Source organism: Aedes aegypti, chromosome 1 (genome assembly GCF_002204515.2).
Source record: "Aedes aegypti strain LVP_AGWG chromosome 1, AaegL5.0 Primary Assembly, whole genome shotgun sequence".
In the NCBI taxonomy this organism is placed as follows: Eukaryota; Metazoa; Arthropoda; class Insecta; order Diptera; family Culicidae; genus Aedes; species Aedes aegypti.
The window spans coordinates 88236427-88308515 of record NC_035107.1 but is presented as its reverse complement, the minus strand read 5'-3'; the positions used below and the strand labels follow the sequence as shown (position 1 = coordinate 88308515).

The following is a 72089-nucleotide window of genomic DNA, read 5'->3' as shown; positions in this document are numbered from 1 at the left end:
AAACAATTTCAAACGAACTCACTCCCGACGTCGTGTACCGGCCATGTTTGAAAACTGACTTGGTGGGTGCTATCGTCTGAAAAGCTGACTATCATGTAAAATTACGATTAAATGAACATAAATATCAGTTGTGCTTTAAATTTTCATAGCAAAAACACCTGGTTTTGAAAAGGGGTCTTTATTTTTAAATAAATTTGTAAAACTAGGTTATTGAACATTGGAATATTATAATACGTCAGAAGACACATACATTTCAATCGTTTTTAAGTTTAAGACACAAAACATTTAAGTGTAAAGAAGTTTACGTCACCCGTAATTCTCATTATTTTTAAGAGTGAGGATGTAAACAGCAGGTACACTTTGATTATTAGTTTTGATTCGTTTGAACCATTCACTTAGAATTGGTTTTGAACAATTCTCCACCGGCATTCTTAGCAAGAACTGTATGGCAGCATAAACAAAAGCCAGAAGATCAAAACATTGGATTTGGTTCCATATCCGGATTTTTGCGATCATCTTCATCACTACTGCACTCGTAAAATGATCACGCACTGCTGTTAATAACATTATACCATCACCGATTGTGAAATGGCAATCGAAAATTATGTGAAATGGAAACTTTCCAAAACAATTTCAAACGAACTCACTCCCGACGTCGTGTACCGGCCATGTTTGAAAACTGACTTGGTGGGTGCTATCGTCTGAAAAGCTGACTATCATGTAAAATTACGATTAAATGAACATAAATATCAGTTGTGCTTTAAATTTTCATAGCAAAAACACCTGGTTTTGAAAAGGGGTCTTTATTTTTAAATAAATTTGTAAAACTAGGTTATTGAACATTGGAATATTATAATACGTCAGAAGACACATACATTTCAATCGTTTTTAAGTTTAAGACACAAAACATTTAAGTGTAAAGAAGTTTACGTCACCCGTAATTCTCATTATTTTTAAGAGTGTACTTCGGCGAAGATTTCCCCGGCAGCAGAAGACCTCCCGAACCGATGCTATCTGGGCGGTACTGCGATTCCGGTGGTGGGAAGTTTCCGGTTCACAGGCACCGCGACGATCATTTGCCGGTGCAACAACGCAATCTACTCAACTAGTAGCCGGCAGTGGATTTTGCTACTCCGAAGCTCGCCGGGCAGATGCCGAGGTCGGTCCTGCGATTCCGGTGGAGGGAAACTTCCAGTTCACAGGCGCCCCGACGACCTTTTGCCTGTTCTACTACGCGGTCTACTTCTGCTAAATGTGTTAAGTGCTATACGTGCTGGACCCTCCCTGAAGAAATACCGTAAGGTTGTTCCGAAAGAAAAGGCTCTGAGGCCAAGCTGAGTAATATTTGCGCATCTTATACATCACTTGAGCAATTCAGCGAGGATGGCTCACCTACAGTGCATGAGCTGGTATTTGTGGGTCGTTGGTGGTGCGGCATCCTCACAATCTCTGAGTTACCATCTCGGGGACCTGATTGCAGATTTCCCCCTTGCCAAAAAGAAAAGAAAAGAAGCTTCAGCCGTGGTATACGAGACGCCTTAAGCCTACTTCAAAAAAAAGGACGAAGAATACACCGGGAGTACATGAAACGAGATGCTCTATGAACTCAAAAATATTCAGTTAAGTAAAGAAGTTGGTTTATAGGTTCTTCTACCAGTAGCTTGTCGCGAAGTCACTGCCTTATCCCAGGAGCCAAAGGTCGCATGCAGAGATCTGGACTAAATTATATCATCAGAAGAAGCCACCTACACAGTCTCAATTTGCCGGTTGGGACAACTAGAAAAACTAGACACAGGCCGTGGATGCTTCCGAAAATATTTTCATAGATTCGGAGAGTTTCCACTTTTAGTTTTCCAAAACATCGAGGAGTCACTAAAATACGTCTTATTCGACTACTCAACAATTCAGGGATGTACGATACGAGACGCGACCAAAATCGAACAACATCGTGCAGAAAATGTGCTAGCATGAAAGTGCGGGGAATAGGGGTAGCGCAGATTATGTAGTCGATGCAAGAAACCCAAAGATCATCGGTTAACGAGTTTGCACCGGGGACTAGACTGGACGTAACGTAGTATTGGCAAGTCGTCAAGGCACCGAAGTAATCCACCACCCGGTATATAGTCCTTGGCACCTTTTGAACTAGTTTCTATGTTTGAGTTAGCTGGATCAACCATCAGCGACTAATTGAGTAGAACGTGAAGTAGCATTAGCAAATGATCATCAGGGTGCCTGTGAAGCGGATATTTCCCTCCACCGGAATTCACTGGACCGATCTCAGCATCTTCTCGGATAGAATCGACTCGAGATATTTCACCGCCAAGTAACTCTTCGTCGGCGTATGGTAGATCCACCGCTGGATAATATTTTGAAGTCATCTTACCCCCGGAATTTAAGTTCAAATGGAATCGTCAGGATGTCACAATTTTCGAGAATTATTGAAATTTTCGGAAACGTCCACCGCTTCCGAGTTATGCCGTTGGTCAAGTTGGGTAAAAATGACCTCAATTTCCGTTTCAGTCAACTTTTGACAAACATATTATAAATCTGATTCTGACTTGGCTTGTTTATATAATTTTAACTACATACGTCACTATCTGCCTATGTATTGCTAGGTATCTAACATCACCTCTATCACCGGCTCGTCAATAGGAGCGAGGAGAGATATCCTGGTAGTCTACCATCGAGCATCATCCGTTATCAGCTTGTGCGAGAAGAAGAGCTACATTCAGTGTCGGAGTTCAAACGATGCTACGAATCTCCGGAGAGCTGATCCGAGTATCCAGAAGAAGGCTTGATGTGTTTTCTTCAGGATAACATAAACCAGAAACCAAAAGTTTTTCAACCTGTTCTAGATATAGGTGTACTTTATAATTGAGAATAAACTTAGTGCCAGTTTTTAATAAATAGTTTATCCGTGAAATAAATGTGTATTTAAAGTGTTCATGTGCGATTCGTGTGCTTGGTGAAGCTGTTGGTCCTTCGAAAGGAATTAGCCGTGGTTGAGACGAAGAAAGCCACGGTCTTCAACAATAAGGGACTTCTTTGCTAGAATGCTTGCTGAGTAATGTCGTTCGGGGTAATGTCATTCGGGGAAATGGAATTCGGTGTAATTGAATCCTATTGCTGCATGGTAAATGCGTGCCCCCCCCCCCCTGCGTTTCGCTCTTATCATCAGCCACTGGTGGATGTGCAGTAAACTGCCCGGAAAAAGCGATCAAAGTCTGGATACCATTCGGCACCAGGTAATAGGGCAGATCCGCTCAATGATCTTGTTGGATCAGGTCCGAACTGCTATTTCAAAATAATAATGTTTAGCTCTGCTGGTTCAGAAGAAACATAAAATTGGCCTATCTTTGTCCGGTTCCACGGAGGTCCCATAAATAATCGAAAAATACCGAAAACCAAAGCTGCAGCTAGCTGGTACCATTATCTAATTCAGTGCTGGCATGACGTTCGTGGTAGAAACTATAAACATAAATTGAAATAGAGTTACATTTTTATCAATTAGTTGGGTAAAAGTTGACTGAAAAGGAAGTTAGATTATTTTTACCCGGCTTGACCCAGTAACCCCCTTAATAACTCCGATCCGGTGTATATTTCCAAAAATTTCAATAATGATTGGAAAACTAGACATCCAGACGATTTCATTCGAACTAGGCTAAGATTGATTTCAGTGAGTGAGATTTTCGACGTAGATTAATCGCAATATCATAACAAATAGGATTCAATCAACTTAAATTCATGGTCGGTTTTATGCCATAATTTGGTACCACACCCTACCAGAAGTGACAACATAAATCAAAACGAATGGCTAATGCACTCAATTGAGCGTACAATATTGGAACGAAACTCCACTGACCTTCTTCCCATCTTAAATGGTTCTCTTTATGGGAAACTAATCCCATAATTGTGTTAACTGCACAACATAGGCTTACCCGGACTTCCATCCCATGCCGAACAGTATGGCAATACAAAGTGGATCTCAAACGGAACACACATGCGGTCGCGCAATGCGCCTCGAGCCTCCCTGTCCGTCCAAGCCATCTTTTAATGGGTTTTTTGTTTGGGAAGGAACATTTTACGATCCTGTGTATGAACTTTTGAAATACTGGTAGCGCGCGAGAGGGAGATGAAAAAAGTGAAAACGGAACCCATCAGCGAAAGATTCTTGATTATAGGAGGAGAACAGACAGAGAGCCAGTTTACTCCATAAAGCGGGCCATCATAGTGCCAAGGAATGGTACCCATAAACATATAATGTTCTTACCGCGGCTTTCATTCTGTGTGGTGTGATGTGTGGAACACGTTCTGAGGGTATGTGATACTCCGGTAGTGATCATTTATAGATTGTCCCAGACAGTGTTTCCTTGAAAGATTTCCTCAACGATTTTACAACGATATAATTCAGATATTTTCCACAAATTCCTCAAAGGATTGTGACAATAAATCAAAACAAATATTGACCTCCTTTCTTCATAGACTTCACCTAGACATAATTCATATATCTTCCCGAAATTTCTCCAGGGATTCTTTGGAGAATTCTTCCAAGATTTGCTCCTTCGATTTGTTATTAAAGATTTCTGCTGGAATTTTTCCAGGGGTTCCTTCAGAAATTTTTCCAAAATTCACTTCAAAGATCATTTTGCCAGGAGATAAAAGATATTTTAGAGAATTTCTCCGGGTATTCAAAACTTTCTTTAAAAAAATCACCAAAAAATAATTGGAATATAACCTACCAGGGATTCCTCCAGAGAATACTCCAGAAATTCTACCAATGATTCAACCAAAGATTCTCCCAAAAATTCCCACGGAGATTCCTCTAGCGTTTCACCATGGTTTCCACCAGGAATCCATCATGCAAATGTCTCCAGGGATACCCCCACAGTAATCCTCTAGAAAATGCTTTAGGGATTTCTCTAGGGAAATTTCACCATGAAATCTTTTAGATGTTGTTAAGAAAACTAGTCCATAAATTTCACTAATTCTTTCAAAGATTTCACACACAAATTTAGTTATTTTCCAAAAAAAATCTCAATGGGTTCTTCCTGAGACTCCTCCAGAAATTTATCCAGGTATTCCTCCAAGAAAGAGAAAGAATTTCTCAAAAGAATTCCTCCAGGAATTTGATCCCTCATGAATTCCTTCAAAAGCTCCTTCAGAGATTTCTAAACGAATTTCTCAAGTAGCATTTCCCCCGGTACTAATTAAGGTATATTTTGGAAAACTACTCCAGGGATTACAGTGCTTTCTCTAAGGGTTTCCTTAAAATATTTCTCCAGGAAATATTTCATATGTTTCCCAGAAATTCATTCTAAAAAACCTCCACTAATTCTTCCAAAGATTTCGTCAAAGAATTCTCATAGGGATTCCTCCACAGATTTCCTTCAGAAATTTCTTCAGGGATTTCTCGAAATAATTCAGGAATTTCAGTAATATCTTCGAAGAATTCACCTGGAGAGATATCTGAATTAATTTTCTAGAAATTTATTCAAGGATTTTTCCAGAGATTCCTTCGAGAATTCTCCGTCAGATTCCCTCGAAGTTCCACAAGGGGTTCCTCCAGGAATTCTTTCAGCAGCTTTTTTAGGGATTCCTCCAGGAATTCTTCTGGGAATTTGTCCTAGGATTTGCGCAGGAATCACTCCAGAAGTGATTCAATGATATTTTTTTTTCGAAAACTCATTCAGAGAATGCAATAAATCCATCATACAATTACTTCAAAAATTCACAATATAATATTTCAGGTATTTTCGAAAAGGGTACATCTTAGACTTTTTCAGGAATTCTCCAAGGATTGTAGCAAGAAATCCCGAAGGGACTCCATTAGTTCCAGCATTTTTCAGGGATTGCTCAACAGAATTCCTTTAACTCCTTCAGAAATTTGGCAAAAAATTGCTGCAGGGAAATATCACAACTTAAAAAATAAGTAGATTACTTTCGAAAACTCCTGCAGGGAATTCAGTAATTCGTTCAATGATTTCATTTCGAAATTTTCCAGAAATGACCTCAAGAATTCTTTCAGGGACTCTTCCAGGGGTTCCTACGAGAATTAATTGGATTTTTTCAGGAATTCTCCAAAAGCTACTAAATGCATTTCTCTTGGAATTTCTCTTGGAATTTCTCTAAGATCATTTCGACAAGTAATAAGAGATGTTTTCGGTAACTTATACACTACATGGATTCCGATTTATTTCAATGATTTTATCACAGATTTCACCATGAAGAAATTCAGATATTTTCCAAAAAATCCTCCAGGAATACATCCGGAAACTCCTTTGAGAATTACCCCTGGGATTCCAGGTAACGTTTCACCAGTAATTTCTCCAGAAAATTCTTTAAATTAACATTCTCAAAGATGGATTTTTCCAGGAACTCTTCTAGGAATTCTAGAGATTTTCTAGACCGGTTCCGATAGGGATCCAGAAATGTCTCCAGTGACTCGTTCAGGAATTTCGCCGGGAGTTCCTCCTGGGATTCCTCCAAGGATTATTCCAGGATTTTTTTTTGCCAGAATATTTCTACAGTGATTCCTATAGCGATTGCGTCAGGACCTTTTTGCAGAAATGCCCCAAGCGGTTTCACCATAGATTCATCTAATAAAATCTTCATGAAACCAAAGGATTTTTTAGAAAACATTTCCTGATTCCTCCTTCAGATATTCTTCCAAAGATTCGTCAAGAGATTTCTCCTTATATGCCTCCAAAAACTCTCCTAGATACACTTAAGAATTCCTCTAGGAAAATCTCTGTAGGGATTTTTTAGAGATATTCTCAATGCTTTCTCCAGTTTACAGTACGACAATTTATGAAAGAATTATTTCAGATATTTATCCAGTGAGTTCTCCAGAAATTCCCCAAGTAGTTCTCTCGATATTTTTCTAGGAATTATTTTCGACGTTTTCTCCAGCGATCGCTGCAGGAATTCTTCCGGAGATTCCACCGAAAATTAAACAAATAACTTAACAAATTTCTATAGAGATTCCTCAAGAGTTTCCTTCAGAAATTCCCTAAGGAAATTGACTACATCAATTATTCTTATGATTTTTTTAGGTAATCCTTCAGCGATTCCCTTTGAAGTTTTTCCAGAGATTCGTTTGGGGTCTCAAAAAAATCCTCTGGGGATTCTTCCTTAAATTTCCTACAGAGATTCACCCATGAATTCCTCCAGGGATATCATCAAACAGAATAAGAAGTCCTCCAGATCCCGATTTTTTCCAAGAGATTCATCCTGGAACTCCTTTCCTAAAGAAATTTTTGAGAAATCCCTACATAAGTTCCTGGAGCAATGCTTGAAAGAACTTTTTGAAAAAATCTAGGATAATCTCTAGAGGAATCATCGGTGAAATTTATGAAAAAAATCCTGGAGAAATTCTCGCGTGTGCCCATGGAATGGAGTGATTACCAAGGAAATCTCTGGAGAAATTCCTGATGAAATCCCTGGAACGTAAAACATGCTTTTCGGATTTTCTTGAAGACTGGGTAGACGAAGAGCATATTTCATCAAAATATACAGTCGGTTCTCTACCAGCTGAACCCTGGAACAATTTCTAGAGGAAATCTTCAGAGATTTTCTGAAACCTCGGAGGAATTCATAAAAAAAAACTGGAGAGATCTCTGCGGGAATCCCTTTAGAGATTTTGCTAGAGTAATCACTGGAGGAGTCTCTGGAGAAACTCCTGTTGGAAGTGTTAAGTTAATTACTGAAGGACTCTTTAGACGCATCCATGGAGAATCCTTGAAGCATCACTATAGATTTCCCAGGAAGCATCACTATAGATATTTTGCTGGTGGAATCCCAAGATAAATCTTGGGAACACCCCATGTAGAGATTTTTGAAACCCTGGAATTATCCTTAGAGGTATCCATTGATTCTTTTTGTTGAAATCTCAGGTGAAATCTTCGGAACCATGAAGAGATTGTCCAAAAATAATTGATGTAGAGATTTCATTGGAGGAATTTTTGTATAAATTTTCCTAATGTAATTCCTGGAGAAATTGTTACGATAATTTCTTATGAAATTCCTGCAGGAATTCATGGGAGAATCTCTAGAAGAATTGCAAGAGGAACTCTTAGAGGAATCCCTGGATGCTTTTTTGGAGGTCCAGAATGAATCTCTCGAGAATGCCTGGGGAATACCTGTAGGATTATCTGGAGAGATCCTTGCAGTAAGTCATGCAGCAAGTAATATCTTGAGTAATGCTTGAAGAGATTATCTTAGTGTAACTCCTGGAATGGGGCCCAGATAGCCGTAGCGGTAAACGCGCAGCTATTCAGCAAGAAAAAGCTGAGGGTCGTGGGTTCAAATCCCACCGGTCGAGGATCTTTTCGGGTTGGAAAATTTCTCTACTTCCCAGGGCATAGAGTATCTTCGTACCCGCCACACGATATACGCATGCAAAAATGGTCATTGGCAAAGTAAGCTCTCAGTTAATAACTGTGGAAGTGCTCATAAGAACACTAAGCTGAGAAGCAGGCTCTGTGCCAGTGGGAACGTAATGCCAGAAAGAAGAAAGAAGAAGAACTCCTGGAATAATTCCTGGAGAATGCCTTAAAGATATCTTTGCAAGAATCTTTGTAGAGGTTTTCCTAGAGGAATCCGTGGAGAAGTCTTTGAAAGATTTTCTAGAGAAACCTCTGAAGGAATACAAGGGTAAATCGCATGAAAATTGTTGGAGATATCTCCGTGAAAATCCCGGAATACTTCTGACATAAATCCTTGGAGAAATTCCTGGAAGAATCCCAGAAAAGATTCTACAGGAGCAATCTATAAAGGAACTACTGGAGACATTCCTGCAGGAACACCTTGCGAAATCTTTAAATAAAGGAATTCCTGCAGTAATACCCCTGCAAACATTGAGTGAAGAACTAGTCATTATGTGTTAAAATTCACATGCATAAAAACAAAAAAAAAATGCAAGAATCCCTGGAATGCTTGGAGATATTCCTGGAGGAACTGATGAAGGTAATCCCCTATCGGAAACGGTTTGAAATCTCTATAGATGTTACGGGAGAAATTATCTTGGAAGATTTCCTGATAAAACCGCTGAAGGAATCTCCGATTGAATTTCAGTTGACATCTCTGGAAGAGTCTATGGAGATATTTCTGGAGGAATTTTTGAAGCAACACCTGGAGCCTTATTTGAACTGGTCATTTGATTGCTATCAAAAGTTATAACTCGTCAGCGATAAAATGTCGTTTTAATCATAGATTGATGAATTATGACCGGTCGAGGATCTTTTTGGATTGGAAATGTTCCCGACTCATCAGAGCATGGAAAATCTTCGTACCTGCCACACGATGTACAGTGTACACATGCAAAAATGGTCAATGGATACTCTCAGTAAAAAACTGTAGGAGTTCTCATAAGGACAATAAGCTGAGAAGCAGGCTCTATCTTGGTTGGGACGTAACGCCAGATACAAGAAGGAGAATTTTATGTTTGATTTTTGGCATGGGTCTATTAACTTTCTAAAACCCAAATTTTTATTTCTGATCTTAATATCATTCTTTATTATCTAAAATCGTTCTAAACACGTTTTTGGCAATGATTTATTTTTATTCGCGAATTTGTGAACTTTGGTTTTTGATTTTTATAATTTTTATTTTTGAACGCTCCTATCCTTTTTCATTTGTTTTGAAACCTCTTCTTGCTACAGATTTTTGGCAACAATAAAAAATTTAAGTTTTCAAAATATTTTTGAAAATACAATTTTTTTTTTTCTGGAATATATTTTATTTTCCGTGCAACTAACGTAAAAACAGGTTTGAAATTATTTTTATACCACCAGGTTCTTCTTCTATGATAGGTTGATTGTAGAAAATCATAAAAGGTACGATTTTTTGTATTACACGGTAAATGAACGCCAGGCATTTGTAGGTTACAAAAGAATACAATTTTTCAAACATTTTTCAAAAATACAAAAAAGTTTCGAAAGTCATGAAAATGTTTCATTATATGCATAATCTGAGCCAAGGTTTAAGCAAAAAATAAAATCATTTTTATTGCTGAGCTACGAAAAATTACACAGAATTCCAAAGTGTGTGTCTAAGGATGGGGTTGGGTATTAGAGCGTTAAGATCTGGATGAAAAATTTGAGCTTTCGCATGATGGAACTATATGATGGTCTGAAAATGTCCACAACACACCCCTGGAATCGGTTCCAGAAGTCTTCTTGATATTTTTGTAAATCGGGATGATAAACCATGAAATTTGAACCGTCATACCATACATGCGTATAAACTACTGATATGTTATGTACCATTTCCTTCTGAAACAGATTCCAGGTGTCCTTGTGCCATTGTGCTCAGAATGGTCATACCCACAAAAACTGTAATGTACATATCTTTCATATAATGCTAAAAGAACGAAAATCGTTTTAAAAATGGATTTTTGAGGGCGTTTTCAAATCATGGGTCATTTTTGAAAGGAGTAATTCCTGCAGGGAATTTTTCAGGAACTTTTTCAGATCCTTTCTAATATCTCTCCAGAAATTTATTGAGAACTTTCACAAAAAAAAACCTCCCGGGATTTCATTTTCAACTAGTTGATCCGGTTAACGTTGTATTGCCACCCAGTAGATCGTTTTATTATTCATAATTTTCTCCAAATCCCTATAGTACCTATTTCTCAAAGATTCTTAAAATAATTTAGCAAGAAATTTCTCCAACAAAACCTCTTGGGTTTTTTCTAAGGAAAAACTTTCAATTTAGACGAGGTCTGATAAAACTTCATTCCCTTATTCCACGGACTCTACCGGTGATTCCTCCAGGTAATTCTCTATAAATTTGGTAAATTGTCTAAGGATTATTCTAGGAATTTTTCCAGAAAAATATAGACAGAGGTTTCTTCAGCAAAATCTCTACAGTAATTTTTCCAGATTTTTTCTCAAGGATACTCCAGGAATTTTCTCCAGGGATTTCTCCGAAGATGTCTCCAAGGATTTCTTCGGCAATTTACCCAGGTAATCCTTCTTAGATTATTCCAGTAATTTTTTTTCAGGAAACTCTCCAGAGACTACTCCAAAAAACCCATTTTATAGTACCCCCAAAAGTTGTACTAGGGATTTTTTCAGGAATTCGGGTATTCCTCCAAAAACACCGGCAAGAATTTCTTGAGAGATTTTTCCCGAGATTTAACCAGAGATTCCTTCTGGATTTCTCCCAGAAGTTCCTCTAGGGAATCCTCCGTAAATCCTACAGGAAATTTTTGTAAATTCTTGGTTGTCGGCTATCTCAGTCTTAATCAGCGAACGTTTTAATTTATTTTTGAAATTTTTGTTTTTTTTTTCAATAGGTTTCTCCTGGAATAGCTCCTGAAATCCTTCCAAGTATTTCTTTAGGAATTTATTTACGGATTGCTGAACAACATTTATTCATGGAAGGAATCCCTAAAAGAATTCTTGGGATGATTTCTGATGAAATTCCTGGAGGATTTTATGATGGAATTCATCTCGGGAAGAATTTCTAGAGAAATTCTTGTCAAGATCCCCGAAGGTATTTTCTGAGGCCCAAACCAATTCTTTTAAATAAACTTTTAGGCGAATCCCTGAAGAATTTGTTAAAGTAGTTTTATCTCGATGCATTGGAAATTGCTTGCATGAAATGGTCAAGAAAATAGCATTTCTTTTATCGCAGAAAAAATGACATTTCAAATGGGGCTCTCTGTAGGAAAATGCTTGAACTATTTAGTCAAGGAATTTCTTTACTTTTCTTGAGCAAGGTATGCTGTTTACCAGGCAAATTAAAGGTATGCTAGCTTTACCAGGCAAATTAAAAACAAACAGATATCATTTCGTCTTCGCAAATTGTTATGAATCCCTAAAATCTTGTCTAGTAACCTTTGATAATGGGTATATTGACATACGGAAAGAAAATTGGGAACGAGAATCTCATCGAGATAGGGAGATATCGAGATAAGAAGATGTGGTGAGCGAAAATGTATGCAGAATGAAGGAACCGGAATAATCATCGACATAGGGAGAGATATCCACATTTAGAATATCGAGATGTGAAGTCGACTGTAATCGGTTTGAAAATGATTTTTTGAAAGCATTTCAAAGTTATTGCAACTCTATGTGTAATTTTTTTGTTACGTCACTCCTTAAGGTCACTGGAAAACTGTTGCGAATACCAGACTTATAGACGCATTAGAGGGATTCCACGGAGGCATGCAAGTCGATTCTGATCGACCATTTCAAAAATATCTGAAACTTTGCACAGTTTTTCAGTTCCATCTAAATCGACATTTTCCGATATCAAATCTTCAAGTTGAGTCACGACTAACTTTTCAAAAGGGTGTATGTGAAAATGGTTCAAAAATATTCAAAAAGCTGCACAGCAAAAACGGTTCGTTCGATTGTTAGACAACTAAGGAAACAAAGTTAGACAACTAAATAAAGATTCCAAAAAAAAAATACACACAGTAAAAAAAAATTTTTTTTGCATTAAAAAACATCATTTTTGTCACAAAAACTCAAATATCTCAAAACCCTATCGGAATACCAACGTAATTTTTTGAGGGAAAACGGTCCATTATATTAGCTATCTACCATAAAAATTTGGTAAGCCAATAAACAAAAAAGTTATGACATTTCAAATATTTCACAAATTTGACACTAAGTGAAAAAAATTTTTTTTTTTCATTTGTTAATTTTTTTTAGGACCGCAGTTTGTTGCTGAATTTTTTGTTAAGGGTACCACATGAGGTTAACAAGTTGTTTTCATGATATTTTATTTAATTATTCATAATTATTATAGCATCTATTAGAAAGTTAGACGCGATCCAGTGTTGTGATCTAAAGTCTTGATAGTGTCATATTTTTTATTGTACGTAACTGAAGAAAAATTCTCTCAATAGTGTTGAAACCTTTTGATAAAAGAAACCTATAAGAAATCTAATATTGAAGACAAAAGCTACAAAAAAAGTTTTCTATACAGGTATACGACTAGTTTACCTGCAAAAAGTTTACCTCGTAGAGAACAAGGCGGGTCTATACCCAGGTGATCTAGTATACGTAAAGCAGGTCGGTTTTCTCGGTGCTGGTTTTCTCCACAAAGTTAAAATCTGATTACACCTGGGTATAGACCCGCCTTGGTAGAGAATAGACTTTGTTAATCATATTTGGGAGAAAGCGAGTAACTTCAACAACATCAAAAACATGATAGGTACATACCATGAACATGCTCACGAAAAAGCTAAAAATATACTACCACTATGGTTATAAAAGATTTAATTGTAAAATTTTTCTTCAGTCAAGCAAACGACACCAAACTAGTCAGTAAAAACTTAAAAGTGATTTTGTTTATTAAAATCTAACGAGCAACATGAGTAGTCGCTTTCTCAACTGTTGCAGGCCGTTTGCAGAAAAAAAGTGTTCGAAAGAGCTACGAAATCTCACCGAAAGCACCATCGATAAACTGAAAGCGGCTGGTTATGCTCCAATGTCTACATTGAATACAAATTTACGCATTTGTACGTCCTGCCGTTTAAACGTTGACAAACGGGCAATCTGTACATCATCGGTGGATCAGGTTGCAGGAAGTTCGAAAACAACAACAACTGAGGAATTACTAGATGCACCGACAACAACTGAGGAGTTACCAGAAGTACCAAGTGCAGATAGTCTTGCCACGGTACCATCAGCGACATCTGTTTCAACAAATCAATCAGAAGATGAGTGCATCCAGAAGGTCAACATCGAACGCTTCAACGAAGGGATAGCTGGAATAAAAGTGACTCCGATTAAATGGACGAAGATGGGTTACGTCAATTATCCCGAGAAAAAATACCGTAAAATCAACGAAGCTGTACGAAGAAACCTCTTCAAATTAGGACCTGAGGATGTGGAAAATACAGACTACGATGAGGTAATTATGAATATGAAGGAAAGGTTCTCGAATCTAGCCACGACAAGGAAAGAAAAATTATTGATTTTGTCGATGCTGCCAAGCTCGTGGTCTATTCAAGACGCCATTGATGAGTTCAAAACCAAGAGAAATACAGCAAAGGAGGCAAAACAATTCAAAAATAACTGTCTTGCAACCAAAAATGCTAGGGCGAGTACTTCATTAACAGATGAGACAAAAGAAAAAATAATTCAATATTTTGAAGACGATGAAGTAAGTAGAGCTATGCCTGGCCAAAAAGATTATGTATCTGTAAAAAAAGATGGAAAGCGTCAAGCAATCCAAAAACGATTAATGATGACTACTTTGAAAGAAGCGTATACACGCTTCAAGGAAATTAACGAAAATATTAAGGTAGGTTTTTCCTCATTTGCAAGCCTTCGTCCAAGGCAATGCAAGCTTCTATCCAATTCAGGAACACATAATGTTTTTGTGTGCACAACACACGAAAATATTAACCTAATCTTACATAGTTTGAAAAGAGTCAATTTATCAAAGGATATTAAAATGTTAACTGGTAGTCTTTTGTGTGAAAATACAACATCAAATTGCTATCTACGATCTTGTTCGGATTGTCCAGATTCTTCATCATTGGAAAATACTTTATTCGCTGAGTTTGAAGAAAATTATATTGATCAGTTATCATTTGAGCAATGGGTGACCACGGAGAGGTGTGACCTAGAAACTATTGTAAAACCTGTAGATGAGTTTGTGTCATTTTTTTTGCTTGAAATTAGAAAGTTTAATTCCTCACGACTTTATTAAAACAGAGCAATCCCGCTTTTTAAAAAATACGAAAAATACATTACAAGAGGGTGAATTTTTAGTCATTTGTGATTTTTCTGAAAACTATAGCTTTGTATTGCAAGATGAAGTGCAGTCCCATCACTGGAACGTACAACAAGCTACAATTCATCCATTCGTTATTTATTTCAATGGAAATGCAAATTGAACATTTTAGTTTTATTGTAATTTCCGAAGATTTAAGACACGATTCAGTATCTGTAAATTTGTTCATTGCCAAAATGATTAACTTTTTACGCGTTGATAAGGATAAAGAAATCAGAAAGATATATTTCATGTCTGATGGAGCAGCATCGCAGTACAAAAACCGTAAGAATTTTTCGAGCCTATGTCAATTTAAATCAAAGTACGGAATTGATGCAGAATGGCATTTCTTTGCTACGTCACATGGCAAAGGTCCTTGTGATGCTATTGGAGGAACCATAAAGCGCATGGCCACAAGAGCAAGTTTAGCCAAAGAACGTGAGCATCCAATTAAAACTGCAAAAGAACTATTTGATTGGGCGAATCGCAGAAAAGAAGAAGATTTAACAAAATTATCATTTTGTTTTACTACTACTGAAGAGTACGAATTAACGGCATCAGAGCTCAGCGAGCAATATAATAACGCGAAAACGATCCAAGGAACCCAAAAATTTCACTGTTTCATTCCATTGTCAGAAAATAAAATTAAAGCAAAACTATACTCGAACTGTACTGATAATGATGCAAAAGTGTTCGATATTGTAAAAAATTGAATAACAATAAATAAATAAATAAGTATTAATAGATTGTTTTCATGATCCCGTAACGCATACCCAAATCCAAAACTTTTAAAGTTTATATATAACATTTAGAAACTCATCGATCATACTCTAAAAAAAAAAAATATCCTGGTAAAAAAAAAATATTTTCGTGTAATCTGTTAATTCATTTTAATTTATACATATATACATATACATATAATATTTATACATATACATAATATTTATACATATAATATACATAATACTAATGAATACATGAAAACGACTTGTTTAATTCACGCAAGGCTCTTAACAATAAAATCAGCAACAAACTGCGGTTCCCGTAATAATTTACACCGAAAAATTTTTTTTTTTTCTACTAAATGTGAAAATTGTGACATGTTTGAAATGTCATAACTTTTTTGTTTATTGGTTTACCATCACCAAATTTAGATAGCTAATATAATGGACCGTTTTCCCTAAAAAAATTACGTTGGTATTCCGATAGGGTTTTGAGATATTTGAGTTTTTGTGTCAAAAATTATGTTTTTTAATGCAAAAAAAAAATTTTTTTTACTGTGTGTATTTTTTTTGGAATCTTTATTTAGTTGTCTAACTTTGTTTCTTTAGTTGTCTAAAAATCGAACGAACCGTTTTTGCTGTGCAGCTTTTTGAATATTTTTGAACCATTTTCACATACACCCTTTTGAAAAGTTAGTCGTGACTCAACTTGAAGATTTGATATCGGAAAATGACGATTTAGATGGAACTGGAAAACTGTGCAAAGTTTCAGCTCAATAGAAAAAAATGAATTAAAAAATTTACCAAATTTTGGTGCTGTTGCTTGGAATCACTCATTAAGGAAAGGAGATCACATCTCCTTAGTCTCCGCTATCGTTTCTTATAGTATCGAGATAAAAAAAAAAAAAAAAAGTATATCGCATGCCTTTACTCACGACCACCGCAACGGTAAGGGGACGGACACTATAGTGCAGTGAGGGAAAGGAACAAATTTTACGAGCCATAATTCTGTGGCGCGCACTATCGCGCGCTCCGTTATGGATTATGTTTTTTGACGATGATGATGATGATGACTGCGATTTGATGGGCCAGGAGAGTCACCCAGAAACGTAAACATTCTCAGTGGTGACATTTATGCTTCGGTCGGGCTTGAGGGTGTAATTAAAATTACGCGTCGGAGGGGGGAATAAATTTACTGCTATGAAAATGTGACACAAGAGATGGGAGTACAAAGGCGACAGCTGTCAAAATTTATCAAACTTTTGTTCGGCGGAGGGATATCAATGGGAGAGAGAGTTGAATGAAATTCGATTAGCGAGCTATAAACATTTTTTAGCTGAAAAATTCGAGCAGTTTGGCGAAGATGCAGTGGAATGCGGGAATTGCAAAGAGCGGAGAGAGTGGAGTTGAGAATGGCGTTAAGGTGCAAGACTCCCTCATTCAACGCTCGCCGATGCGGGCGAACGTTTATGTGAGAGAGAAAACGTCCATTCGAGCTAAACGTTTCATGGGGTGCGCTCGCGAAGAATACCGAAGAATGGGAAAGGTAAACTCGAACAAAAAGCAGCTATGGGCAGTGTTGCCACATTTCTATCTGTACCGAGGGCTCAAAAATCTTTTCTATCTGTACCAGAGATATTAAAAATCTGTACCCAAAATCTGTACCATACCCAATATAAATTTTTGAAAGAATTCGTTCAAATTCTTAATAATTTGGAAATTTAACTTATTTTTCATTTAAATAATTGCACTTTTCAAATAATTATTATAAAATTCTATGAAAAAAGTGTCCTCCAATAATAGTTTTGAGGAAATTAGTTTCGAGTTTCACGCATCTTGTTACAAAAAATGTCAATTCCAAAAATCTGTACCATTCTGTACTTTTTCGTGAAAATCTGTAATCTGTACCGTACAGAATCTGTACCAAAAACTATCAAGAAATCTGTACCTTTCCAGATAAATCTGTACTTGTGGCAACACTGGCTATGGGAAGGACAGGATGAATCGAAGGAAATTATGATGATTATGCTTGTATGCGCGAGGCGTAGGTGCTTTCGGGAGCGGATGGTAGCGGAAAAGAGGATGTGGAGAGAGCGAACAATGGCGAAAAGAGAATGAGAGTAGGCAGCGGCTCTGAAGAGGGCTTGCCATAGGCCAGGGGAAGTGGTTCACCTAGAGTGAATTTCTGTCAAAGAAAAAGTAGATTTTGTATGAGATTTGACAGAAAAATGAATGACAAGTTCATCCACTTCTCCTGGCCTATTGAGGTAGACTTGGCAACGAACTCGTCGAGGGTTGTTTAGTTCTATTTGAACGGTTCTCGAGAGTGGTCCGGATTTTTGTTAGCTCGCGAAGTTGGTGCGATTCAACGGAACGGCAACTGCTAAGACGACGACGGGTACTGCACTGAAGAAGACTGGTCTCGCCGCGTCCGCTGGTTGTGTTTGAGAACAGAAGAAATTATGAGTTGAAGCTGAATAATAATAAGGAGGAGGAGAACAGTGCTCGAGGAGAAAACGGAGAAGACGACGACCGCGACTCGTTCGTGGGGTTATTTGGAGGATTGGTGCGTGGTCCGTGTGTGATGCGAAGAAGCTGTACCCTGCCAGTGAAGCGAGTGTCTCGAAAATATGATAAAGTGAAGCTGCTGGTAGAAGCCAAATATTTAGAAGAGCCGGGTTATGTTTGAGTTAACGACAGCGAAAAGTATGAAACAAGTGTACAAGTGAGTGCAGGGTTCAACAAAGTTCAACAAATACCCCAAAGTGATAAATCGGCGCAAAGTTCCTAACATTACAAACGAAACTCAACGAAAAAGCAACCACTTCACGATGTCGTCAAAGAGCTGCCACTTGCTGCCCTCAACTCCAGCCATGAACCGGGTCCTGCTTATGCTAGCCTTAGTGCTAGCGAGTGCGGCCGCGCATCGTTTGCAGCAATTCACGAGCCCAGAAGCTGCACCAACAAGTGGCGATAAAATGTCATCAGCGGATGGTTCGGAACCGCCCCGACGGTTCCACGCTATCTTTCAAGGCTCTTCGGCGGCGGCGGCGATGGCAGAGCTCAAGTCATCACCATCGTCTCTGGAGAAGATGCTGGCTGGCAGCAGTAGTAGCAGTAGCAGTAGTCGCCGGTCCAAAGTGGCGGTAGATAACAGCACCAGCGACAATACCAGCAGCCAGAAGAACCGCACTCGACAGTGCCGCGAAGGTTGCCTCGGAAAGGTAATTATAATCTCATTAAGTAATGGAAGGGGACGCGAAGCGGCGTTTTTCCGACGACAGTTCTAGCGAGTTGTCGATCATTCATTAGGGGCGCGAGGCAAAACGTCGTTTACCGACAGATTGCAGTTTTGGCCTTCTCAACAATCTGCATTCCGGATTGTTGGGATGACGGGAGTCTCCTCCACAGACGACTCAAAAGATGAAAAATGATCATCATCAGGTAGATAGAACCTGATTCTGGGAACACAAAAGGGCCTTCACGGGCGGGGGAAGGAGATTAGAGAGATGTATAGTGAAACGCAATCCGGCTGCTTGACAGATGATTTATACCAATATAAGGACCGGGCGGCGACGGTGGATTTTCGTTGTGTAAGCATTTCGGGGCTGATGCCTCGAGAAAGAATGCCAAGAAGTGAGAAAACTAGATTTTTGAAGTGCACTTCGGTACGGCTTCGGATGGAAGATTCTGAGGAGGATGAACGCCGGGCGAGGGGTTACATGATTTTGCTATTTTTTCCCAAACCAATTTCGGCGTCTCCGTGTGATCCGTAATCCGTGAAACTCGATTTCGGGTTCTGCTGGCTGCCTCTCGTCTTTTGTTGCAGTTGTTGATGTTGTTGTTGTTCGATGCCGGAGACAGGGGCAAACCCAGATAAACATCTTTTGATGTCTGTGAACAGCCGTTGTCTTGTCGGTTGTTCGGAGCTGGAACGGAGATGTCTGTCTGAAGATGCTCCGCTATGATTGCATGTTGTTTTTCAAGGGATGGGAAGACGACTTGTAATCATATTTGCTAAAAATTGAAACTGCTAAGTTCACATGCCGAGTTCAGGCGATTGACAAAGGTTTCAAAGCTTTAAGGTGGATTGTGGATTTGCGATTATAGCGATGATAAACTCTGAACCTCGCTTTTCGTACACAGCATCAGAGTGGTGCTTCTGATGGTGGTGACCCGGAATGTTAATTATATGAAGTCAATAATACTACGAATAATTTCGATTTATTCGTTTTGTTACACATACTTAGTCCTCATTTAACATATTCACCGAAGAAGTGAATGAAAGTTATAGTGAAGCAAATCATGTTATGTGTTAGATTGCATCGAACAGCCTATATTTGAATGGTTTTCAACACCGAATTTCGGTACTTACTATTCTGGTCAGGATTCGAGACTATTTAACCGAGATCTCAATCCAAAATTTTTAGCCGAGACTCGATAGATATTATCCCCAATTTTGGTAGAAGTTCGATCGAGATTTAGGAAACCATAACCGACATATCAGCTATTGGATTCTCGACAATCCGTTTAGTGAGCTCGAAATTTTAGTTTGTATCTCCCATGTGACCATGTATTGAGATAAACATTCTCAGCTCAAGTGTGATGAAAAATAAAATGTTCAGATGTGGTTTTAAGTGCAAAACAGTAGCTCTTCTTGGTGTTGACCTTTTAGAAGTAAAAAGAAGACTGATGTATAATGCATTAGCTCATAAATTCGTGAATGACACAGACATAGTAAATTGCATAAAGATTGTCTCCTTCTTAATTTCGATTACTCAAAGTTAGTGACATAGTCATAGTAGTCCAGGCCTCCCATTTTATTATTTGCGTATGAAAAATGGCCTATGGTCAAATTTTCAAACGAAATCGTTACATTAGTTTACATGAGTGATTTTTAATTTGTGGGGAGAATAGTTTGAAAAACAGATATTTTAGATGTTACGCTAGATAGCATTTCAATTATCTTTAAAATGACTCAAAATTCTATCAAGTCTCGTACCTACACAACACTAAAGACAGCCTTAGAGTTGAAGTTAAAATATGCGTATCTGTCAAAGAATTCTAACTCTAGTGGAATTAAATGGTATAGTACTAAATTCGGTTCTCATTTACTTAATTTTTTTGATTTGTCAAAGTGAACTTATTATATGGACTTAAAATTTGAGCTTCCTTGGAATCTGAGACGATTATGACTTCACTTATGTCTGATTGTGAGAATACGAAAGTTTTTAGTCGAAAAAAAAAACAATATTGCAATGTATGGAGAGTTAGTAGTTAACAATTATCTTTTTAGATTCAATGTTTAGTGGTTTTTTTTAGTATGGGCCTTAAATGTTTTTTTCCAGTATTTTTATTTAAAAAATAACCAACATTTAACATAACAACTACCGAAAAGCTAAACATAACAAATAATTTGCGATTGACTCGGCCGGATAGCCGTAAATCACGATTCATAAATAATTTAAAATAAGAATTTTTAACACGTTGTTTTTTATATTTTAATAACAAAAAAATGGATACAGAGTTTGACCTTCTTTATATGACAGCCCAAATAAATTGTTAGTGACTTGGTCACTATTTTCGACCTGGTCACTAAAAAGTCACAATTTGAAATAAGAAGTCATTGAAGTCACTTTTTGCAGAAAAATGGTCACTAAAGTCACTATTTTAGTGATTTGATGATAAAGCAATGATAGCCTGGATTTACTTCCTAAACTTATATAGCAGGACTTAAACTAGTTTTTAGTATTCTAATACAATTTTTTTTCGTGTTTGATATGCGGCAGGACAACTCTCTGCAAGAGTTCAGGTGAATATAAGTCAAATATTTTTGATAGAATGGTTGAAACGTATTAGTTGGATTTTGGGACGAATAGGTAATAAACAATCTGGTAATGTTTACTGGGTGATTTTTATGATAAAGGTACTTGAATGGGGTTGGATAGAAAACCAGAACAAATTACGGACAGAGCTGCTTAGTGAATTTATTTTGAAATGTCTAAAGCTGTTAACGGTGAATATCGGTGAAAATCCTTGATATTTCTTTTAAAAGAAGCTCAACAAAGCTGATTCAAGAATGATGCCTGAAATTTATGTGTGGAATTATCTATTGAATTCATCAGAAAATTGTTTAGAAATTATTTCTATTAGATCACTAATTAGAATATGGGCCAATTGATACGAAATCAATTTGAAATAAGTGTTAATTAAAAGTCTACAGAGATATGATTGTTTTGGATACATTGGGTACTAAGTGATATCCTAATTATTGTCGTACGCATAAAATCATCTTCTCACTGTGGCGCAATAACACCTGATTCCATTAAATAAATTGAGCTTGGGAGCTAGCTTAGGAAAGAAAAGATTCAATTTTAAATAAATCCGTACTGGGATTTTTCCTCCTTTACTTAAAAGTTCGCAATTATGTCAAGAACTCCATAAGAACGTTCAGAAATGTATCTCTAAATTTAGTAAGGATTTCCCCATGTTTTTTTTCCTGATTTATCAACCCTTCCTTAAAAAATGCTGGATTTTTTTTAAATTCGATTTAAAACTCTATTGCATATGGAATAGCTTTGATGATTTTTTGCAAATATGTTCATCATTAATCGCAAAGAAATTTGCCATAAATTCATTCACGAATTTATTTCTTCAGAGTTGATGAATTGTGAACTTCTAGAAGCTCTTCTCTACTAATTAGAATCCGAGATTTAAAACAGCAGCATATGCCTTCGTTCGTACCAGATCCACCAAATCTTCTAAATACGATCTGTTTCCTAATTTCCTATCTGTCTCTTGAAGTTTCATATCAATTGTAGTACGGTGATACTATTTGAATGCGTTTGAAGCTAACTGTGGGCTTCGCGGCCATGCGGTTAGTGTTACCAAGCATTTAGTCGCATGCAGTCAAGAAGTGTGGGTTCGATTCCCGATTCAGTCCGGAAAACTTTTCGTCAGGATCGTATCCGACTGTGCCACTGGGCGATGCATGCTAGTCCGTTGTCTAGTGTGGTGCTTCCTTCAAAGGACTAATCATCCACAGGAAGCATAATTGCTTCCAATGTCGTTTCTTTTTTGTTATGGAATTTTTCAAATTACTAAAGTTAGATTCATTTTTAATTTTACATAATGTGAAGATTTGTCAATATTCCAAATTATAAGGACCATGGCTAGTTTCCGATCATACAATTTGGACTAATGTTTGTAGTTATGAAGTCACTATTATTTTGCTGTATGATCGCTACCAGCTCTGCACTAAAAGACAATTTGGCGGGAATGTGGTAAAATGTATTAAATGCTATCTAGTGGCAAAAATCAGAACTCATGATGTCTCTCGAAACGTTGCTCTAAACAACCCAAACGTTGCTCTTAGTAATGAACGTTAGTATGTTTTTTAAATATTTTATTTACTCTTTCGAAAGTTTAAATAAAGGTTGATATCATTCATTTTTGAAAGCATGTACCTTTTAGTACCCCAAAATATGTTTAAAGTTTTGGGGACGGTAAGAAGTTTAATTTTTTTGGTGTCCGTTTATTAAGCGAAATGACGTTAGGTCGAAATACGTTCAGCGTTGCGAAAATCACAAAATCTCATTTCTCATGCTTGAAAATGTTCACGCTTGAGTTGTAACTCACGCAACTTAACAGCCAAAACAGCATACATGAGTTGGCTCATGCGTTTGATTAATTGGCTTGTATTTCCACTGTGTTTTCACGCATAGCATTTTTTCTTCGTTTTCCTACTAAAAATATAATAAACCTTTCTAATGTAATCAACAACATTGGACATTGGACAGATTTCAAATGGATTTTTTGATTGACTTATTTTTGACGGCATGAGCATGAGTGATAGATTTTGCATCAAATTGTCATGCGTGAGTTTCGCAAAGCAGATCTCAACTGAATTGGCTCTCGCGGGAGAACTGAATGATTGAGATTTGAGAGTGAGTGTACCAACACTGAGTACGTTTCGTCGAATGGGTCAGTAGGCCGAAACAGTCAAAACTTTATCTGAGCTATTTTTACAATGATTTGTTAATATTTTCGACATATTGGTTATATATGTTTATTTTTTTTAAATTTTATTTGTATATAAGTGGTCCTCAAATATTCCAGCAACAATATTCTCTTCAATGAAGCTAAGTGCAAAGAGTGAACCGCTGAAGAGCAAGCGTGAGCCTGTCACTGCTCATATTGGTTGCTCAGCGTTGGGCTTAGGGACAAACTATTGAAAAACAAAACGTCAAATGCCAAAACGTTTGGCACATAGTGAATTATTTATTCTTCCGCAAGAGAATCATTCTTCCAAGTAACGATGTTTTGGCATTCGACGTTTGGAGTTCGTAGTTTTGTCACGAACTATGAGGGTTGGGGGAAAAAAACGTCGAAAGACAAAACGTTTAACCCAAAACGTCGAAAGAACAAAATATCGAAGGCAGCGTTGACAGACTCACACACAAATTTCAATCAATGAGCTCTCCAGCGAGAGCAAACTCATTAGATATCTGCTTCAAAAATCTCATGCTTGAGTTTTTCGTGCAAAATCACTCAAACACACTCAAGCCGTCAAAAATTATTCAGTCATAACGCCTGTCAACAACTCGTGAAACTCGAATGTTATTGTTTACCTTAGAAAGGATTACTATAAACAGATAGGGGGAGATCCCCCAGTGCCGGACAGCACCCAATACCGGACAAAGTTGAAACATTGAGAAATCATGGTCCAATCAAGATGGTGTATTAGTAGAAAAGAAAGCTATTATGTAGACTAATGTTTGCGTAGAATAACACATCCTTGAAATAAGCATCCCTTTTTAAAAAAGTAGAAAAGTTTGAAAATCTTTAAAAAATTGACGTATCTTCTTAATTTTGAGCCTATTTAGTAATTATTTTGAATATGAAAAAAATACTTTGGATCCCGCAAGCATGATCGAACATAATCCTAATTTGATAGTATGAATATATTTTATACCATAATTGAAGTAAATATGGACAAATTACAATTTTGGTTAAGCACCTCCTGTCCCCCAGTTTCGGACAGCTTGATTTGTTATATGATATCTTTGTAATTATTGCATCAGTGTCTCAAAATACTTTCATTGTTGATGGGTTCCGTCGACAATGGTATTAAACATGTAATAAAATTTAGAAGAATGAACATTCATAACAACATCGTAAAATGTGCTATTTTTCATCATATATGAAATAGGTTTTTGATAGGCATCTTGCAAACTAAGAACAACTCAAATTATTTTTGTAAATGTTGCAATTGCATTGAATTGGTAATTATAAACTATTTCTATAGTGTACACATTCAATGATGTTCAAATTTACAGAATTCGAGGCATTTCCAGATCGTGTCCGGTATTGGGTGCCACCTTTCAAGATCGATCAATTTGGTACTAAAATACATCATCAAAACACAATGTCAAAATTCATATTTATATTTTCAAATTTATTTTTGTACACTATAAAAATGATAATATTTATCATAAATGGGTAACACGAGCCCATAAAATCAATATTTTTCGAATTATGAATTTAGTGGCTTAAGTGTCCGGTACTGGGGGATCTCCCCCTATTCATTTATTTATATGTATTTCTTCATCTGACCTAGGTCTTAATGAAGTACGGCTGTAAAAGACTGAAATAGGCATAAAACCCGAATCTTTTTGAAACAAGTAACACAAAAAATTACAACAAAGGTCACTTATAATCTTAAACTAACAAACAAGGTGTTAAAAACCTAATGTTGCAACATAAATAGTAGGATTCTTTCAGAATCCTGAGTAGGATTCTTTCAGAACCCTGAATAGGATTCTTTCAGAATCCTAAATAAAATTCTTTCAGAATCCTGAATAGGATTCTTTCAGAATCCTGAATAGGATTCTTTCAGAATCCTGAATAGAATTCTTTCAGAATCCTGAATAGGATTCTTTCAGAATCCTGAATACGGTTCTTTCAGAATCCTGAATAGGATTCTTTCAGAATCCTGAATACGGTTCTTTCATAATCCTGAATAGGATTCTTTCAGAATCCTGAATAGAATTCTTTCAGAATCCTGAATAGGATTCTTTCAGAATCCTGAATAGGATTCTTTCAGAATCCTGAGAAGGATTCTTTTAGAATCCTGAAAAGGGTTCTTCTAGAATCCTGAGAAGGATTGTCTCATTCGTAAAAATTGTCATCACTGTCACCATGTGCTAAATCAAATGGTCATTTTCTGTCTGAAATCATTTCATCTTACAAGTAACAGGATTTTCTTTGATCAATAGACATCCTCCGAACGATTTCATAATTCAGTGGAAAATTAATGTTCCCATTTCTCAATTGTACCGTTTACACATTACACACAGTTCGAAGACAGTTTCGGAGAAGAAAGTGTCAAATCCATTCCGGCATCCACTTCGGTCTCGATGCATTATTGAATAGGTACCTACCTACTTGAATGGGAAGGCGGCAGCTGGAAGCAACCGCACAGTAAACGGTAATCCACACTCTAATTTCACGCCGAATGACAGTGCTAAAAAGCGCAAATGAAGCCGCCGCCGCCAATCGCCGACGGGTTCGGAAAGGTAGATTAAATTAGTTTCCAGCGTTTCCAGCTTTGTTTGGATCTGAAAGATACAGAAAGGGAGAGAGAAAACGGACAGCGACAGTGGTTTCGTCAAATGACGGTCAAACACAGAAAAAAATATTAATGATAAAATGAAGTGTAAACTGAAGTCTAGTGTAAAATTAAACCAAATTTATGTATTGTTACACTGAATTTGATTGACCTATGAAATTTACGTTCATTTTTATGCTCCAAATATGTGCATGGAAATATACTTAAATTTAATTTTTTTTGCGGCAGTGAATGTTGGATAGCGCAGTTACACTTTGTGTCTGGGACGATGCCCTCTGGTGGTGAGCACTTCAAAAGACCTCTCCTCAAAGAGCATCACGGTGTGGAAGCTGCTTCTGGCTGCTGTCCGTGCGTCGGTCAGTCGTTGCTCGGTGGAGGACATAAATCATTTTTATTAACCTCAGACCGAGCGTGACTCACATAATATGCAGCACCGTAGAATGGGGTGTCTTTGATATTGCAGGTAACTTTGATCTACAACTTCCAAAAAAATCAGATATTAATTTGCTGTCAGAAAAATGAAATTCTACTGTAGGTTGTATAAAATCTCTAAGTTAATTTAAAATGAATCGTTATGCAATGTTTGCAATGCAATCGAAAATCTTAAAGGCAAAATAAGAACAAATCAGATTTTTCTCGAAAAAACTGTCAAAGGTGGCCCAATTTACAGTATTGTGTTTTGCACTGTCACTCCCGAACGGGGCTCGGGAGGCATTGCCAGCTTATCACAAAACAAGAATACCTACACTGCATGCATTTGATATGTGTTTTTGCCGTACTGTGACTGTGACTGCGATATTTGCGTGTAATTTATCTCAATATTTTGCATCCTTATTAGTGCAAATGATCCATCGTCGTCGTCGTCAGTCGTCGTGGTCTGATTGGACCAAATTGGTTTCGATTACAGAAAGGTACGGGTGAAACGACGGTGACAAATGTGTCACGTACACACATCATCTGTATGTAGTACGGTGCTGCCATCTGTGGTGCTTCTGCTCGCGTTGGGCGCCAAAGGGCACGTCGAACACATCAATAACCAGTCTACTGCGATGTGAGCGATTGCAGAATCGTAATTTGCATGGCTGCTGAAACTGTTACTTCGGTCGTAGTAGGCACGTAAGCGATTGGTTGTGCTTTCTAGGATCACATGTGATTTTAACCGTCTGTGTCATGAAAAGTTGTTTTGGCTTCAAATTGATCCCAAAATTCAAATCGTGATAACTTTGCGAAATCAAAATATATATTAAAAAATTAGTCACCAGTGACAAATTTTTTTGACTTATTGTGAGTTAATTTCCGCAAGTCATTTTGAAGCAAATTTACTTTATACGCCTATGAACGGTGATAGGAATATGTGGTGAATGCTTTTGAGTTTGGATCCAGGTTTCAAATAAGTTTCAGTAATATCTGCTATATGGATGTTATTCGCTGCTTGAAAATTGTACGGCTCGTCCTCTATAAAGAAAAATAAAATATTTGGATCCATTAGAGAAACGTTATTCAATAACTATTTTATTAGTAAATTTCACACCAATTTGGACTGCTTCAGCCATAGTGGTGGCTTTGAACATTGCATCAATCATTTGATTGATTTGTTCAGTTAAAAAAATCCAAAATCAGTGTAAGATGTGTTACTGGAAACGCACTAAAGAAAAAATCCGAATTGATTTATTTATAAAAGTATTACAGCTCTTCAAAATGCTCCGGGATCATATTTATCCCAGAACACAGACAAAGGGTTACAGTAGGTACGTGTGTTCAAATGGTAGTTTCAATTATTCGCTCCCAGCATTGACCCTTTACGGAACCTTTCGCAATGCTGATGATTAAATTAAAACGTAGTTTCTAACGATATCCATTGGTTTGAATTTCAATTGAAGAACCTCCATCACAAATACACGTATCTAAGTACGTCTGATGATGTCCCAAGACGTTTCGGCAAAATCAGTTAGTCCACTTGACACGATTTCGCCTTAGAATCGAGAGCAACGTGTGCCCGATACGTACGCTTTCAATTATTCCAATTAATTAGTGGTAACGGTGAACGAACAAATTGGAATGCTGGTTTGACCTGACAGGCGGACAAGGTTTCACGACAGGACGAACGGGCCATAATCCGCATCTACGCTTCTATATAGGAGATACTTTCAATTGTGGTTTCGGTTTTGTTGGATTCTGTTCTATATCGTCGTATCGATGGGTCTGACTGACAAATCGCATGCGGTGATCGGACCAAACTGACCGTATCCCCAACTCCTCCGACTCCTGGATAAGGTCCTACGAGCGAAGTCGTGCCAACCTTCGCAATCGCATACTTACCGGTGACAGATACACGAGATAGGTTGACCTGGACATCAGTGCGACGGAGCCGACGACGACGACGACGACTAAGGCCATGGAGATGCATAATTACACATCTTGTATGTGGGGAACGTATGTTCCGGTGACAGCTGCTGCCGGTTCGGTTTGTGGTTCGGGGTTTGCCGGCTCTCTTTCGAATGATGTTCAGTTGTTGAGCTAACTAGTTCCGGTGAACAAAAAGCATTTGTCGAACTTCAGGTGTTTTGAGTGCGTGGTTGGGGGTTTTGGATGCTCAAGTGCTGTCAAATTAAGGATCGGGTTGAATGGATGCTGTTTGGAGAATTTCGGCAATAATGTGTTTCGATAAATAATGGGTATGCTTTTATGTGGGTTTTGTATTAGATAGACTTTTACTTCTAGTACTCTGATTAGTTTTGGTTTGGAATTTGGATGTATTTTCTTATACGACCAACAAAAATTTCTCTAAAAATGTGTTCAATATTTTAACTAAGGTTGCTTATTATCATGAGATTTTTACATCAAGAAGTTTGTCCGTATATAATAATTGAATTCTCCTAAGAAGAATGCTTTTTATGGCTGAAGTTTTTAGCATTCGACAGAGTGCTTTGTGAAGCAATTGAGTAATTCGTTTTGCGCGTTTTGCTGGGCAGTACTTCGTGAAGCCCAAGTTGAAAGTGGTTTGTGGGGAGGGAGAAGTATTCTCAAGCGTTACGGCTCATACTAAAATTTGAAACATTTCATAGAAAAGCGTTACGAACGAGGAGAGGAGTTCCAAAAATTTACAATTTTAGCGTTACATTCGGGAGAGTGGCATTTTTGGAGCTGTCATTCGGGGTTATGGGGTAATCATCATACTAATATTCCTTCCCCCAATCCCATCTGACGCCGTTATTGACCCTGTATTAATAGGGGTACTGAATTATGTACACTGAAGGAAATTAAGGCCAAACCCAGGCGAACTTTTGATTCTTTGTGCATCTTCACTGACTTCAGCCAATCATGGAAAAGCAATTTTAGATATGTGTAGTCAGTCTAAGCTAAGCTGGAGTACTTAGCTGACAGCAATTAGCGATAGCGAAAACGGGTTTGCCATCACATTTACGAGGGATATAACTTCAGAACATACCTCATACAATTTTCAGAGTATATTCTGAATGATTATTTCGTCCCCTTAATGCTACAACTAGATAACTCGAAAATCAAAATTTTGGGATATGTAACTTTGAAAATATGACCGTTTTACAAGGTGATGGTTAATCGCAGAGAAAATGATTGAGAATTAAACTTTAACATGTGTATTTTGAATCACACGCTTATGAACTGCGGATATTTTGCAGTCCAATTAAGAATAATGTTTTGGCATATTGAAGTCAAAAATTTCAAATTTCGAGTTATCTAGTTGCAGCATCAAGGGGACGATTTATTCGAACTGCCCAGAACATTGTTTAAGGTAATGAAGGCAGAGAGCTTGTGCTGCAACATATTTGGAATAATTTCTGTTAACAAAGTTTTTTCAGAAAGCAAGAAGGTTTTTTTTCAGAAGGCAATAAGGAATTATTTTGAACAGTATTCTAGAAGAAAAGCAACGAATTATCCGAGTAGAATCTTTGATAAGCTTCAAAATATAAAGGATTTTATTAAAATGCGCTCAGGACTACATCTTGGGCTGATTTTCTTCTCTAAATCTTCATCGATTTATTCCATTTTTTTATTTGAAATTAGTTTAACCATTGCTAGGAATGCCCTGACTCAAAAGTCCCATATATGTTCTCAAGGTTTCTTACAATGCCCAATGTCGGAGTCCAAATATATTCAGAAAAGGCACAGCGGCACGGTTTATCAAATGTAATGAATAAATTTCTTGAAACCCATGTAATTGTAAGATGCAAGTTTGAATAGTCAATTCTCTCGACTCATTAATCAACCAGTAGTTTGATGAATCAGGTACAACCTAAAATTCCTTGATCAATTCTTTTAAACCGATTTTCAAATGCTTCTGGGCTAAACACACGTTGCATCTCAAAAAATATTTAATAAATGTTGCAAAAATTTTTGATCTTACTCGTCGATTTGCACCTCAACATTGTTTGCATTCCTTGAAAATACCTTAGGCAATATAAAAGGGATCTGCAAATTTGATTGTTTTCTCTTCTGATGTATTCCTTCCAAGACAATTAGTGCGTGCTGTCCGAATCAGAGTACTGTTTCCGGGCGGAATGCTTTGTGCATCTTGTCCTTGATAAAGTCGATAAGCTGAAAATTGCCGATAGTAAAAATGAATCGTAAGGCGTATTAATTTTTAGATCGAATGGGTTGTTAGTTGTTAGGTCAGGGTTATTTGCATACCCCTGAAGTAGCCGAAAAAAAAATTTGGTCAAATGCGTTTTAGTTGTTAGGTTATGATAATTTTCATTACCCAAAAGGGATATGTGCGATTTATTTTTTGAATAACTATCGCAATTTAACTCCAATAAACTTCAAATTTGGTGTGTATGTACTTTGATGGTACATTAACAACTGTTCAAAAAATTAAAGACAAATATTTATTCACAGCGGCACCACAAGTGAATGAAAAATGACCCAATCTCACCCCAAAGAGGGGGTGACATTGGGTCACTGTAATTGAAATAACTTGTTTTTAAGAATATGATTTCAAAACCATTCACAACTGAAAAATTTTGACAAAAAAAGATGCAAACAAGACAAAAAGATATCTAAGATGTTTCACAAGTATGATAAACCCACTTAAAAGAAAGATTATACTGAAAATTGAAGAGCTATGAGAAAAATACGTAAACCCAACATTTATCGTCAAGTTTACATAAATTTTCTTCTTTCCCTCAAATTGTCTTCAAAGTCTCATCCCCATTGCTATAAAGCCCCTTCAGTTTCCCCAAAGGTGTACTGAAACAGTGATTATTTTAAACCTTCGCAAATAGTTAAATTTCGGTGCGACATTCCACGATCAATAAATTTCAGGCAGAAGTTGACGTCATAATCCCAGTATTTCAGCGATCCAACTCCTTTGTACTTCCGTGAGATGTTTCTATAATATGAAAACACTGATAAATAATCAAATTTAGAAAAAAACACCTTTTGATAAAAATTTACGATGTTGCTGCGCACGAAACACAGCTGCTGGTTTGAGAAGTTGTCAAAATGCGTTGTATTGTTATTCAATGCACGGAATACTCAAGTAGACTTGTTTGATGTTTCAGAGATGCTGTATTTAGAAAAAATAAACACATCTTAATGAAAAAAGAGAACACCTGGCACCGTAAAATGTCAAAAAGTGGACATGGAATTTCATTAACTATCATTCTTGCTTGACCCAATCTCACCCCCATTTTCAATGTTTTAGACATCGTACTGAAAAAAATGATTTTTTTTATGGGAAAATCAAACAGATTCCGGAAAATACCTGTGATGTATAATGAAAAGACTTTCAACATTCTACTAATACAACGATAGAGGCTAGAGTACATGCGTGATACTTTGTACAGGAGAAATTTAATGTTGTATATTTTATCTAGTTTCAACACACAAGTTTATTGATATAGTAAACAAAACTACTATTTCTAAAAATGTATATTGTTATGAATTATGTGTAATAATATGTTCCCTAAGACATGAATAATTAATTTTAGTAATATCAGCGTTATTAGCTGAAATATTTCACAAAACATATTTTTCCGTTTTGACCCAATCTCACCCCCTAGACCCATTGTCACCCCCATCGACGGTACCAATTTTTTTCTCAAAATACTCACGAAATCGTCTATTGAATCTTCACATTTTTTTTTTCAATATAAAAAGAGTTGTGCATCTGGGAAGTTTGTAGAAATTCTTCCCAGTATTAGTCTAAGATGCCACCTTCTGGAATTTTGAAACAAAATTTTTTTGGGAAATTTGTTCATGCATTTCCCTTTGAACTTGATTTGAAAGTACACTCATAGCTTCCAGAATTGTAATTTTAGATTCACTTCGAGAACATTTTGCTTGTTCCTTGTAAAAGTTTTCCTGTTTTATCATGTATTTGCTCTTTCGCATTCTAATCTCCAAAGATATTCCACTAAAAATTGATCCTGATAACTCTCTCGAAATTTTGCTTTCAATGACTCCATAAAGCCCTTTAAAAATGTATTTTCTTGAATTTTTCATTCTTTCTTTCATAAATTTCATTTCCCATCTGGAATGATACAGAATTTACTTCAAATCTGGTATTTCACAGAGAACATTTCCAAGAAATGCTTAAGGCCCAGGGATTCCTCAAGAAATTAATCTGATGATTTTATCCAGTAACTTGTTTAAAGAAGTTTTAAAATATTATCTTAGAAATTTCACCAGGAACACAAGGATTTTTCCAAGCGTTTCTTCTCGGATTATTCTAAGGACTACAGGACATAAAAAATCTTATAGCGATTATTATCCTGCTCCATCAGAGACTTTTCCAAGAATTTAATGTTGAAATTCTCCCTGGAGCCATTTTGAAGATAACTTTAAAAGTTCCTTAAGAATTCATATACGTTAGGTACTTCGTAGTGTTATGCTATGATTTACTCGAGATATTGCACCAAAATTTGTGCAGGAATCCAGAAATCTTGTAACTTCCCTAGAATACTTTTACTCAAATTCTATCCAAATATTTGAACAGGAGTTCTTCCTAGGATATATGAGAAAATAGTTATCAGGGGTTCATCCCTGATAGTATCAGGGGTTCATCCAATGCTTTCTTCTGGTTTTATTATCATTTTATATATGAATATCTCTAATGACACTACTATTAACAGATCTGCAGAATCAAGTGGACATTTCTCATGATATAACCTATTAGATTTCATAAATTATAACCTAGGATATTCCTAGGAAAAACATTGATACATTCTTGGAGGACGATTGTACCTCTTTTCCCTGAATGTCGTTGCCCCGAATGTTATTCCTCCGAAAGCCATTTCCCCGAATGAATGAAAAGGTGCAGGTATAGTCTTCAGTGACAGGGTTCTGAGCTAGAAAAAACGATAAGCAATCAAAAGAAGGAGATATTTGATCATTCTCGACTAATCACATATTGCCAAAAATGCTGAGGATGGCAAAGCTCGAAAGATCCGTCGATAAAATAAAAAAGGGTGCAAATCCGTCACCACCTTGAAATGCAAAAAAAAAAATAACAATTATGAGCACCAAAAACTTTTCGGGGAACCTAACTTTTCGAGGAAACGGGATATTCGAGGAACTGACGTTCGGGGAAACGACACACAGGGAAAAGTTGCACAACCTTGGAGGATTTCCTGATAGAACATCCGAAGTATTATTAGAAGAAATTCCTGAAGAATTTCCTGCATGAATTTTTTATGAACTTTTTGGAAATTTTGTGATTTTTTAAAGAATCTTAGGTGAATTTATCAATAGACCTTTTGATAAAATTCTTGAGGAATGTTTCTTTGTAACTTGTAATGCCTGGAAACAATCCTTCCAAGCATATTTTCGGTACTTCTAAACTGACAATATGGTTTGCCCAAACGCTTTTGCTTTTGTTTCTGTCTTCCATCACATGAATATTTCAGTAAAATTATTGCTAAGTCAGCTTTCTGCTCATTATTACCATGAACATTCCAACAAGCGAAGTTGGAGTAGTTGTAAGTTGATGGGCTTTCACTCCCAAGATGTTGGTATTCCTGATCCCCAGCTTTATTTACATTTGGTCGCATTTTTGCAATGTCGATAAAGAAGATTCGTACCGCTTTTGACAACACAACATCAACAATAATACCATTGTTATGATAGTATATTACTATTGAGTCAATCATATCGATGGTAGATTCAATTATTCTATGTAGTTCAACCAATCATACCAAATAGTAAAACCAGGCATATTTATTGTTAATTCAATTTTAATGTTTGGTTGACTGGAATTCAAGATGAAATATGATTGATCTACCAGCAAATATGATTGACTGGACAATTATTTTTTCTCCGTGTAGGAATGCTAAGTAGAGTTCCTGAGAAACCCGCAGAGAAGTTCTTATATGATCTAAGAGAACTATTGGTTCTTGGAGTAATTGTTAGTGTTAATTCTTAAAAAAGTTTATGAAATAATGTAGAAAATATTACAAAAAAAGTTGAAGGAATATATACAATTGTTCTCAATAATATCCCTATTTATAAATTCTCAATAATACCCTTTTTATAAATCGCTTAGATTATGTTCACCCTTTTTGAGTGATATTATGTTTGAACTCGAAATTTGATTCCAAGCTTGTTGTTTGTTGTGGTTATATGGGAGATATATGGCACCAAGTTCACTTACAGTATTGGACAAAACATTTGCAACTTTTTTCGATTTTCCATGCAAAATGACTAACTTTGGTAAGCTAGATCTCTGTTATTTGTGGATTGATAAGAATGAAATTTTCACAGAACATTATCTTCTTCTTTCTGGCGTTACGTTCCAACTGGGACAAAGCCTGCTTCTCAGCTTAGTGTTCTTATGAGCACTTCCACAGTTATTAACTGAGAGCTTTCTATGCCAATTGACCATTTTTGCATGTGTATATCGTGTGGCAGGTACGACAATACTCTATGCCCTGGGATGTCGAGAAAATTTCCAACCCGAAAAGATCCTCGACCGGTGGGATTCGAACCCACGACCCTCAGCTTGGTCTTGCTGAATAGCTGCGCGTTTACCGCTACGGCTATCTGAGCCCCTTCACAGAACTTTATATATAACTTGAATTTCCGAAAAAGTCGAAAAAGTCGAAATTTAGCGTGACATCATTTGTGTACCATCCCTATGATGAAATTGATGAACGTTGATTTTTATTTCCAGGCTTGAAGTTTCTAGCTTATATGTGATCAACCCATAGTGAACTAAGTTGCGGTCGGACCTCGGGTCGAACGACAATCATCATAAATGCTTCAAAAAAGAAGAAGCAACGTCTGAAGCTGAATGTGTTAGATGAAAATCTGCGGATTCAATCTTTCTTTCATAAGGGCATGGTGTCTTAAATAAAAGGAGTTCATTCTACCTTGCTGTAAAAAATGTATTACTTCCAGCATTGAATATAATGTATGGTTTAGGAGAAAAATCGGATTCCACTTACAGATTTTCCTAGTTTTCAACTATGAATAAAATGGAATATGCTAATCCCGGGCTTCCCAAACCATGGGTTTGCGGCGCCCTGCTTGTCGCTGGCTCACTTGTTAGTAAAAAAACATACAATTGAGCTTGCGACAAGCAGAGGTGCCGTGAATCCATATTTTGAAGAGTAAGGGTTCTAGTACCAAATTTCTTATTTCAATCTTACGATATTCTTGTTCTCCCAGACAACCAGAAATCGTATAAAAGTTCACGTTACAACTCGTTTATTCATACTAATTACATCAAACTCGCAAAACACCGTGGATAAACTCGTCAGTTTGATGAGTTTCCTCGCATAAAACACTTCTTTTCTGAGTTCATTTATACATTTTGTTTCATCTCGTACACTCGTACAAAGTAAGTCGCATCAATCCGTAGCAGCTGTCAAATCAACATTAGTTATCATAAGTTAAGTCGCATAAGACCACAGGTTGGTTCGGTGGAATATTTATACACTCGCATTGTATGTTATTATTCATCACATAATATATGCACGCATATCGCCTCCACTTTTGTACGTAGAAAGCCTTTTCGCGACATCTTGTAAGTAAAATTTTGCACATATAAAGCCTCCAGGTGATTTCGTTATACGTACATTTTGGTTGTCTGGGCTGTCACACAAGGCTATCTTAAGTCACTAAATGCGCATTCAATAATTAATATGGCTACACACTCGATTCATGTGGTTTTCTTATTGCGCAAATCTGTAAGTAAAACATACGACGTTAACGTGTGGATTTTTTTCAGTGCAGTATCGAACTCCCTAGGCAGAATCTAATCAAAATGAGATTGAAGATTGAACCAAATGAAATTCCAGCAGGCTCTGCACATCTTTTTCACCGTATTTCAAGGATTAGATAAGGTACAAATTGATCCTTGTGCTATAATTGTGCGGAACATAACATGGAAAAAGCTCACCAGTTAGCATTAGAAATTAATGAGTACCACAAAACTTAGTTTGCACTAATTGTACTTCAATTCAATTCTATGCAATCATCAAGCATTAGTTTTGAAATGTACCAAATTGCCGTAGCAGTAAACGCACAGCTAACCAACAAAACCAATCTATTCGTGAAGGAAATTTTCGCGGCATTTCCAGACCAAAGAGTATCTTCGTCCTTTCCGCACGATACACATATGCAAAAAAAAAAGATCCTTTTAGATCTTTAGATTATAATCTATTGGCAAAGAAAACTCTCAGTACATAACATTTGAATACTAAGCATAGAAGCAGATTCTCTTCCAGTTGAGGCGTATCGCCATAAAGAAAAAGAAGAACAAGAAACCAAAGAACTATCGCTCTTTCCCATCCAGGAATCATTCCATCAACAGAACCGACACATTAACACACGTTCATGTCAGAAAACGTCTTGTCTAAATTTGCGCCGTAATGACGCACAGATCAAACATTTCCGAGTTTCCGACGGGGGTCGCAGTAAACCATTTTCGCAATCTCTCACCCTTATACCTACCGGTGCAATATTGGTAACAGAAACACTTCTTCCCGATTGAGGCCCCATCAATCCATTCACGCTCTGCTTCGCTGCCCCACTTGACCCCATCAATCTCTCCGTCCTGACTCCTTCATTACAGAGACATCCACCGTCCGTTGGAAATAACCGCTTCAGTCTCTTGCGCCAGTCCGAATGGGGGTCTTTCTTAGCCGTCCACCGCCACAAAGCAAAGCCATGCTGAAGGGGTCTGGGTTCGATTCTTGGTTGGTCCATAGAGTATCATCGTCGATCTTAGAACATCACTGTGGAAGTGCTCTTAGAACACTAAGCAGACAAGCAGGTTCTGTCCAAGTTGGGACAATGCCAAGAAACAGAAGAAGTCCGCATAGAATGCGTGAGTGTGTGCGGTGATTGACTTCCCGAACTGTAATTTCCTTATCACTCTTGACTGCGATGGTGATGGTTCAATAAAGACTTTCGCTTTGAGTGGCTTGTCCGCGGGCGGGGGGAAGTCGATCCCACCGCAAGCTCATAACCTCAATCATCGTTTCTTATTAGCTTTCCCCCGGAGAGAAGTTCGGCCCGATGCGTACCTACCTAGTCATTCTTGCTCGATTCTTGCTGATAGATGTGAAGCAATTCTGCCCCGATTCTAGCCGCTACGTTTCCGCACGTACGAATTCGTTCTCCGGGAAATTGATGTGCTCTGCGGATCTACAACTGGATGGAACTTTCGCATGGCATGGCATGGCAAAGCACCACTGACTGACTGACAGACAGCTCCCGATTCCGATTCGTTTTAATAATCTGCTTATACGCATTTTATTCTGCCCGCGTTGTATTCCGGGCACGATTTGCTCACACGATCCCGGGAATTTCGCATTTCTGTGTGTAAAGAGTTTTTCTTTGGATCCATGGTAGGCAACAACCCCCTCTCGGAAGTACAACATCCGTATACGTAGAAGCCTGGCCTACCTATCGTCCATCCCGTGAGGGAGAATCGGTGCGTTGTGAGGTTAAGCTGTACCACAGCCAAACGGACGAAACACTCAGAGCAATTTTCATTGACATCCGTCACCCAGTTTACGAAACCATTATCTTCTTCTTCTTGACATTACGTCCTCACTGGGACAGAGCCTGCTTCTCAGCTTAGTGTTGATGTGAGCACTTCCACAGTTATTAACTGAGAGCTTTCTTTGTCAAAGTTGTCATCTTCGCATTCGTATATCGTGAGTCAGGTACGGTGATACTTTATGCCCAGGGAAGTCAAGGAAAATTTCATTACGAAAAGATCCTGGACCGACCGGGATTCGAACCCAGACACCTTCAGCATGGTTTTGCTTTGTAGCGGCGGATTTTGACCACTCGGCTATTGCACGACATACGATCATTTGCCAAAAAGCCTGCAGAAGGCGCTAGTGTGAAACGTCAAACACGAAGGAAAACTATGCGCGCGCCTCTGGTAGTGAAATATGAAACATAGTATCTTTGAAATGATCGTGGTCGATGGAAATTTCAACAATGCTGCGTCTGTTTGTCTCTACCGTTTCGAATGCCCTCGAAACCATTCTCCACTATACGCGGAACGCATCAGATGCTGCCATCTATTGCTGATTCGCTATTTTTATGTGAAGGCACGTTGAAGAATTTGATGCCTTGCCGAGTGTAAAGGGAAGCGGCACGTTTCACCGTTCATCCGGAATCCGAATTTGCGAAATGGGAAATCAATCAAACGGGAGAAGACGACGGTAGGTACACGCATTTAATTCGGACGCATTTCGGATGCTGATGCGGTGGTGCTGACAGCGCGCTTCGAACGCTACGCCGTGGTACGTGATGGGAATCGGAATGATGTGGTGCGTACGTGAAAAATTTTCAGAGGGCACGTTTGGTGCCCGTTGTTTGACGTTTCAAGCAAAACAACATGGCGGGGCCATGTTATTGTTTGATGGGAAAACTTTTTGTGTTTTCGCTAAATTTTCTACAATTTCATCATCATTCAATCATATCAGTTCCTTTAGTACTGTCATTTAAAACATTTCATTAATTTCTTATAACTTGGTGTTCTGTGTTCACACGCAGCCTTCGTTCTTTGCTGGAAAGGCCTGCGTCATCCGCAAACAAAAATTTTTGACATCCCTGAGGTAACTCAGGTAAGTCAGATGTGAAAATATTGTATAAAATTGGTCCCAAAATGCTGTTTTGAGGAACAACAGCTCTTACAGGAAGTCTTTTAGACTTGGAGTTCTGATAATTAACCTGAAGTGTACAATTTAACAGATAACTTTGGATTGTTCTAATAATGTATGTGGGAAAGTTAAAGTTTTTAATTTTACAATCAAGCCTTCATGCCAAACACTGTTGAATGCCTTTTCTATGTCTAGAAGAGCAAGACCAGTAGAATAGCCTTTAGATATGTTGGAACCAATCAAATTTGTTGTTGGTTGAATCTCCATGGCGGAATCCGAACTGTTCATTGGCAAAAATTGAATTTTCGTTGATGTAGACCATCATTCTGTTCAAAATAACCTTTTCAAAAAAGTTTACTGATGGAAGAAAGCAAACTGATTGGACGGTAGCTAGACGCTTCTGCTGGATTTTTGTCTGGTTTTAAAATTGGAACAACCTTAGTATATTTCCATTTGTCAGGAAAATATGCTAATTGAAAACATTTGTTAAATATATCAACCAAGAATGAAAAGCTACTCTCTGGAAGTTTCTTGATGAGGATGTAGAAAATTCCATCTTCGCCAGGAGCTTTCATATGTTTGATTTTTTGAATTATAGTTCTCACTTCTTCCAAATCAGTCTCCCAGGAATTTTCGAAAACGTTCTCTTGATTGAGAATATTTTCGAAGTCCTGAGTAACTTGATTTTCAATTGGACTAGTAAGTCCTAAATTAAAATTGTGCGCGCTTTCAAACTGCATAGCAAGTTTTTGAGCTTTTTCGTAATTAGTTGGTAATAATTTGTTTTCCTCTTTCAATGCCGGTATTGGCTACTGAGGTTTTTTCAAAATTTTAGATAATTTCTAAAAGGGCTTAGAGCCCTGGGTTAATTGAGCAGCTTTATTTTAATTTTTTTTTTTGTTTCTTGATCGAGAAACCCGTTTTTAATTTCTTTTTGCAGATCCTGCCATATCATTTTCATAGCAGGATCGCGAGTGCGTTGAAATTGCCTTCTCCTCACGTTTATATGATGAATCAAGAGTTTAAGATCATCGTCTATAATCACGGATTCAAATTTTACTTCACATTTTGGAATTGCAATGCACCTGGCTTCAACAATGGAGTTTGTTAAAGTTTCAAGAGCATTGTCAATATCAAGTTTAGTTTCTAAAGAAATGTTAACATCAAGATTAGAGTCAACATACGTTTCATATATATTCCAGTCGGCTCGTAAATAATTGAAAGTGGAGCTGATAGGATTGAGAATCGCTTCTTGGGATATTTGAAATGTAACAGGGACATGATCAGAATCAAAATCAGCATGAGTAATCAGTTGGCTACAAAGATGACTAGAGTCGGTTAAGACCAAATCAATCGTAGATGGATTTCTAGAAGAGGAAAAACATGTGGGGCTATCAGGGTATTGAATTGTGAAATATCCTGAAGAGCACTCATCAAATAAAATTCATGACCGATGTTTGGCATTAAAGTCACCAATGACAAAAATTTTTGACTTATTGCGAGTCAATTTACGCACGTCAGTTTGGAGCAAATTAACTTGCTGCCCAGAGCATTGAAAAGGCAAATAGGCAGCTATGAAAGTATATTTACCAAACTGTGTTTCAACAGAAACACCTAAAGTTTCAAAAACTTTAGTTTCAAATGATGAAAACAGTTGATGTTTTATACGCCTATGAATGATGATTGCAACTCCCCCACATGCCCCATCAAGTCGATCATTACGATAAACAAAAAAGTTAGGATCTCTTTTGAGTTTAGATCCAGGTTTTAAATACGTTTCGGTAATAATTGCTATATGCACGTTATTAACCGTAAGAAAATTAAACAGCTCGTTCTCTTTACCATTGAGAACGAGCATTCCAATTTAAAATATTTAAATTATTATTTGGATCCATTAGAAAAACGTAATCCAATAACAATTTGATTTGTAAATTTTACACCTACTTGGACTGCTTCAGTCATAGTGGTGGCTTTGAACATTGCATCAATCATTAGATTCAATTGTTCAGTTAGAAAATTAAAATCAGAGGCAGACATGTCATGTGATTTTCCATTGGAATTTCCGGTAGACGAAGAAGCGGAGTTACCTGTGGCGGTAAGGTTTTTTTCCATTTGATTTGAAACAAGTAGAATGGGTACCCATGGATCGAACAGGGGAGGAGTTCGAATTTCCTGCTACGATATCGGCAAAGGATTTACCGTGGGTAGATACATTCGAAATTGAAAGATTCGAACGGCTACCCGTCGGATTAAAATTAGTTTGTGAATGAGCATGATTATGATCTTCCTGATGGGTATGATTCATGATCAAGCGATCGTTAACTGAAAAATGAGCATTGTTCGATACTCTACCAGGCAAATTCCGGAAACGACCGTTATCGTAACGGATATTATCTTTCATCTGCCTGGCACGAGCCTCAATGACCCTTTTGCGTGAAGGACAATTCCAAAAATTGGACTTATGGTTAGCCCCGCAATTACAGCATATGAATTTGGTGGTATCTTCCTTCACTGGACAGACGTCTTTAGCGTGAGAAGAACCTCCGCAAATCATGCATTTAGCATCCATGCGACAATTTTTTGTACCATGACCCCACTTTTGGCACCGACGGCACTGAGTGGGGTTCTGGTAATTTCCTCCAGGTTTCTGGAAATGTTCCCATGTCACACGGACATCAAACAAAAGTTTTGCTTTTTCTAAAGCTTTAATATTATTTAGTTTTTTTTTGTTAAAGTGAACTAAATAAAATTCTTGAGAAAGCCCTTTCCGAACAATGCCAGGTTGGGTTCTCTTTTTCATAAAGATTACTTGGACTGGGGAAAATCCAAGTAAATCATTTATTCCATTTTTGATCTCTTCAGGTGACTCATAGTCACTTGAGAGACCTTTCAAGACAACTTTGAACAAACGTTCAGTTTTGTCGTCATAAGTGAAAATTTGTGCTTCTTCTCTTCAAGATGTTTGAGAAGAAGTTCGCGATCTTTAAGAGTTTCCGGCAAAACGCGACAGTCTCCTTTCTTTGCGATTTGGAAGGAAACCTTGATTCCCCTAATGGTGTTCAAGATCTTCTGCCTGAATGCTCCAAATTCGGAACAACTGATCACGATAGGTGGCACTCTTTGCTTCCTCACTTGAATCAAAGAGCCTGAGCTAGAGGCTGCTTCAATTTGATGTACGAAAAATTTGTCTAAAACGTCGAACTGATTGCTCCTGGTGATGACATTTTCGATATTATCCTTTTTATTTTTGGAAGATAGCGCAATTATACTTTAAAAATGTTTTCGCAACAATTTTGAGACACAAATTTCAATGCACATTTTTGATCATCATTACTCACTTGTGATAAACACGAAACTAATGGTCACTTTTCTCCTCCTCGTTTCAGCGCTCCATCAAGGACATTCTTTGCACCCAGCAGCGCGAGTGCGCTATGGTAAGTTATATTTCCGTTCTGGTGCCTCTGCACCATGCTTCTTTCATCCAGCTTCAGGCTCCGAAATGACCAGTTCACCCAGTTGGAAGCCAGGAAAGGACCATTTGTTCTTTTACAGCTTCCTGCTTGGTTCCTTCTCTGCTTTCCTCCGAGTCCTTAGGGTTTAATTGAAACTGGTGACAGTTATATCGCCGAGACGGCAAAGGCAGCTGCTGTGCTGAGCGAGCGCACCCGGTAAAGGACATAACCTCGATTACTTCCGGAACATCGACTTGAAATCGATGCCGGCGGGGGGGTCGCCAGAGGCGACGATTATTGGACGGTGATAAGTGGACCGACCACCATTTGCGGTTTCGACCCGGAACGGTAAACTCCGGAGACGTCGATCTGAAACGACGACAACTGTAGTGTGTTAAACCGGAGAACCGGAAATTGGTGTGTTTTTACAATTTTCCTTCTGCACCGGTCGAAGCTTTCCTTATGGGAGTGGAAAAGTGTCGTCGTCAATTTGCTGGCCCCGTGTCGACCCGAGGGAAGCAATTAAATGTGTTAGTTTTCCTTCCGGCGGCGAAATGCCATCGCGCTGGGTTGGACTCTGCACCCGAGCCGGCCCCCGAGTCCGTTGAAGGGGAACACTGGGAGATGACAGCAGTCTTTGTACGCAACACAAACAGCTTCGGGCCGTATTTCACTGCTCTTAATGGCGACACGCACCGCCGGTGTGCTGGGCGAGGGCGAAGGCGAATGCCTGTCATCGTGAGAGCGTTCCGGTTCATTTAATCTTCTCATGTTCTATACGGATACGCCCCTCTTCGGAGTGTGTTTTTTTTTCTTTTGTATGATGGCGTGCGGGGCAGATCGAAAAAAAGAGTGTTTTACATTTTGCTTGGGATTGTGTCACGATTTTGAATAGGTTTACATCGGTTGAGCAGAAGGTGATGTGTTTCATACGAATTGTCGTTCGTAGAACAGAATCTAAATCAATGTTCTCAAAATCAAGCATTGTCAATCGGTCTAGACATCACTCTATCCTGAAAGTCTTCTTCTTCTTGGCATTAACGTCCCCACTGGGACAGATCCGGCTACTCAGCTTAGTGTTCTAAGAGCACTTCCACAGTTATTAACTGAGAGCTTTCTTTGCCTTAGCTGCCATTTTTGCATGTGTATATCGTGTGGCAGGTGCGATGATACTCTATGCCCAGGGAAGTCAAGGAAATTTCCATTACGAAAAGATCCTGAACCGACCGGGAATCGAACCCAGACACCTTCAGCATGGCTTTGCTTTGTAGCCGCGGACTCTAACCACTCGGCTAAGGAAGGCCCCTGGAAGTCATGAAAGGTAACTATCTCGAGTATGAGATTCGATTCTTGGTCCAAGACATTCGATAGGCAATCTTATTTCATATCTTCCTATTAGAAATACTCTGTATAATTTAAGGGATTCTGGAATAATGAAGGATGTTAACTAAATCGAAAGCCCATTTCACACAACCATTATCTGATGGCTATGTTGTAAACGGTTATGTGCAACAGGGCCTGATAAAGGCGCTAATGTGAAACATCATGTACGTACACGCAGCGAACCGGACTATCCAACTTCATACATTTTGCCTTATGAACGATGAAACGATTATTGCGATATAAGCGCTTTATGTATCGTTCTAGCATTACCTCACATCAAGGCGTCGATAGGCGCTTGGTGTACGCACAGGCCTATCGATCGCAAGGTTCTTGGTTCGACTCCAGGTTGCCGCGAAAACGTTTTATGTTTTCAAATTTGGTTTCATAAGGCATATCTATGAATATCAAACTGATTTCTTGGGACGAAGTTTCATAAATGGTTCCTATGCATTTCGATTGTCCATTTGCCTGAGTGTAGGAAACCGATGCGCGCGCCTCTGGTTGTGAGATACGGAGCATTAGCAATTCTAATTGGTCGTTTGAAGCGCGGTCAATGAAAATTTTGTCAGTGTTGCGTCAGTTTGCCTTATTTTTGGTTTCGGTTATCATTAGTTGAAACCAGTAAATATTTTGAACTGAAACTCAACTTTGGTAAGCTGGTCTCAGTTTTTTATGGACCGATTTGAATAAAATTTTCACACACATAACATAATAACACACATAACACATAATTTTCACAGACATAACTTGAATCTCAACATATAAATATTATAAAATTGAGTGATTTTTGCAATTAGGAGTTTGAAAGTGATTACGATTTGACTGAGGTGAAGCTTCCGAAGAAAAATTCAAAACTATTTCTCTGAAAATGTAAAAGTCCTGCACAAAAACCACTTTCAGAAAACTTGTGCATCTCGTCAAAATCTACAACTATGCTGAACATATTATAAGCTAGTCCTTGTACGATCGGTATAAATCAAAACGATACCTCGTTTTCATATGTGAATGGCTAAAGGTGTCATGTGTCAATGTGTCATAATCAAACGGCTACGCTTATAGATCCTTAGGCCTATATTGGACGGAATCCTTCAAAGAAAGAACATCCGTAAAAATTCAATGCACCGTGTAATTATATAAGGGGTTAAGAGTCCTTGCCTTGGTAAAAACCATCAACATACAACTGCTTAGGCTTGTAGATCTTTAACCCTGTATTCCATTGAGTACTTAGAAAATCAAGAACATCGGTACATATCAATACAATTCCCTGTTTACTTATATGAATAATTAGGGGTTTATTACATTAAAAACCATAAAAAGATTGCGTATCACACCAGTAGATTGATAGTTTTTATTCTTTGATACACCGTGAAGTACACCATTGAAGTTTCTGGATGAACTAGAACACCTGTTGTGCTCACTTAATTACCATAATGGTGATCTTGTTGGCATAAACGGTTCTTAAAAATAGAACAACTTTTAGGATCGAGCATTGTGAGATACAGTACTGGACAGAATAAAGTACACTTTGGCCGTTTTTCTTACAAGTGATTAATTTTGAAGGCCTCGATCTCGGCTTCTAGCGCTCCGAACTGAATTTAAACCGCTGCTCAGAAATAACTTGAATTACATTTAGCTGTAATTTCACAATATTTCAAACACAAACTTTTCAGTTTTCACATGTATCATTTTTTGCAAAATATCCCACATTTCAAAAAAATGTTTTCTACATACTTTTTTTTCTTACCAAAAAGATCATATTTGTAGAAGAATATATTGCTCTAAATATGTTCATTCGAAAATTATTGTTCACTTATTGCATTTTTGTCAAAATTGGAGTTTTGCGATAATTGAAAGATTTGTGTATGAAATGCTGTAAGCTTTCTACTGAGCAAACTTCAAGCTATTTACATGCTGGTGAAAATTTCAGGTCCATTGAAGCACTAGAATTCGAGATCTAGGCCTCTAAACTTGACCATTTTGTTTGAAAAAACGGCCAATGCGTACTTTATCCTATCCAGTACTGTATTCTTCTACTTAGAAACAGTCTTCCCAAACGAACACCGAACACGTTGATTCAGGCGGTTTGGTACTCTCCTTGTACTCTCTTCTCGTGTGCAAACCGAAACACTCGAACCTGAACCTAAACCCAAACATGTGCAAAGTGAACATCGGTTTGCACACCGGTTTGAAAAACGGTCCATTTGAACCTCGATTGCCACCGCGGTTCAAATTTTGCTGCAAAACGGACAGACAGAAAACGGTGAAATCCACGCTTATCAATTTCTACTCATCGTGCCTTGCTCAAGCGTGTGCTGGAATAAGGGCGTAAGTCGCACGATCGATTTCTCTTCATCGATCCTCATGAAGCAATCTTGCGTCCTGAGATGGAAAATTGCTGACAAACTTGCATCTTGTCACCTTTATTCACAGAAGAAAGGATCGATGAAGAGAAATCGATCAGGCGATTTACGCCCTTATTCCAGCACACGCTTGGTCTGATGTGACATCCTTGTTTTTTTTTCATTAAGTTACCGCTAAATGTTACCTACAATATTGATCTTAGTTGATCTACTTAAATAAAACATTTATTCAAGCCTCAAGGGTCTTGCGATTTGTGCCATATATGATCATAGAAATTTTATTCAATCGTTCTCTTTCAAAGCAAAAATTGTGCCATTACTTGAACCTAAGTTTGAACCGAAGTATCCAAATCTTGGAATATCTCTAAAAGTGGACGGATTTTGTAGATATCCCTGGAAAAAATCACTAGAGGAAGACTGGTATTGATTTCTCTATGATTGCGTGAAGAAGTTGTTGCAGGAATCCCTATTATTTATTTATTTCTCGCGCTTAGTATCAAACAGGCGTATCTGCAGTGATCGATTTCTCTTCATCGACTTTCGCTTTGCATCTATACTGGGAATTCAATCCATTTTCGGAGCATTTTACGAAGCAGTATGATGAATGACGATGAGCGCTTTCCATTGAACCAAAAATATTGGTCGAAAAGTTTCTCCCGGCCAAGTAATTAGCCAAAGAGAAAATAGATTAAGAGAAATCGATCACTGCAGTTACGCCCTTATGGTACCGAATGCGAGATTTGTTTTTACTTACTACATTTTAAAAGAGGTAAAATCCCTATGAGTACAAAATAAATTTCTACTTGCAGTCATACTTTTGACATAAGGACAAATGGAATGACACCAACGTTCCGAAATTCCAAAAATCTTGCCAATTATGCAAGAAACATTTAATAAGTTTTGAAAAATATTCCCTAGCAAAAATAGTTCTAAGGTAAATTCTTCCACGAGTAACACTCAGGGATGGAGTGTGACTTAAATCTTTTTCGGTGCAGCACCTTTCGAGACAGCACCCTGAATTCGTAGCCCAGTAAACACAAACTCGTATACGATAGCGCATAAGAGCACCAAAGTACAGGCGATAAACGCACATGTGCCATTAGGCTATTTGCAAAATGTGCGTATTCGCCTCCACATTTGTACTCTTGTATCTCATCATAAACGAAAGTATGTCTGCTGGGATGAGACGTGCACGAGTATTTTTTTCTGCACTGCACCCTGGCAATGCTGCCTCGCAATGTGCTTTGGGCTGCGTGGTAATCGAGTTGTCTCATTTTGACTCTTTGCGTTTCGTACACGCGTCAAATCTTCTACTTGAATTGAGTTCCCTAATATGTGACTGTCAAAACTCTTCAACTCGATGAACATTATTCATTAGCACCTTATACTATACCAAATATATAAGAATCCACTGATGTAAGTTTTTGCAAAATTCTTTTTAAGCTTGTCCGCCTTCAAAGCATACCTTGCTGAAATTTTCCTAGAGTGAATTCGAGTGAGTAGAGATTGTGCTTTGCTTTGTCTCGCACAAAAGAAAATTGTATCCTGCACCTTGCTTTGAGTTTACTCGCTAAAAATGGGAGACGCACAAATAATTTTGGAGTGGCAAGCATGTTTTGTGCACAGCACTGAGTTTTTGGACATTATATTTAGAATCAGCTTGATCATTTCCATAAATATTACAAAGTGCTGGAACTTACACAAATTTAATTAAAAACCGTTAACTACATAATTCGTACAACACATTTTATGTTCCAAAAGCAAGTAATGAGTTTGAAAGTTAAACTCATTACATGTTAAAAATATGGGGCCTTCCTTAACCGAGTGGTTAGAGTCCGCAGCTACAAAGCAAAGCCATGTTGAAGGTGTCTGGGTTCGATTCCCAGTCGGTCCAGGATCTTTTCGTAATGGAAATTCCTTGACTTCCCTGGGCATAAAGAATCATCGTACCAACCACACGATATACGAATGCGAAAATGACAACTTTGGCAAAGAAAGCTCTCAGCTAATAACTAAGCTGAGAAACAGGCTCTGTCTCAGTAGAGAATGCCAAGTATAAGAAGAACATTGAAAATATGTAAGAAGGGGTAAAAAGTCTAATCAAGTTACATACAAAATATTAACCAGCAGGCTTTGCAGAATTCGCTCTCATTTGAGTATGAAGCACGATCAAAGCAAGCAAAGAAAAACATCCCATCTGTTGCGGTCCACGATCGTCATTGTATCGCAAGGTGTAACCTGAGAGAGACTCGCGAAGAGGAAAAATATCAACGTCATATGCAGCCCAGATTCCCCTCTCATGAAACGTCAAATGCAGCCCACCGTTTTTATGGCTGAAAAAGTGAAAAGTATTGTGTTCAAAGTAAACTGTTATTAAAAACCTCAGTCGGCGGAGCAGTTTTTTTTAAAGTTGCTGATAAATCTAAGCAGTAGATTAATTATTTCTAATGTCTGCTACGTTTGCTGGCATGAAATTTCACTCAAATGACTATTTATGATTCGATGTGATGCAAACTCAATCATTTTTTGCTGAAAGGTTCATGTGAGGGTTTGAACAGCATGCGCATAATTGGTATAAACACAAAGTGGAACAAGAAAAAACTCAGCAATCACAGAAAAAGAAGACCGTCTTCGCGAGTCTCGTCTCAGGGTATAACAAGTCTGATAAATGGAAGCAGTGAGCGAGAGCCCCAAAGAGAGAGCGATGATAAAACCCATTTTACTCGCTTGTTTACCGTTGGGGATAGGTGTTTTTCTTTACTGGCACGATAAACAATCCACGAACTTCTAATAGCAATAGTGTCCCCCAGGCTTGAAGCATGTTTAGAGGGGTTTTATCATACACTACTATCCCCCCAATCTGATCAAAGTTGTAGCAGTATACGATAAACAGTCTCTCATAATGTGCAGCATGTTATGATAGTTACAGAGAGCGATACGTGAGCGATTCTCTCAATTTTCTCAGGATTCAATCCCTGTTAACCAGTTAATTCAGCTTTTAGCAGTCAGACCTCATATTCTTCTTCCATAGCCAGAAAATCAGTTTCATTTAATTAAAAGCTGCTGGAAAAATGCGAAGGAGGTAAGTTGGTGGCAGCGTCTTATAGGAGACCAAGGGTTTTTTTTTAATTTGAAAAACATTAGCCAATAAAATATTAAACTCTCCAAAACCAGCTACATCTTGAAACAAAGATCCATCGGAAAAATAAAATTGATCATTAATAATGAGTACGATGTATCGTATAAATAATAGATTCGCACATCGGAGATGGTCTAATTCTGGAATTTATTTCAAATTTTTCTTATAAAGAAAAATAAGAGGCCGAAAAAAGGAGGAAATCCTTAAGTGAATACAGAAAGAAATCCTAAAAGAAACAAAGAAGAAAAAAAAATCAAAGTGGAAATTGTAGAAAAAAAAACAAGAAAAACTTTTTGGACGAATTTTTGAATAAACTTCTAGGAAAGTTGCTGGAGATATTTTAGGAAACATTTAAGGCCGAATCTCTAAAAGAATTCTGAAAATATCAATAAGAGGATTGAAAGAAGGATTCATAGAGGAATTGATAGACAAATTATTGCGAGAATCTCTAGAATAATTATTGAGCTAATTTCTTGATAAGTATATGAAGAAATTGTTCAAAGAAAGGAGAGAAGTGCTATACGAACTCCTGGGATTCATGAAAAATGATTGAAGGTAAACATTTCGTAAAAACCAGATCAGTGTTTGAAACCACTTTCAAAATAGTTATCTGAAAAACATTCGAACGACTGTCGACAATTTTGTTTGAATCTGCGCATGATATCTCTGAAAGAATTCATGAAGAAATGCTGTAAAAAATCCTGGAAGTAGCTGAACGGATTTCCGAACAAGCTACTTCTTTTTATTTTTAAACCAGTATACTCATGACAAAATAAATGAAACACGTAAAAAAATACTATTACCAAAAACTTCATAGGAGTCTTTCTGGTAACTTATGAAAAAATATGTAAAATTATTTCAAAGTGCACATAAGAACACTGTGTCAAGAAGCAAGCTCTTATCCAGTAAGGACGTTTCTCCGGAAGAGAAACCATCGAAAAAAAAACATTTAAACAATTCTAGGCAAGGTAACTGAGGGAATTTTAGGGAAATTTTATGATCTCTGGAAACATTTCTAAATCTATTAGAAAAAATAAGAAACAGGAATCTCTGTAGTGAATCTTGCTGAAAAATCTTAAAAAATCCGCGTAAAATTCTGAAAAGGATCCACAGCGGAAACCATGGACAAAATCCTGTTGGAATCTCCTGACAAATTTCAGAATAATCCCATGGGCTGCCGTTACCTAATCGATTGACGGTACTTCCCTTCTAAAATATAATGTTTGCATTTGAGAGAGCATTTGTTAGAGTGTCGGTTTGTGAATCTAAAGGTCCCATGTTTGAAGCTAGTTGAAAAGATTGAACGGGGTTTGTGGTCAAATGGCTACCGCCTCTGTTACATACGCAGAAGATATGAGAATGGGTTCAATCCTAGGCCCGCCCAGCGTACTTTGCAGTTGTATCTTTCGTTTGCTTCTTTCTTCCACTCTTAAGGTATCACACTTAATGAATTCGTTCATAGCAACCGTTCACGAAAACTAGAGACGGACAAAAAATCGTTCCTACTTATTCTTTCATCATTATAGTACTCCTTTTCTTACGCCTGAACTTAGGCAGTCTGCTAACCAAAAAACAAGTCTCTCTGCCATGAAATTACCTTACCCCTATACCTTCTCGCATAAACTTGCGCAGATGCAGGGGTATATCCGGTCTACTGTGGGTCTGATGTGCAACATCAATTCGTCCCCCTTCCCCTCATTGGTCTGCATTTTGACGCGGCAGGCGCCATTGTTGCCTTAAATTTAAAAATCACCAGAATTTATGCACTGAGGGTATCTGTTAGTCAGCGTTGCCAACCTTCCAGATTTGTCTGGAACATTCCAGATTTTTGAGGCCCCATTTTACAAAAAAGAAACCAATAATATAAAACTTGGTTTCTCATCTATTCGTAAAGAAATGCAATTCATGCATGGTTGTTAAGGAAAGTCATTCATTCATAATTCAGCTTTGCTGAGTATCTTGGATCTATATTTTGACATCTAGTCTAATTTTAATAGTCATTCTACGAATTGCGGTGATGACACAGGATTGTGTCCCACGTTTGTATGATCTAAATTTCCCTTTTATCCATCTCCGATCCATTTCAATATTTCAACGAAATTCGGCGGCTCTGGCGTCACCAACCGACGACATGGCCTATCTCCAAGCTGCCGTTTTCCTCCGACACATTTTTTTTCCGGAATTTAGAGTGCACCTGCTACACCCTTGCCATGCTTATCTAGAAAAAAAAAAAACATGCCCGTAATTTACGGCCAAAGAGTGCACCCTCTGCGCAGGAGCCGCGTCCATTCGTGGTCCAGCGAGCGAGGTTTGGAAACTGGATTTTAATTTTGGTAGCCAATAAACAAATCTTCTGCGCACCGAAACGCCGCCGCCTCTGGCTGACCAACCGACCTTTTGCCTTAAAACCGAATAGTCGGTGCTGAGGACAAAAAAGCGGAGGGTTTGATAATTTATTAGACGAGCGTCTCCGCAGGGCTTAGCTCGGCCGAGGAATTTCCCTCCTCCCTCGGCTGACTGGATCTTAAAACAAACGAGGCGCGCTACTACCTTAGGTCGATGTCATAAAAATAAATGAGACCGAGACAGGGAAAGAAATCCGGGCCGGACGCTGCACAGTGGGGAAAATAAAGCGCATGGTTTATCTGTCAAAACACTGGATAGCATTGAAACATGCTCTAAATGCGCATGTAGAGCCAATATAGTGCATTAATGCATGCAGTTACAGGTTTTCTGATCGGTGAAAGTGCTGTTGCTAGGCGTGTAAGCTACTTCAGGAAAACACTTAGTTAGTTGCAATCGATTATGAATGTTCATCATTTCAGAAAAATGGCACTCCTAGGGGAAAATGCGAACTTTCCCACTGTGCGCTGAAGGGAGCCAAAATGGATGAAAATAACCTCTTGCCGTTTGCCAGATAAGGCAATCCATGATGATTCTTGAGAATGTTTCGTTTTCTAGCGCTTGTCGTGTTTCTCCCCCTTTTCTCGGTTTATGACTGGTCATTTCGGAGAAAATAGTCTTCTTCCTCCCCTTCTTACCCCATTGCCCTGTGTCGTCAGAAGTTCTCTAACCGGTCCTTCTTTCTAGAGTGCTGGGACGTGTGCAACCGTAACCACCAGATTCGTAAGGAAAACGAACTAGCCCACCGGTTACTGCTCAGCCTCAGCCGAATGATCCGGAACGAATCGGTAGTGGCCGCGGACATCGAGTGGACCACGCCGGAGGAACTGCTGGAACATCAACCGCATCCGGGCGTTCCTTCGCCGCTGGCCGCTAGCGAAAACGTCGAACGACTCAGCCGGATTGCCCGAGATGGCGGTCCAAATGGAACTTCGGTTTCGAAGATCATCCAAGCCCTCAGCCAGGCGTCGTCGCTGATGGGACCGGAATCGAAAACGGTGACCAGTAGCAGTAGCAGTAGTTCGGAGCAGAGCTTCCACCAGTGTTTGGTGTCGTGGGAGATTTCCGGTGGGGGTTTGACCGGCAATCTGCTGACCGAAACTGCCAAAGTCGAACTCTCCCTGTGGCCAAACACCAAATATCACGTGCACGTGACCTGTCGAAATAAGGTAAGTGTTGAGGGATGATGATTGGCGGGGGCGTAGCCAGAGGGGACGGGGGGTGGCCAACGAAAAGAAAATTCAAAACTAATTGGTTCGTAACGAAGGTCAAAATGTTGTTTAAGTTTTTTAAAAACACTGCGGAACACGATCTTGTTTCAAACACCAAAATACAACTATTGAGGGTTGCTGAATTCAATGCCGTTTACAAAAATATCATAGCACGTCTAGGTTTTCAGACATTGCTGATATAAAATGCAAAATTTGAATATTTCAACCAACCTTCACGCAAGTTTGCCACACATTGCCACAGAATTCAAATCTCATGTGTATAACTATACTTATCATAAAAGTTCATATTACTTTCAGTGCAAATGAATCGATGTGAAATGAAATTTGAAGTTCTATTTTGCATGCTTGGTGAATTGGAGCTCAAGAAGTTTGATAAATCATGATTTAAATTTTATATTTACATCATAATTTGATCCTGGAGACACGCAAACATGCCATTTTTAGCGTCATAATAAAGTTCTTGGAGTCTGAACAAAAATCAGGAATTTATCAAAGATCATCATAAATTTTATCAAGAATTTGGTCTGGGCACTCCATAAGGAATGTACCGAAAATTATTAATACAAAAGTCATCTTAAACCTAACGGTAATCTTATCAGTGGACCTACTTTAATAGTTATTTCAAAATAAATGAATTCAGGAATGATGGATAATGGATTTGTTTATAAATTCTTCAACGATGAAAAAAGCTTCTCGTACTTTATCCAATATCGTAAAACAATATAGCGTAAATAGGGTAGAAGTACCAATTATGGCAATAGTGAGAACACAAAGAGATTTTTCTTATTGTTCCACTAAAATCGAGCGGCTAATATTCGCAGGAATGATAAAACTATTTTTTTATGATAACTAGTCCTTGGTTAGAACAATCGTGCAATACAATTTGAAAAATGAACATTTAAAAATCTAGCCTCACAGAAATGTCCCCTTCTTAGCAGTTTGCTGAAGGGTACTCGTTAGGAAATCCGGCAAAATTAATTCAACTGATGAATGGTTGTTGCCTTGTGAGAACAAATGAACAAACTTATATGATGTGTAAACAAATTTACCGTTTTTATTTGGAAATCGTGTTGTATCCACTATGGTGATACAAAAAGTATGGGAACCCAATTATGGCGATACTCTGACAGGGCTGGTAGCAAGTCACTTTTTAGTGACTTGGTCACTTTTTTTACTTTTTTTGGTCACTAAAAAGTCACTATTTTCAACAAAAATGGTCACTAAAGTCACTATTTTCATGATCTGATGATAAATCAACCAGATTATCGCCGATTTCTTAAAACTTAATGCCAGTCCAGCAATGTCCTGATTTTTATTAGAAATTCTTTATAAGAGAGATTCGCGGAAGCTGACATTTCTGTCAAAGTGTGAGCCAATCGAGCTGCGAGAGCTATCAAAGTGTGAGCCAAACGAACATGCGTTATGTTTGTTTTGAACTTTTCTTGAGGAGTAATGTAATCAGCTTGAAATTATTTCTGTAAAAGTAATTTTGCATGAAGCAAAAAAATGAAATGTTTTACTTTTTTGAATTTTTGTCAATGCGATTTTTAGTTTTTGATTTTAGGGCTGTTTATTAGTTTTGATATGTTGCTCAAAGATCTATAACGAAACAAAATACACTTTATAGCAATTAGGAAGTCATGTCCGTGTTACAATATTATTCTCGACGCCGAGCAAAACCAGCACTGCTGGTCTGTTGCCAAATCATTTCATTTTACTTCTGCTTAACTCTCTATAAAGGATCACTAGTTTTTATTATTCTAATTCAAACATTTTTTAAGATCAATGAAGTGTCTTAAGAGGACAGGATTCTGTGCTTACTTTCTGGAAGAATTCAGGTGTATACTGCACAGACATTTTTTTACAGAATATCAGGAATTTATTTGTTGGGTCTTGTGAAAAAAAAGTTCTGGTTTTATTTTTTTAAATTTGAATGACGGCTCAATTTCTGACAGACCTGCTGAGTATATTTAGATGAATTTCAGGAGAAACCAACGGAAAGACTGAAGAGATCTATAGCCTACCTTTGAAGAAAGCTCAACAAAAGTGATTCAATATAGAAGCCTGAAATTTCTCTGATATTTTAACTAAACATAATTTAACAAATTTGTCAGAAACTTTTTCAGGAATCAGATTCAGTTTTTCTCCAGTTATAGATAAAGCTTCGAAGCTACCTTTGGAAAGTGAGGGTTAAATTTTAAATGATTTCTTGCTGGGATGCTTTTCTCTTTTATTTTAAATTCTCGATTCTGCCAAAAATTCCACAAGATTTCGCTAAACAATCTTCATTTATCATCGTAAATTTACTCTCGAACTCTTCCTGAAATTTCCCAAGAAACAACTTTCAAGAATTTTGGCGATTGAGTTCGCCATTAATGACTAAGAATTTTGCCATAATTTCTTTCTTCAGAGTTGATGAATTTTGAATTTCCAGGAGATTTTCTGTACTGACCTGAATCCGAGTTTAAAGTTATAGCATATGCCTAACTCTGCGGCCTAGCGTTTATGCGCCCCGTACAAGATTTACCAGAATTTTTGATAGGCACGTTCTGTCCCTTGATGATGTTTCATATCTATTGTAATTCAGTGAAGTGATTTGTATACGTTTCAAGCATTCAACTGTTGAGACATACTTCGAATTGCATAAGCTCATTTAACATAATGTGAAAATGTGGTAATATTCTTAATTATAGAGTCCATGTTTTCGCTTTTGAACTTAAATTTTGCACTTATATTTGATCATTTTGGTCACTAAAGTCACTATTATTTTGCTGTCTGACTGCTACCAGCCCTGTACTCTAGAGGCGGTTTGTTTACATTTTCTAAAAAATTTATTCTAGGGTGACTTCTATGACGGGACGGTTCGGTAAGGCATTACATATCTTCAATTAGGATAGAAGCACTGGTTTTGGCCTTGCACCAGCCAATCAACATGAAATATTTCGTGTTCTATAGATCACATACACATGGTAAAGCAACATTCATTACTCGTCCAAATTGACTCAAAACATAAGGAAAATAACTAATGTTCCTTTTTTTCCATACACCTAATCTGGCCTGGGTACTCCTAATTTGGCCACTCTCATAAAAAATCAAAGTGATTGGCCAATTTGAAAACTGAAGCTTAATCTTTGGCTGAAACTGGTTCTGATGGGGAGCAGGCCGTCAAGCCGAATGCTGGTAGGCCGTAAGGGTCGTTAGGCCGAAATTATATTTGACCATTTATCACATATAAATTGACGCTTATATTGAGCTGTTCGGTAATCCAATCCGCATGGTTATTAAATTAATTAACTCATTACGCGTGGTAAAGATGGACAAATTATGAGTGAAATTATGAAAAAAATCCACGTGCTCGGCTGGGATTTGAACCCAGGACTCTTGTATGCTAGACGAGCGCTTTACCAACTAAGCTACCGAGCCACTTGGTGACCCAATAACTGAGTTGGTTACAAGTTTAGAATTCCAATCCCTACAGACCACGCGGACCCCTTTCATAACCCATACCCGACCAGAACCACATAACAAGATTATAACACATTTCTATCAGCAGCAGTTAAAAATAACAGAAGTTGATACAATTTTGTAATCAAGATGGCTTTGTTCTCAACTTGTTATATTTTTAGTAACACATTTATAACAGCATTTGTTATATTTGTGACATCGCATTTATAAGTTTGTTGCAAATAACATCCGATGTCATAGACAGTAACATAGTTTGCAATAATTTTGTTATTTTGTAACATCCTTCCTACACATTCTGTAATAATTGTGATATAATTGTAACAGGGTTTGTTATATTTTAGTTTGATTTGGTGCAAATTTTGTTAGAATTTTTGTTATTTTAACTACTAACGGTACATGTTTTATAACAACTAGTGATATAAAAAAATCTTATCAGATGAACACAGTTTGTTATAATCTTGTTTCTTCCGTCTGGTCGGGTATCCATCCATCTCATGCGAGAAGAGCGAGTGCGATTTATTTAGTGTTGAAACTGTTTGCCTATCGTACACTCATGTGACGACATGATTACTACAGAGAGGCAGTAACACTCTAATATAAATTGACGCTTATATTGAGCTGTTCGGTAATCCAATGCGCATGGTTATTAAATTAATTAACTCATTACGCGTGGTAAAGATGGACAAATTATGGGTGAAATTATGAAAAAAATCCACGTGCTCGGATGGATATGGGTTATGAAAGGGGTCCGCGTGGTCTGTAGGGATTTGAATTCTAAACTTGTAACCAACGCAGTTATTGGGTCACCAAGTGGCTCGGTAGCTTAGTTGGTAAAGCGCTCGTCTAGCATACAGGAGTCCTGGGTTCAAATTCCAGCCGAGCACGTGGCACAGCACCCACGCTGCATTCTTCTCGTCCAAAACCGTCTGACACTCCTCGTCGAACCAATTGTTCCGTCGTTTTCCTTCCACGAACCCAATGGCACCTTCTGTTGCGTTAGTAATGGCTGCTTTGACACTACTCTAGCAGTCCTCAAGAGGGGTTTCGGTGAGCTCTCCCTCATCAGACAACGCTGTTTCAAGGCTTTGTGCGTAATCAGTTGTGAGTCCTGATAGCTTGAGTCGTTCCAAATTGTACCGTGGCGGGCGTCGGTACCGAATGTTGTTCCCAGCGGAGAGTGTTTGGCGCACTTTAACCGTTACAAGATCCGAATCGATGTTTGCGCCACGATGTAATTAAGCTAATAATAATGTTACTGTAGTTACTATTTTTCAAAGCATTAGCAAGAAGAATATAGAACTTGTTTGATGGTTTTTAAGTATTCCTGCAATTCCTTTAAAAATGTTCTACCTGTAATTCCACTAAGGGGCTGTCCATACTTAAACCACATGATTATCTATGCAGTGAATAAAATGACCACGTGGCTTATGTACAGTCCGTTAGGACCATACTGTCAGGGATTGTTCCAAATATCCCTCCTTGAATTCTTAAATAAAATAATACAGGTATTGCCAAGGGCTGAAAATCTGCCTAGTAAAGATAAATAATAATAATAAATACAGGTATTCTTCCAGGAATTGATCAAGGCAGCGTTCATAAATGACGTAGCATTTTTGGCCAATTTTTGACATCCTCCTCTGCCATTGTAGCTTATTTTCTATACCTCAAGTGTGTGCTAGAATAAGGGCGTAAGTCGCATGATCGATTTCTCTTCATCGATCCTCTTTTCTGTGAATAAAGTGACAAATGCTGTTGAGATTACGTTGAAAATCACGGATTCCGGTAAAATGAGCTTAGTGTGTAACAATGTCAAGATGAGTTTTTGTTTTCCGAAGTTGCATAAGAGAATCACAAGAAAAGCTTCTAATGAAATTTATTTTAGTATTTTGGAAGAGTTTCTTAAGCTATTCTTGGAGATATGATTGAATGCGTCTTTGAAGTAGTTTTATCTTTGGCGTAAATACGGGGGGACTAAAGAGTGTAAGCCCTTCCTTGTTGAGTAAGCATCTTGCCCAAGTGATTTTTTTATCGAATGGGTCATTTTCCCTTTAGGTTTGAATTCAAGATACGCTCATGAGTTTGAGAAGAGTCTAAATTACTTATTCAATCATAAAATCCTCAAGAAGGGATCTGATTAGAAATTCATGAAGTGATTCACGTTAGGATCTCAGAAAAATATATCAAAAGTAATGTCCAAAGAAATACACTTAAGTCTTTTTTTACACGGTTTTTTTTGCACGCTTTATTTTTACACGGCTTTTTTTACACGCCTTTCGGAATTAACACGGTACTTTTTTTGCACAAAATTCGGAAATAACACGGTTTTTTTACTCATTTACACGGATTTCAGAATTAACACGGTACTTTTTCCACGGATTCTAGAATTACCACGGTTTATTTTAACACAAATTCTAGAATTAGCACGGTTTTTTTTTGCACGGAATTTTTTTGCACGGCACGGGGGACCGTGTAAAAAAAAACCTTAGTGTATACTGAGAGGGAGAGAGTGTTTTCGGACTTAATGCTGGTTTGCTGCTAACAAGAACAGGAATCGCCTATATCGATGCGTGGAAAATTTATTTCAAGAAATGATCCAGAAAACCACATTTTTTAGATCGCAGTACGCAGTTGCGAAGAAATGTCATTTCAAAGGGAGTTCTCTATGGGATATTTCATGATTCATGCAGTCAAGGTATTTCTTCACTTTCCTTTCGAGCAAAACAACATACTTAGCTTGCCTTTTAATCTGATCGTGTTGGATACATTTCACCTTTTGAGGATTAAAGACTGCGATCTGTTGTTCAAAACATAGCATGGATCTTTGAAAATGATTGAGTATATAACCGAAACCATCGGATTAGGTCAAAAACACCCTCTTCCTGTGATATCCACAGTCGAGTTGCGAATATGAAAAATACTGATAATGTTTCAAGACAAGTGTTGGGTGAGATTTGGAAGATAATCTGAACAAAAAAATATAAATTTAAAAAATAGGCAAGATCGTAAATATATCTAAGAATTATTCAAAGCGTGATTATTGAAGCAATTCAACAGGAAATACGTTCAAGTATCTGTCAAAAATTCTGAACTCGTCAGGAGTGTAATTTTCTAACTAATGCTTTGCACAAAGTTCCCGCATAAATCATTGAAGAATGGAGGCATTTTTTCTTGAATTCATGAAAAAAAAACTTATGGCGTAACTCTTTGTACTTTCAAAAGCAATACCGTCGAGAAAACATTCAGAAGATTTTTGTCTTAGAAGTTCCTTAAAAAATGTATAGAAGAATTCTTGAAAAACTATCCCTCGACATACATCCTAATGCGTAGAACTCTTTGCAAGCTGCCTGTTTGAATTCTTGAGTGAATACTAGCAGAAACGCTCGAGGGAATTCGCCTAGAGACAAATGAAGAGTGTTTACATCCTTAATAGTGTTACGTTTTATACAAAAAGTCGAAAATTATAATTATAATTTTGGTAACGTTGATTTCGACTGGATCTTGTGATGTTGTTTTCAAATGGCTTTCTCAGTCTGGTAGTCGAAAAAAACCATATTTTCACATTTCTGGCGTTTCGGCCGATGGGTTTTGGCCTTTTTAAGGGTGGTCATAAGATATATCTTCTAACGGATGAGAATAGATCTTACGACCCTTGAAAAAGGTCAAAACTCATCGGCCGAAACGTCGAGAAAGTAGAACACATTGTTTTTCGGCTACCCCAATGAGAAAATCATCTGAAAATAGTGAATATTTTAATTTCATGAAAAATTGGTGAGAAATGTCTCTGATGTCGTAAGACCTCATCACTCTCTGATGAAAATTCTGGCTACGCCCTTGATGGGGAACTATCTAGATTTGTGAAATCTCTAACTTAAATCTTTTTCCATTTCCTTCATCAGGAAACCGATCAACTAATCCGCTCGGCTCCCCTGCTGATCGACACCAGCGAAGCAATTGTGGTGTCCCTTCACGGTACAACTACCACTACCAGCACGACAATCACCACCTCGACCACAACCACAACGGCCCGACCGCTCGCGATAAACTCGGTGATCGAGGAAATCGAAGTGGTCCAGGAGGCGGCCGCATTCGAGAGCGCTTCCGATGACGTCGACGCCGAAGCGGACAGCTACAGCAGTGCCAACAGCTACCAAACTAAATCCAGATCGAACCCATCCGGGCACAATCTGTGGCCTATCTATAGTGCCGCCGTAGATCTGCCCGAGAACTCCAAGGAGGTGATCATCCTGGGGGTGTTCGTAGCGATATTGGCGTTCGTGTTGATCGTGCTGACGGTCGTGATCCTCATCCGACGGAAGCACGATCAAATCGAAGACCGAGAGCTGCTGATCGAGAGCGAAGTTCTGCCGAAGATTTTGCACGTTTGATAGGGCCATCACCACCCGCTCTGTGTTGGCACCAGTGATGACGAAAACGTCGACGAGGTCGGTGGGTGTTTTCTGTAAATAGCTGTTTTTATTAGACTTCTTTCTTCCCCCCTTTTTATGCTCCTACTTAGAAACGAAATGAATCATAATGGGAAAAGCTTCTCTCTAATTTAAAGCCCAACTCAGTCCTCCTATTCTTCTGTAGGTACGGTATAAATTATTGATTTTATCGATTCCGATAATTTCTGGATTAGGTTACCCGCTCAAGCACTGCATTATTGGCGAGGAAAAATTATCAGGCATGTAATTAATATACTCCTCTTCTCGAACAAAAAACAAAAACCCAAATCGGAAAAATAATCGGAATAAGCAGTAGCAATCACATCGGCATCTGGAAACACAGTGAAAAAACATAACTAAAACTAATCGCAGAAATTAAAGAATGAAGCTAGTCCTTTTTTGTTTGTTTTGGGAACGAGTGAATGAGTGGCGCATCGGAAAGTGATTAAAGGGAAATAAAGAACGGAAAGGAATGCTGTGATGTTGAAAAAAAAACGACAGGGAATGATCTACGAGAAGAGGGAAGCGCGAGAGAGAAAAAGAGAGAGAGAAACGTTAAGATGTCAAGTCTTTATTACTAGAGGTGAACGTGTTTATATAGTTAGAGCAGATAGAAAAAGAGAGAAATTAAGAATCAAGGAAGAGTGGAGGAAAGTTTTATCAATGTTACTAGGCGAATCAATGCAAGCAAAAGAGAAAAAAAACAGAAAAAATGAAAATTGAGTCGAAATAAACAAAGTGTAAAATATACAAAGTAAATTATGCATACAAACTGAAACCAATCATCCTTGTGTACATTGTGTAAAAAGACTGAAAATAATGTATAATAAATAAACTTCGAAATGATGAATAATACCTTAAAACCAACGCTTTTGTTTTGATTTGAATTGAAAGAAATTCCTTACGTAGGGGTAGAATGAAATAAATCGGAAACAATGCCTTAGAAGGGACTTGGATTCTCTTTCTATTTCTTCCGATACTAGCATGCTTGAAATCAACACACGCTAAACTTGTCACGCTCAGAAATGAGTGCCGAATACACAAAATCAGCCTCTCTTCATGCAGCACAGATTCTGTGCAAAGGGGGCTGTACACAGTTTTGAGCAAACGGTGGTAAACAAACCGAATGAGTGAAATGCGCACAGAGGAGGAACGCTTGGAATGCGGAGTTCGCTTCCAATTTTGTTTTGCTTCTGAAAACATTAAAAAAAAACATTCAAATTTTCAAGTTTTCAGAGATTTTTTCATTCGAATAGCCGAAGCGGAAGCAAATGGGAAAAAAACTTCCACATTTGCGACCATCTTCCGGCTTTTCGCCTGAAAAAATCACAGAAAACTCACCATCTTACCAACGGCCAACTGTTTGCTGCCGCGCGGGAGAGATTGACAGTTCCATTTCCATCGATCCCCGCACAGCCGATGGCCAACACATCGACTACACACAGCATGAGTGCGACTTACACAGAATTTTCACTCAGCCAGAGAGTCCTGCATTGGTTGCCTCATTCTGTGTAGTTTTTACACATGCGCTGCGTTGAGCAGGCTTTGCGTGCATGTTTATTTGATAATCGCAAGAGAACTTCGATATTAAACTTCCAATTGGTGAGATTAGATGTACTTGAATCCAGGTAAGTGCTCATACAAACAGATCTTAAAGGGCTTTTTTTTGTGAAATTTTCTTTGGGTCAGTCAGCAAAATGGTTAAAAATGCTTAAAAAATAGTTATTTCATTCTAAAATTTATAGTAATGGTTAAAAAAAATATTGTATAAGAATCTAGATTGCATCGTGCTACTAGGCAGCGATAGTGTGCATGAAAATTTTGAACAATTTTGCCAAAGACGCCATCTTTCTAAATGGATAGGCTCCTGAGATACCTGCAAAACAAAAGTAGAAGCTTCATGCACACTAGTACCACCTTGCGGTTAAAATCCGAATTAAATGAGATACCATCAAATAGCCTCCACCTCCACAAAAACTTTATTGAAGACCCCATGTTTCGGAATTATTTGGATTTTGAGATATATCGATGTAGTCTATTTGAACCGTATACAGTGCCTTCTTTATTATACGACTTCTATGTACATTTGATGATTTAACCGCATAATATAGGGCTTGGTGTCTATAGATAATATAGATTTATTAAATATCTTTATAGTAAAATGGTACCATATAAATCACAGCTGTTTTACAAAGTACAACCCCTTCCCTGAAGCCGCCGACCTCTACCTGGTTCCCAGCTGAATATTATTTTCGCAATTCTTTTTCCCGACATTCGCACTAAGTGACCAGCCCACTGAAGTCTGCCGTATTTTACACGCTTGATAATATTCGCATCTTTGTACACTTGATACAACTCGTGATTCATGCGTCTGCACCACACACCATTTTTGAGTTTCCCACCGAGTATTGTCCGCAGCAATTTACGCTCGAAAACAACGAAAGCTTTCCGGTCTGCCTCTTTCAACGTCCACGCTTCGTGACCATAGAGAGCCACCGGAAGAATCCATGTTTTATACAGGGCGAATTTTGTTTCCGTTTGCAAGCTGCGGGACCTAAGCTGGTTACGTAGTCCGTAAAAGGCCCTATTTGCAGCCGCAACACGTCTTTTCACTTTGCGGAAAACGTCGTTGTCACAAGTCACAAGTCTTCCAAGGCAAACAAATTCTTCAACAACTTCAAACACATCCCAATTAACCACAATCTCAGCACCTACACCACCAAGCCTGTCTCTATCTCTACCTGCTACCATGTACTTTGTTTTGGTAGAATTAATTGTCAGGCCGGCCTATCTTCGTTGTCTCCCTCTTCAGAGGCACGAAGGCCTCTTCCACTGACTTGCGATTGATTCCAATTAGGTCTATATCGTCCACAAAGCCAAGGAGCATAAGCGACCTTGTGATAATAGTGCCATTTCTCTGCACGCCAGATCTCCTAATAGCACCCTCGAGTGCAATGTTGAACAGTAAATTCGAAAGTGCGTCTCCCTGCTTCAACCCGTCTATCGTCACGATCAAGGTTGACACCTCGTCTGCGATCCGAAAACTTGATTTCGAACCATCCAGTGTAGCATGTATCTGCCTAATCAGTCTCGCCGGAAATTCATGTTCTGACATTATCTGTCACCGGTCATTTCTTTTCACTGAGTCGTACGTCGCCATGAAATCAATAAACAGATGGTGAGTCTGCAAGTCATACTCCCGGAATTTATCTAGGAGCATTCGCAAGGTAAACATCTGGTCCGTTGTCGAACGGCCCTCACGAAAACCAGCTTGGTATTCGCCGACGAAGGACTCCTCGAGCGGTCTCAGTCTGTTAAGCAGGATGCGCGACAGAATTTTGTACGCCGTACGTAGCAGGGTAATTCCTCTGTAATTGGCACACTCCAGTCTGTGCTCTTTCTTGTAGATTGGCGTATGAGGCCATCCAACCAGCCGGTGGGCAATTCTTTGTCCTCCCATACCTTCAGAAGTACTCGGTGGATCGACTGATAAAGCTGCTCACTTCCGTGCTTGAGAAGCTCGACCGGAATCTCGTCCTTCCCAGCAGTTCTTCAGCTCGCTGATAGCCTTTTTAACTTCTTCTATGGTCGGTCAGCTTGATCGTCATCATCAATGTTCATTCTGTTCCTCGCTACATTTACATTTTCACCGTTCAACAATTGCTGAAAGTGCTCCTTCCACCTGGCAGCCACCGCCGTTTTATCGGTCAGCAAATTCCCTTCTCGATCATTGCTCATGGCGGGCACTGAATGCCGCGCACCATTGACCGTTGCATAGAATCTCCGAATATCATCCCGGTTCATGCTTTCTTGTGCTTCAGCTACCACACTTTCTTCAAGCTGCCTTTTCTTTCCGCGGTGGATTCGCTTTTCTTCGGCTTTCGCTGCCCTGTACCGCTCTCTGTTCTGTCGGGTACCGGCCACAAGCATACGGCTTCTGGCGACATTCTTCATGTGCCAGAGAACTCTTCATCGAACCAGTCGTTTCGTTTTCGTCGTTGACCAGTGCCAATCAATTCCCACGCCGTTGTTGTCACAGCTTCGTTGGTAGGGTCCCACAGGCTGTCGACGTCTCCAGCAACGTTGACAATCTTCCCAACTGCTCGTCTAGTTGCTGACGGTACTGTGCAGCTACTCCATCAGTCGACAAGCGTTGTATAGTTCGCTTAATCTGCCTCCCTATCACTATAAAACCAACTCCACGTTCTGCTCTGTCGCCATTGCTGCAGTAGATGTGGTACTAGAATGAAGTGTTGGCGATGGGGTCCATCGCTCGGAATTCACGTTCTCCGGTTCTCGGCCAGCGTCATTCCTGCATAGCTGCCACATTCACTCCGACATTGCGCAGTTCACGATCCAAGAGCCCAACACGCGCGGGTTCATTCAAAATTCTCGCGTTCCAAGATCCAACTTTCCAATCGTTGTCCTTTATTCGTTGCCGGGTCTGTTGCCGTAAAATCAATCCGTTTGCTCTACTTTTGCCTTTCTTGGTTGGTGAAGAGTCATCGATAGGCCACCTAACCAGGGTTGCGCTACCTACATCGTGCTGGAGGGGCTGCCTCCTCGGTGCTGACACGATACAGAATTGTCCGTTTGTTCTTTACATGGTGACCGCGATCAGAGTCATCACAACCATCCACCATTATCAGGGCTTTGGACCTCTAGCTATGGTTCTCAATTGTTTCAAGTTCTTTCGGACATGCTACTATGGTGAGTAAGGCGGTTCAGAATTTGAAAATGTTTGATATTTCAATCTCCCATATCTACCTTAAAAATAGTATTCTGTGAATTTTTCAGCTTTTTCGGTGCTCATTTAAAGGTGGCCCGAAGAAAGTAGGTTTATATGGAAATTACTATGGAGAAATTTTGAAAAATGTTCCAAACACGCTAGTACTGTAATGTTAGTACAAACTTATTATCCCATATTAAAAACTCATTCTTTAAACCATAATAAAAAAATTGTTGAAGAAAGAAATTGAATCCGACGGATAGCAGAAGAGATATTCTTGAGTTTGTTTGCTATCATATGGCTTAATATAGGATTATAGCTCTGTAAGCATGTTCAAAAATCCCAAACAAAATTAGCTCAAATGGGATTTGTTTCTTCAGCAACATCCTTCATAAAGGTTCGGAGAATGAGTTTTCACTGTAAGATGATAAGCTTGTACTTACATATTTGTGCTTACGTGTTTGTAGCATTTTTCATAGTTTCTCATTTCTCCATAGTAATTTCCATATAAACCTACTTTGTCTTTGGGCCACCTTTTACCTTCGGGTTGTCGCGCTGTTGTACTTTGTATAACAATTGTGATTTATATGCTATCATTTTGTAACAAAAATATCTATCGACACCAAACCAAAATGTATTCTTCAATCATTTTTTTAAGAACAATACTCGAAAGTTTTTATTTACAGTATGGCCCTCTATAATACGGTAAAATCAACAAATGTACATGGAAGTTGCATAATAATGAACGCACTATATAAGGTTCCAGTAAACCACAGTTTGAAATCGGTATATCTCAAAATCCAGGTAATATAGAAACTTGGGGTCTTTAGAAAAGTTGTTCTGGAGGTGAAGCGCTATCTGATGGTCTTCTTCTTTGTGGCGTTACGTCCCCACTGGGACAGAGCCTGCTTCTCAGCTTAGTGTTCTTATGAGCACTTCCACAGTTATTAACTGAGAGCTTACTATGCCAATGACCATTTTTGCATGTGTATATCGTGTGGCAAGTACGAAGATACTCTATGCCCTGGGAAGTCGAGAAAATTTCCAATCCGAAAAGATCCTCGACCGGTGGGATTCGAACCCACGACCCTCAGCTTAGTCATGCTGAATAGCTGCGCGTTTACCGCTACGGCTATCTGGGCCCCACTATCTGATGGTACCTCATTTAATTCGGAATTCGACCGCTAGGTGGCACTAGTGGGCATGGAAGTTTACTTGTTTTGCGGATATTTCAGGATCCTGACCATTTAGAAGGTTGGCGTCTTCGGCAATTTTGTTTAGTAAGTTAAGGACAATCAATGTTCGAGCTAGTAGATTCAAAATTTTGTCATCAGGCGGCGCTAGTGAGCATGCAACTTTTGTTTTGTGGATACTGCAGGATCTTGACTTTTTAGACAGGCACCTTCGGCGAAGTTGTTCAGAAGCTCAGGGGTTATCATTATTTTACAAAATCTTGAACTTTTAGGATTAAACAAAGAAAGAATTTAAGCTACTGAACCACTCTTCCAAAGACGCCATCTGATAAGTGATCAGGCTCCTAGGATATTTGCGAAACAAATGATTTATGCTCACGCCTGGTGGCAAAATTTTGAATCAACTAGTTAAAACAATGATAGTCCTTGAGCGAAGCAAAAATTTCATGCTCCTAGCGTCGCCTAGTGGCAAAATACCGAATTTCTTGGCTAGAATAATGATAGCCCTTGAGCACAATTTTGCCGAAGACGACATCTTTCTAAGTGGTCAGACTCCTGAAATATTCGCAAAACCAAGGGTGTTGTACAACGTACAACGCGCGGCTACTCGTGTTACAAAAATTCGCGCGGCGGCCGAAAGGTTAAAAGAAACACCGAAAAAGCTGAAAATTTCACAGAACACTATTCATTATTACTATGAACTATTGTATAGTTAAAAATATGGCAAATATATTTAGATTCAGGGAACTTAAATTCAGTATGTATTGTTGTTCCAAAAACTAACAATAATCACATTGACAAGTGATCAATTTCACCCCGAAACGGGATAGTCCGATATTTAATTTTGGAGATGAGCAATAAATACACGTTTGATAAAATTTTTTGGTACATGAGCCTATGAGGCTCACCGTCATACTTGTTTTTCGGCATTTAGTTGTTTGTCATTTTCAACATTTTAGAAAACAGACAAGGAAAACTGAGGAAAATGATTAATTTCACCCAAAATTACGGTATTCTATTGTGACATTAAACAATGCTTCAATTTTATTTCTTCTTCCTCCTTACTCTTCTGATGGTATGAGAAGCAAAGTACCTATAGTCACTGTGGATGTTTATTAAGACCCCACTTGCCAAAATGTAAAGCCCTTCCTAATCTTAAAGATTTATTTAATCACAGCGCGCTCTGTATCACAAAATTATGAATACATCATCCGTTTTCCTTCCCCATGACACCAGAACCAGAAAAGCCCTGAAAAAATCCTCCGAGAAAAATCACAATGATTGATTGGAGCGATAAATTACACACCAGTTTGGTTTTCTTGAATGGAATTTCTCCACGCTCAACGCCCCACCATCCAATCAGTCACTCGGCAAATAGACCCAGTGTAAGAGTAAGACCCGTTCCGAAGAGTGTCAATAAAGTTGAGATGTCATAAAAATTTCCCGGGAGCGAGCGCAAGCAGCACGTAGAACATTCAACTTATGGAGAGATCATATGTCAATTTTTTTGGCGTTGTAGGGCCGGCGAAGAAAATTGCTGCCGCGACACGACAATCTAGATAAATTCGGGCTTGATAGGGTAATGATGATGATAGATGAACGTTTACTTCGCCAAACAGTGGCAGCAGACCACCCTTTTTCGGAAAGGTATTTTGCTGGTGAATAGCGACTAGAGAAAAGTGGTTGAAAATTGCACCCATGGGGTATAACGGTACAGTACTTCTTATTATTCTTATTGGCATTACGTTCTCACTTGGACAAAGCCTGCTTCTCTGTGTTTAATCAGCACTACCACAGTTATTGACTGAGAACTTTCTTTGTCAAAGTTACAATTTTCGCATTCGTATATCGTAGGGCAGGTACAATGATACTCTATGCCCATGGAAGTCAAGGAAATTTCCATTACGAAAAAATCCTGGACTGACCGGGAATCGAACCCAGATACCTTCAGCATGGCTTTGATCTGTAGCCGCAGACTCTAACCACTCGACTAAGGATGGCCCGTGCGAAATGCCGCGCGAAACATTTTCGTTGTAAACTACTGCGTCATGTTACAAGTTTCTAGATTTTTTTTTCTCTCAGTAAAACGTGATTGATCTTAAGTTGCAATCTTAAACCATCTTCCCCTACTCCCCATCATGCATCGCCGGGTGTCAAAGCTCACGTCCTTTTGCGTCCTGAAAGGCTAAAAGTGCAATTTCTCTTCATCAATTACAAACGGTTGGTCGGTCGGACGATTCTTGCTGGCGTTCGATTCGATTCTACAAGCTTTCGTAGTAGGTACCTCCACACCTTTCAGTGAATAGTAAAATTTCACACTTGGCACTCGAACGAACACTCGCCGCCTTATCGTGGACACGAGATCTTCACTTTGCATGCTAACTGCTACCGCTTCGAGTCCGAATCGGACTCTTCGGCCAGAGCTACTCGACGACAGCTTTAGATTTTCGATATGGCTAACAAGGTCGTCGACAGTCCATCAATGGGATGCTCACAGACGGGACACCGGAGCAAGAATGTAGCTACTGTTAGAAGCCTCCTGCAAGGTACAGTTTACGCTGGGAAGCAAACCGAAGTTAGTTCTGCCAGACATCTTATCTTACAGGTTGGCACTCGGTTTGAGAGCGGGAAGGAGATTTCAGCACCTTTCGGTGCAGGCCAAGTGTGAATTACTATGCAGAATGTGGTGGGGAGGCCAAAGCTACTACACAGGTAGGAAAAGCTTACATGCAGAACCAGGTGTAGTCAAATCAAAATCAGCACTATCGATATTTCTGATTGCAGTGCTCCTTCGTTGCGAACAGACGTAACGAAAGGAGCTTGAGTGAAAATTCTTGGGCACTGTGGGTTATTTTGCAAATATATCGTCCATAAAACACGTGGTCTCTTAGGATGATTTTTAAAATCATAGATCACGGTCCATATAGAGTGAAGTGGGGCAAAAGTTCGACCTAAGTGGAATAATCAATATTTCCAGAAAAACTACAACAGTTGAAAACAAATGAATACCACTCAGTAAACCTTCAACATATTGGCTGAACAAACTTGGGTCTCAATATTTACTCATTTTTAGTTATATCAGTTTTAAAATTGCTAAAATTCTTAAATGAGCTTTTGTTTCACCGGTGAGCCAAAGTTCACTGGTAAATTGCAAATTTTCCCGCAAGATTGAGTATGGGTTAAAGTCTTACCCCACTATGGGCCAAAAATGGTTTTCAAGCATTTATGTAAAAACTAATACACGTCGAAGTATCGTTATAGTAAGCCTAGAAATGCCCTTACATAAACATTCGTAAAATATTTTTTTTTTCCTTTTATTCTATGCAATGAAAGTTCGACCGAAAATTACAATTTGCACAACTTATATAAACAGATAGCCATTACTTTTCAAATCTCAATCAATTTTTATAATGTTTGAAGTAAAAGTCTCCTTGTCTATTTAACTAGAGTAAAAGTCTCTTTGCTATTCAACTTGCGAGCTCTTGCCCCACTCGAACTTTTAACTAACATTATTTCATATTAGAAATATTGCCAAACAAACCCTTGGAAATGGCTCAGTAATGTTCAATTTTGTTTGACGACACAGCTCCAAACAATTCCAGTGTTGTTTATGCAGAGTTGCTGCTCAAAAATTGATCTGAAGCACTTCACAATATGAATAGTTGTCTCTGGGCCAATGAAGCCATGCAATGCTCCATTGCTTGCTAAGTCATCAGCCAATCCAATTCCAGCGATGGTAGAATGGCCTGGTACTCATACAAGGCTCACAGAGTTGACTGCATTCAGTTTTTCAATTTCAGCTCGACATTCAATAGGTACCCTTGAACCTTGAGTTGACCCAAGCAAGAGCTTTCATATCTGAACAGGATAGCTGTAGCGATAAACACGCAGCTATTCAGCAAGACCAAGCTGAGGGTCATGAGTTCAAATCCCGCCGGTCGAGGATATTTTCTTGATTTCCCTAACAATAAAGTATCTTCTTACCCGCCACACGATATACACATGCAAAAATGTCCAATTGCCTAAGAAAGCTCTCTAATAGCTGAAAAGCAAGCTCTGTCTCAGTTGGGACGTGATGCTTGAAATATGGAGAAAAATATTATCTGAACAGAAATTTATTGCTTTACCCATTACGTGCTGTGCTGATTGCATGCCACACATAAGAGATAGTATTTCCGCCTTAAAAGCGATGCTATATCTACCATGTAAGTAATACTGATTCAGCTTTAGCTCACAAGAAAGTACACCAGCACCAATTCTGTTTTCAAGGAGTAACCATCAATATATTATACTATATTGTTTGATATACTATGTTCAAAAACCCAGACGTCCACTCTTCCCGTGAAGGTAATTTTGTGGAAAATTTCCTGTGAAGAGAGAGACAAGCAATCGTCATATTACTTGTATCCAGTTTGTTGACCGGGAACTCCTAGTAAGTACACAAAGTCAATTCGTTAAATCGTGACCTAGTTTGTGTCAGTAGAGCGTAATGTCTAACACTTCTTTTCTAGTAGAAACCATGAAGCTTGGGGGATCGCCTATATTAAGTTATACAAGATCTTTACTATTTAAGCATTCCATCAAGCTGGATCTATCAAATAGGAATGGTAGTTATTTAAAGAAAAGTGTGTTTTAGCAGCTATTGATTGATTATTGAACACTCATGCATGAGGCATGGCACGTGAGTTTGATAATTAATATTTACTGATATTAGCAAAACTAAGTTTAGGATGAACGTTTTTTTTTAACGTAATAGATATAAACAAAACAAGCATCACATTGTACACCTGGCTACGATTTAACTGGGAGAGTGAAGGGATGATAGTTCAACGTCTTCCTAAGAAGATATAGGGAACACATCTTCATAGGCGTCACGGGATATGGACATTGTTTTAGTATGGTAAGGACAATTTAGAGCATCATTGGTATTCATGTTTCAGTAGTTGCGCCAGTGCTCCAGTGAGAATCTTTCGAAACGTTTAATAAGAGGTGATTCAAATTTTGTTCATTTCAATGCATAAAGCTGAACGTTGACCTAAGTTTGTGTTTAAAGAACATTTTCTCATCTCCTTATAGGGCAACATTTTTATTCAGCTG

The 72089-nt window shown here is 38.3% G+C and overlaps 1 protein-coding gene across 1 annotated transcript; it reads left to right on the top strand.

The window, feature by feature from the left end:
• The first annotated feature begins 17749 nt into the window (after window positions 1-17749).
• LOC5576584 (serine-rich adhesin for platelets) lies at window positions 17750-61933 on the top strand. The gene is made up of 4 exons (XM_001656108.2): window positions 17750-18682; window positions 42578-42625; window positions 52618-53097; window positions 60522-61933. Exons 1-4 carry the CDS (start codon window positions 18290-18292, stop codon window positions 61008-61010), a joined length of 1410 nt encoding a protein of 469 aa, XP_001656158.2. The 5' UTR covers window positions 17750-18289; the 3' UTR covers window positions 61011-61933.
• Window positions 61934-72089: the final 10156 nt, after the last annotated feature.

Bases quoted from the DNA above. Each gene is read 5' to 3' on its own strand.
- LOC5576584 (XM_001656108.2), top strand. From the start codon at position 18,290: ATGTCGTCAAAGAGCTGCCACTTGCTGCCCTCAACTCCAGCCATGAAC. The intron at 42,626-52,617 runs GTAAGTTATATT...TTCTTTCTAGAG, and splicing joins AGCAGCGCGAGTGCGCTATG to TGCTGGGACGTGTGCAACCG. The intron at 53,098-60,521 runs GTAAGTGTTGAG...TTCCTTCATCAG, and splicing joins ACGTGACCTGTCGAAATAAG to GAAACCGATCAACTAATCCG.